The sequence below is a fragment of the Silene latifolia genome, chromosome 11, assembly GCF_048544455.1.
Source record: "Silene latifolia isolate original U9 population chromosome 11, ASM4854445v1, whole genome shotgun sequence".
Lineage (NCBI taxonomy): Eukaryota > Viridiplantae > Streptophyta > Magnoliopsida > Caryophyllales > Caryophyllaceae > Silene > Silene latifolia.
In genome coordinates, this window is record NC_133536.1 from 76,287,552 (window position 1) to 76,359,640 (window position 72,089).

At 37.6% G+C, this 72,089-nt stretch overlaps 2 protein-coding genes across 2 annotated transcripts; both read right to left on the bottom strand.

Moving 5' to 3' along the window:
• Positions 1-16,618: 16,618 nt before the first annotated feature.
• On the bottom strand, positions 16,619-19,671 carry LOC141613570 (putative mitochondrial protein AtMg00240). Its single transcript, XM_074432309.1, has 2 exons — positions 19,218-19,671; positions 16,619-16,635 (listed from the first exon to the last, which is right to left on the bottom strand). The coding sequence occupies exons 1-2, from the start codon at positions 19,669-19,671 to the stop codon at positions 16,619-16,621; spliced, it is 471 nt and encodes a 156-aa protein (XP_074288410.1).
• A 35,358-nt stretch (positions 19,672-55,029) lies between these two features.
• Positions 55,030-56,724, bottom strand: LOC141613571 (uncharacterized). The gene is made up of 3 exons (XM_074432311.1): positions 56,546-56,724; positions 55,912-56,173; positions 55,030-55,479 (listed from the first exon to the last, which is right to left on the bottom strand). Exons 1-3 carry the CDS (start codon positions 56,722-56,724, stop codon positions 55,030-55,032), a joined length of 891 nt encoding a protein of 296 aa, XP_074288412.1.
• Positions 56,725-72,089: the final 15,365 nt, after the last annotated feature.

Here is a 72,089-nt window from a genome sequence, read left to right on the forward strand (position 1 = left end):
TGAGGTGCCACCATGGTACGATCCACCTAATCAAAGGGCCATCATCACTCTTCAATTTGTTCTCCCAATAATTGCAGACTCGAGTGAAGTCCACCATGTAAAGTCTGGTCCTCATTGCAATCGAACGAGCATGATAAGAAGGAACGTGAACTGGGGGCTCGATCAATCGAAGGCGCTCCATAAGCCAAACCTACCAAAAGCAGGTATTAGACATCAAAAAAAAAAAGAAGAAAAAAACGAAACGAAAAAAAAAAAACGAAACGAAAAAAAAAAACGAAAAAAGAAAAAGAAAAAGAAGAAAATGTTCTTTTACCTGCAAGATAACGGGACTTCCCAAGTACGGTAGGTCGGGATTGGCTTTCCTATTATCCAAACCCAACAGGATCTCCCCTAAGCATAAACAGTTGGGCTCCTGCGCAGCTCCATTTGCTCAATTAGGCCAAAAAGACGAGGATCACCTCTCAAGTCTTCATCAACATGCCCTTGGAAGACATACACATGCAACAAGCAAAATCCAAATGCCCTTCGCCTAGTAACATAAGAAACGGTGGGGTCGGCCCTGTTAATAAATCGGTCAATGAAGTCCAACATTCGCACTCCTTTCGAGGTCACTAAACGATCAACCTCAAGCCTAGTCAACCCAAGCGAGTCTCTAAATTTGCTCTTATACCCTTGCGAAGTAGAAGGAATGGCAGGCAAGTGTTCAGGGTCCCACCCACCAATCACAGCAATTTCTTCAGGAAATGGGCAAATGTCGCCTCCGGGAAACGCAAAAACATGATAATTCGGGTCCCAGTAGTCAAGACAAGCATCTAAAAATGGTTTGACAACCTTGATAAGCTTCAAACTCAACAATGATCCAAGGTTATAGGCGCCCATGTCGTGTTTCTCCATGTTGGAAAATTCGTTAGTCCATTCCTTTAGGCGAATCTCCAAAGTATTCATGATGAGTGCTTGTATTGAGAATTTTATGTAATAAGACGAAGAAGAGACGGAAGAATTGTGTGAATAAAACCTCCATCGACGTCTCTATTTATACTAAAATTCTGTTTCCTAAAATCTGCCAGAACAGACACACTTGGGAACAGGCGCAGCACCTGCTGCGCCTCTTCAAAGGGACGCAGCTCATGCTGCGCCTCTTCCCCAGCAAGATCTCTTTGATCTTCCGCGTTGGTTCTTTCCTAAATTCCTCGACGAATAATTTCCTATTCCTACGGGTTATTATTTTGGTAAATACGTGGAAATTGCCATATTCCATATTTCCTAGTTCCGCGGGCGCGCATTTCGAGGCGTCATCAACATTTTCGTCATTTTACCACACTTGTATTTTTTTTATTTTAGGAAATAATTTTCATTTTAATTCATTATTTTTAGGAAATAATTTTAATTGTAATTCAATTCATTTCAAAATTTACATATTTATTTCATTTCTTCCATCATTTCATTTCTAACTTATAGGTTTCTATTTTTTTTCTTTTTTTAGGGGTAACCCTCCCTACCGTCCGGTCATTTCCGGCAAATTTTTTGCATTTTTGCATTTTTTTTATTTTCTTTGAGTCATTCGTTTTGCGCTAATTCAGGCCATGTATATATACAAATGTATGTTCTACGTGATTTCTATGTAAATTTCGGCAGCATGACGGCGTAAACCGTCATCTACCAAACCTGTTCAAAACTAACCTGCAGATACAAGCAACATAACCCAGCAGTAAAGGCACTCAGGCCATCATATATACAACCAAAAAGGGAAATGTACAACAAACTGGGGGCTCTCGCCCCAAACAAAGTCCAAAATGTTCAAAATGAAGGTCCAAAATGTACAAATGCGCAAAATACAAACAACAACAAAACAAAACTACTGCCAGTCGCCCTCCAGCTCCGCAACTCTTGCCGCGAGAGCAGCAACCTCGGCGTTGCGAACCTCGAGCTCCCTCAACAAGCGAGCAGTCTCCTCCCGAGACTGAGCCAACTCTCGCTCCAGCTCGCGGTCCCCCTGTAAACAACAAAATTGGCTCATGTCAATCATTTCAAACAATTACAAGAAAAGTTGGAAAATCAAAATTCAAAAATGAAATGGGTACAAGGTTCATACCTGACGACCTCGACCGCCGACAAGTGCCTCGACGGCAGTAGCTCGCAGCCGGTTGGCCACCCTCCATAATGCCACGAACCGAGACGGCGCAACCTGCATTTTCAAAAAGAAGTTCTCAATAACTGAATAAGTTAAACCAAATGTGTTCTTATACAAAAGTTATGCAAGTTAGAGGCTCACCCTCCGAATCAGATGCTGCCAATCGTCCAGGCCAGCATCCGTCACAACCACGTCAAAGTCACGCAGCTCGGAGATCGTCGTCCTCCCGGTCACGTCAGTGTACTCGAGGGTCTCGGGGTACTCTGGGGGCTCGATGCCCGCCGCCTCAACCTCCTGCAAAGTCAAATGTTTCTCATTAATCGATGATCTTTCATCATATTCTCGAAATCAAGAATAAAGGAGAGAAAATATGCTCACCACAACCGGCCAGTACGCCAACCTCCCGTAGAGGAACGCCGAGTAATCCTCGCCAGGAAGAAGGAGGGCGTCACCACCAACGCCAGCCAAGTCAGCCTCCCTCTCAGCCTCAGAAGGCTCCCTGAACATCGTCCTAGGAGGATCGATGGGAACCGTCAACATGTCCCGAGAGCACTGACGAGCCAAGCGCTCGCCCAAGTACCACACAGGACCCATCGACGTCCTCAACAACAGCCGGCTCGAGCTCCTAGGTCGAAGGACCTCAGCTACAAAAGGAGGCGCTCCAGCGTACTCCGCCCAAGGCCTGGGCACCCACTGGGACAAGACAAACAAGGAATCATTCTTATGATCGATTAAAAGCAATGTAGAAGCAAAATGAATATAAGTGAGATGCTCACGATGTCCAGCTGAAGGGCGTTCACATCCCGCTGGTAGACACCGTGAGAGGAACGCTTGCTCTTCGTCCTGCACATCACCCAATCCCTCACCACGGGATAGGCCTTCTCCAGCGGCTCCGTCCTCTTGGGCGAGAGGCTCGGAAAGTAGGAGTACACCCACGCCTGTAAAGCAAGATAGTCAATGACGATCTTTCGCAATTTGATAAAGAAGAGAATTGATTTTAGTCCGAATGAAGGTTCATACCTCCAGCAGTAGTCCAGGACCGACAGCACCAGGAGAAGTCCCCTTCTCCATCAACTCCGGACGAACCATATCCCTCATGAAGCGGATGAGGACCGCAAAACCAAGAAAGTGACCGGCCCCAACGCCCTAGGGAGCTCAGGTCAGAAAGGAAGGGAAGAAGCTTCGTCGACAGCCTCTCTCCCTTGTCTCCGAGGTAAATCGAAGACAGAAACCACCAAAGCCACAAACGAGCCCTCTGCACAGCTGTACAGGGAGGAGGAGCCGTCTCCCTCCCATCAATCGTCACCAGCGTCGGGGTCTTTCCCGCAAAGTAGTCCCAAACATAGGAACTGGGCACCAAACCAGGCACTGTAACGGCCTTCAGCGACAAGTTCCAGCCGATCAACCTCCTAGCCTCGGCCGAGTCCACCCTCATGGCAGTCTCCGGCCACTCCACAGCCTCAGTTCCACACGGCAGACCAGAAAACATGTCGTAGTCCTCCAGAGTGACTCCCACCTCACCAAAAGGCATGTGAAACGTGGAAGTCGTATCCCAGAATCGGTCCAAGAAAACGCGGACCAGGCTAAGGTTAGCCCGCAGCTTCCTCTTCGCGATATCCCTCCAAGCCTGCACCAAGGCACCGAACGCTCCACGCTCGATCATGGCGCGCTCCTCCGCCGCCAGCCGCTCGTAGCACTCCATCGCTGTCGTGTAACCCGAGAACGACCTGATATTCCCGGCCTCCTATTGTGATTTGAAACAAAAGCTATCTTTAGTTTTGAACAAAAACTGGAAAGGATATGAGCAAATGAATTGAATGAAAGGACATGAGTGATGAGTAATGAATTCAAGATTACCAAACTCTTCACCGTCCTGTAGGACAGGTGACCCTCTGCAGCCCAAAGCAAGTGCCTGCTCTCCCAGTCTCAGCCCACGGGGGAGCTCCCCTCAGCTGATGACCTCCTCGCCCAACGTTGGCCCGCCTCGGGGCCTCCTCCTCCTCAACAGCCTCCTCCTCGTGAACCTCGTCCCCAGCAGCCATCACCGCGGCGGTGAAAGCCTGCTCCAAAGCCTCCTCGATAACAGCAGTGTCTATCTCCATGGGAGCTCTCCCAGAAGTAGAAGCCTCATCACCTGCAACGTTAAAGTAAATTTACGCCGCGTCACGTGACGACAAGCCTTGGTTAAGGGATTTTCAAGCCTTCGGAAGCCCTGAATTTGCTGTTTTCTCGCCATCTTTGGCCATATTCTCACAAACACGATCACTCACGTGGTAATTAGGGTCAAGTCAAGCCTAATTTGAAGCCTAGTTCCGGGTTCAAGTCGAAATTTCGGCAGCATTTCGTTATAACGGCGATTATGCCTTGGAAAAGTGTCCTGAAAAAGCCGTCACAAACCAAAATTCCGAGATGGTAGGAAGTTTACCCATCATCCAAGGATCCCAAATATCAAGTTTCATCGCAAATGGGCAATCCTAAGGCTATTTTCGAAGCAATTTGCGGTTTAGCGGTGAAACCGTCTCAAATTAACTCAAATGCTCAAAACTCAACGAAAATTCGAAACAAATACATGGTTGTGTTCCTTATATTACCAATTATCCGTTTCTAATACCAATTTTACAAGGCAAATCCATTTGGGGGAAAAGCCCCAAATTTTCGAACTAATTGGGTTGAGAACCCTAATTTTTTCGATCCAAATTGAGCAAGCATAGAAGATTAATGCAAGAATGATATACATACCTCCATTAGTCATGATGAATGCAAGCTTTTGGATCAAATCTTGGCGGAAATGGTTAGGATTTGAGAGAGAATTTGAGAAAATTGTGTTTCGAACAAATGAAATGAAACCCTCTGTTTATCGCGTTTTTACGCAGAAAAGCCACCTTTAGGAACAGACGCAGCAGGCGCTGCACCTCTTCCAAGAGACGCAGCTCTTGCTGCGCCTCTTCCTGGTATTCCCTCCATACGAGTTTTCAAAAATTCGTTATGAGTTCGTTATTTGTGGGCCCATCTTTGGTGCGCTTCTTCCTCGTTGCCATTTTATCTTTTTTTGGTCCGTTTGACGATTTCCTTTCGTTCCCGCCCGCATTTCTAAGCCAACAGCAGACTATCATACATTATTTATCGCTTCCAAGACTTTGCTTATCACAACGAGCAGATATTCCTTCACAGGTGTTTCGACACGCCTTCATTATATTTCCCCAACGAGAGTAAGAGGATAGACTTTCCCTCTCGAGACATGGAGATTAGTTCCCGATTATGTTCCCCAACGAGAGTAAGCGGATAGACTTTCCCTCTCGAGACATGGAGATCAACATCAGCCCCTATTTCTTCCGAAGTTTGTTTGAAGCTGAACACAAACAGATTTCTCCCAGTAGTTCCAGACTGTGTCCTGCTATCTTTCTCAAAATCATCGTTTCCTTTCAATCCTTTGGTTACCCCCTTAGTTTGAACCTATATTCAGGCCTCCTTCCCACCGATGCTTTCCTTTAGGGCCCCACATTCTAGCACCAATCCTTACATATCTTTTAGGTCTTACCCTTAGCTCCTATGCACCTCCAGAAGCATCTCGAGAAGAAGTCTCAGGTATGATCTCTTCTTATGGCTGGCGAGCCTCCTCACGTAGTCTAATGGACTTTAAACGACCCTCCCCGATAGTCGACAGACTCTTAAATGTTCCCGACGACAGGTCCTTGGCTCAGACCCCCTGAGCCGCCTCGCGTCGCCATAGTCGTCAGGTTGTAATCTTCGATTGACCTAATGGCTATACTTTGACTTTCGCCTTGTCCAAGCCTCAGTCAAAGTGAGGGCTCTGTAGATACCTCATTTCCGCACCTCCCGCAAACCACCCGGTGATGATTGGGCCGCATGTTTGGTACGCGGAACGATTTGTGACAGTTCGTAAGTTTATCGTCAAGTGGTCGCTCAAACACTTGTGTCTACCTCTTAATTGTCATCTACGTGCCGATATGGTCGTTTTGGCAGTAATTAGAGTACATTTGGAGTCCGGGCCTAAAACCGTCTTCATTTTCTGATAACCGTTAAATCCCGAGTGAGAATGTTCTAGAATGTTCCGGATATTTCTATTCCATATTTTATAAATATTTCACAATCTTTAATCTTTGGTAAACAATTTCCCGTAATATTCATACAAAATATTAAGGAAAACCGAATTATCCCTTTATTCCATAATTTAAACACGGAAATCTTTCTTCCGCAGGAGGAAACCACTTGGGAACAGACGCAGCAGGTGCTGCGCCTCTTCCAAGAGACGCAGTGGCTGCTGCACCTCTTCCCAGGTCCTTTTCTGCGTATTTCTCGTATCTTTTTCATATCTTTCCGAGATTCACTTCCAAAGTCTCTCCGAAAACCCTAATTCCTTCACGTGATTAGTATAAATAGGAGCCTTCGCTCCTCATATTTCTCACGTGAGTGTCCGCCCTTCTCTTCTCCCTTTTCATTCTAGACCTTTGTTCTTACTTTTTGGCGTCTACGTGCTTGAACATTCGACCACGTAAGCTCGGATCCTTCCGAGTACTAGCCTCGTTTGCATGACCAACCAATTTGACCAACTCCACATCAATCAACTTAATTAATCTAATAGTTTTCCTCTTACGAGGGCACTTTCATATTTGCATTATAGTTCGAGTCGAGCATCACTAATCGATAACTTAGTTCATCTCGTTTCGTCAAACATGTAAGTCTGAGGGTGTAAATCTCTCTTTTATTATCGTTATTTACTTTTTGTATCATTAATGTAAGATTTATGTCGAAAATACCTCTTAAAACCGATTTCTAAAACCTCTTTTTACGGATTTCCAGAAGACAAACCGTCGAGAAAGGACGCAGCAACTGCTGCGCCTCTTCGAAGGAGGGCAGTTCCTGCTGCGCCTCTTCGTGAGGCTGCCGCAGTTCCTGCTTCCTTTCTTCTTCCTTCGTCCTCTGTAATTCGTCGTCTTTTATTTGTTTCGTTTGTTTTTTGTCAATTATTTGACATACAATCATAATGATTTCACATGTATATTAATCATCATCATTAACACGTTTCATTCATCATTAAAATCCGACTTAAATCCCTTGTAATCTAATATTTGCGGGTTTTTGTCATTAAATTCAATCCGGGTAATAGAAATTCGATTCGTTCATATCGAGTTTCTGGAATTCGATCGTTGACATATTTTCCTCTGTCTTTTGTCATATTCGTCATTAATTTGTCCTTAATTCATCATATTTAACCTATTTTGTTCACCCATGTCATTATCAATAGTTCGTTCATGTAATTAATTCGTTTACATCCGTTTCATCCATGTTTTGTTGCTTTTATGACCATCAATCATATGTAAATAACCTATTAATCACTTCTATCCGAGTAAATATCATAATCGATCATTAAATTAACCAATTAATGTTAACGATTTGCAGTTCCGGCTTCACAGCCAGAACTCACCCTTGGAACAGACGCAGCAACTGCTGCGCCTCTTCCAAAGGGCGCAGTCCTGCTGCGCCTGTTCCAGGATGATTTCTGTCTCTGAACTTCCGTTGTTGCTTGACCTAGTTTAACTAGCTTACGTATAATTGGTTATTATCCGTATTATCACCTACTGTTTTGTTCATTAATTTATTTCTTTTATTCTTTTTCTCAAATTATCCGTTTTAAAGGTATTTTCGACATGAATCGCTAAACCCAATGTAATTATTATAATTTTCATTATTAGAATTTTGTTTTATTGTATTTATCATATTTCTTATATCATTTGTATGCTTTCACATGTAATTGAGCATTAAATCCTACTTTGACATTAATTGTATGCTAAATTAATTGTTTACCGACTTAGTCTAATTCTCACATGCTAGGATTAAAACTTGGATGTTGCATTGCATGCATATAATCGACGATATATCGAGTATAGATGATGTCCCTAATCATTAGTAGAGGCCACTATCGAGGCGGGCGGGATTAGGTGTTCGATCAAAAGAGCTTCCTAATACGTACCCTCACCCCTTACTCCAGATCTCTGTGAACATCCGTGTTCATTGGCATCCACGAGAGTCATTCTAGACATAGAATGCTAAGGGTAACGATTGCTTGGTGTTCATGTCTCTACTTTGTGTCTTGACATGGCACGAGGTATTCGAACGGTTCCAATTTCCCATAAAAATTGGTGGCGACTCCACAAAATGCAAACGCTTGTTCTCTCTCCCAAGCGCCCCCGTGGGCCCCGTTGTCCACAGGTATCACGTAGAAAAACCCTATATAATATTATATTACTTAATAATCATTACTTTTCTTTTAATTATTCAAACTCATTCGTGATCACTGTGTACATACATACTCGTTATCACAGTATTTAAACCTCTCAAAATCTCATATGTATTCATTTTGTCGCAATATAATTTTTTTCGTTCCCAAACTATAAAAACTTATATCTTAGTAGTTTTTTTTAAGTTTTGTTTTTAATATATACAATGACTCTTTAAAATATATTTTTCTTAATAAAATTAATGGTCTAAGGTTTATAACTTTCTCAAAATGTTTTTTTACGTAAATGTGAAACATTGTAAGATGCTCACTTTAATCATCTCTACATATCAAATTATGTTAATAAATATAATGAAAAGTATACTCGATTGAAAGCATTTTTTTGCAATGAACGTTTTTATTTACAATTTAGAATTTTTATCAAAATATTTTTTTTAATAAATTTAGAATCAAATCAACGTAATTATTTAATATAATTTTATAATAAAATTTATTATATTATAATTAATATTTATGAGATTTATCTTTGCATTTATTATGTTTATATTTAATGTTCAAATTTGTAATTAATACTCGTATTTAATCTTTGGGTTGACACGTGTCGCATCCACAACGTTTCAACCGATTATATATATATATATATATATATATATATATATATATATATATATATATATATATATATATATATATATATATATATATATATATATATATATATATATATATATATATATATATATATATATATATATATATATATATAAGATAAAGATGGTTTATCAACATTTAAAAGAGTTTAGCGCATCAGGTTCACGTCAAATATTATTTAAGAGGACTTAGAGGTCAATTAATAAACATAAGCATACTACCTAAGATTACAATTTTGGTCGAATCAATGCTCTTTTAGATCAGGAATTATTAGAAATCGGAAATTATCGGAATATATATTATTGCTATTCAATCGTGTGTTTACAGGGGAATGCCTTGTAGCTATTTATACATTAAGGGAGCTAAGCTAATTACAGAAACAAATAATCTAACAGCTAGAAATATAATATTTACGGAAACGATATCAAACAAATATTATGTGCAATATATATGGGTCTTTGGAATCATGGGTGAGCAACGACTCCTTGGAGCAACGGCTCGATCTTATTAGCCCCCTCAAGTTGGCGCGTGTAGGTTCGTAACGCCCAACTTGGATAGCAAGTCGTAAAATGGAGTACGGGCCAGAGCTTTGGTAAATATATCCGCGAGCTGATGCTTCGTATTGATTTACCCTGTTTTGATCACGCCTTTTTGTATTTCATCGCGGATAAAATGACAATCAATTTCAATATGTTTTGTCCGTTCGTGGAAGACCGGATTTTTCGCAATATGAAGTGCGGATTGATTGTCGCATAATAACTTGACTGGTTGTTTGTGAGGAATCCCGAGGAAGGTAATGAGCCCTTTGAGCCATTTGATTTCACAGGTGGTGTAAGCCATAGCACGGTATTCGGACTCAGCAGAGGAACGAGAAACCGTTTGTTGTTTCTTCGTTTTCCAGGAGATAGGAGATGATCCAAGTAAGATTAAGTAAGCGGAGAGAGAGCGTCGGGTCGAGGGGCATGTGCTATAATTTGCGTCGCAGTATGCGATAAGTGACAAGTCATTATTGGCTCGTAGGACAATTCCTTGACCCGGGGCATTTTTAATATATCGGACAACTTGTAGAGCGGCTTGCCAATGCTCGGTAGTGGGATTTTGCATAAATTGCGCCAAGGTGTGTACAGAATAGATGAGCTCGGGTCGAGTGATGGTGAGGTAGACTAATCGACCCACTATGCGACGATAAGATTGCGGGTCTTTTAGTGGTGGCGCGGTGGACTCAGCCAAAGTATGATTAGGTTCCATAGGAATGGGTTTGGGTTTTGAGTTAATGAGCCCAGTTTCTTTAAGGATATCGATGGCATATTTGCGTTGTGAGACAAATATCCCATTTTTGCTTCGAGCTATTTCGAGACCAAGAAAGTATTTTAGAGTGCCTAGATCCTTCATGTGGAAACAGTCGCATAAGTAGGATTTAAAATTCTTGATCGTACTGGAATCATTCCCACATATGACAAGGTCGTCGACATAAATGAGCACATGAATTTCTTTGCCAGGTGTCGTGATTGAAAAAAGCGAATGGTGATAAGGGCATTGCTTGAACCCGAATTTAGTAAGAGCAGAGGCAAGTTTGTCATACCAGCATCGAGGGGCCTGTTTCAGACCGTAGAGAGATTTGCGAAGCCGGCAGACTCGCCCATCTGAATTCGAAAGGAACCCGGGTGGAGGCTTCATGTAAACCTCTTCTTGAAGATCGCCATGGAGAAAAGCGTTATGGACGTCCATTTGATGCGTTTCCCATTTCTTAGCAGCGACAATAGCTAGAAGAGTCCGAACGGTGACCAATTTGATGGTCGGGGCAAATGTTTCTGTATAGTCGACGCCTTCAACTTGTCGATTGCCCATGACAACAAGGCGAGCTTTGTAGCGCTCAATTGTATCATCAGCATTATATTTGATTTTGTAAACCCATTTTGATCCGATTGCCTTTTTGTTCGGGGGCAAATGTTCGAGAGTCCATGTTTTATTTTTCTCGAGAGCATCTACTTCTCGTTGCATTGCTTCCTTCCATTTGGGATCCTGCATAGCTTCGTAAAAGGTGCTAGGCTCGTGATTTGTGGTCACGGCCGTTAAGAAGATTTGATGGTTAGCAGAAAACACATTATTACTAAGAAAGTTGTTTAAATGAAAACGAGTACCTGATGATGGTGACGATGCGTGGACAGCATGAGACGAGGGACGAGTCGTGTGTACGACAAAATCTTTAAAATTCGAATTGGGAATCTTTTGACGATGTCCGCGTCCTAGAACGGTGGAATCGGGTTGAGTGGAGGGTGTTGGGGTCTCGATGGGTGTCTCTACCGTGGTGGAGGAGGTCGAAGGTTCGGTGAAAGTTGCGGTGTTTGTCGTGGGGTCAAGATCCGTGGAGGGTGTGCCCGATGGTGGGGTGGTGTTGTGTGTGCTAGATGGGTTTGAAGTATTGGTTGGTATATGTTCAATAAGAACATGATCAGGTGATGGGTTGTTGTTTGCAAACGGGTCCATGGAAGGGTCGTCATGGTCATGAATATTAATAGTTTGGTACGGGAACTTTTCTTCAATAAAAACTACATCTCGTGACTTAAAGTAAGAACCTGTGTCTAGGTCGTAAAGACGCCATCCCTTTTTACCAAAAGGGTATCCAATGAAAAGACATTTACGACTCTTAGGTGCAAATTTATCGTGGGATCGATTTATCGTTTTCGCATAAGCTAAGCAACCAAAAGTGCGCATGTGTTCCATTGGTGGAGTTTTATTAAAAAGAAGTTTGTAGGGGCTTCTACCATTCAAAAGTTTAGAAGGGGTGCAATTTATCAAATAGACTGCTGTCAAAATGCATTCGCCCCAAAAGATTATAGGTAAGAAAGCTTGAAAAAGAAGGGCGCGAACAACATTTAAAATGTGACGGTGCTTCCTCTCAACGCGACCGTTTTGTTGGGGTGTGTCAACGTTGGAGGTTTGAAAAAAGACGCCTTGTTCATCGAAAAAGGATTTTAGACAAGAAAATTCGGTGCCATTATCGGTGCGCAAACATTTGATTTTCTTGTTGAATTGTCTTTCGACCATAGCAAAAAAATTTAATAATTTTTGACGCGCATCACTTTTATGACGAAGAAGATAGACCCAAGTGGATCGTGAAAAATCATCGACAATTGTTAAAAAATATCTAGAACCACATGATCCATTTTCGGAGTAGGGACCCCAAAGATCGCAGTGAATTAAATCAAAAATAGCAAGAGCAGTGTTAGAACTTAAAGGAAAAGGTTCCCGAGTTTGTTTTGCACGGAGGCAAATATCACAAAACTTACTATGAAAAGTAGAACGAGTTTGAGTTTGATTATTATTCAAAACAGAAATAAAACGATTAATATCGGTAGATGGGTGCCCCAACCTTCGGTGCCATAGTTCATTGTCGTCAACCGTTTCCACCATAAAAGCTTTAGGCTCAACATTGCGGACATCGCGCAAAAAATAAAGTCCCTCGCGATGCTCACCCGCACCAATCACTATCTTCGAGGAATGGTCCTGGATTAAGCATAAATTACGAGAAAATTGGATAGTCAAAGAATCGTCAAGTAATAAACTAGAAACTGAAATAAGGTGACATTGAAGATTGGGGCCATATAAAACATCACGTAAAATAAATAGATTGGAAAGAATTATGTCCCCACTTTTTGTCACTGTAGTTCGGTCTCCATTCGGAAGTCCGACGGATAAGGGAGCGATATTACGAATATTATAAAAATGCGATAAGCAACCCGACATATGGTGGGATGCTCCGGTATCAATAATCCAAGAAGAAAGAGGAATATTACCATTGAGTCGATCATTATTTGCTTTGTGTGCCTGCCATAGCTGAGCTAATTCGGCCCGATCAGCGGGATTTAAATTATTCAAATCCACGCCATCAAAAGTAGCAGCACCGGATGATGATGGAACCTGAGTGTTTACCTGACCCATATTGACACGAGGCACGGTCTGAACTGACGGGTTTACGGCCTGAGCAGAGGCACGTTTCTGTCGCCCACGAGTATCCGGTACAACAACTATCTGACTTGGGTCATTCGGGTCAGGACCCACATAAATTCTATCCCGAGGTCTATCCCCCCACCAGTCCGGGAAATTCCCGGTGACCCGAAAACAGTTTGTGTAATGGTGACCTGCACGTTTGCAAGCAATGCACTTTGTGGGTGGATTTGCAGGTTGGTTTTTTGGAGCTTTGGTTGACTCGATTATTGGTCGAACTAGATTGTACCCGTGCTGCGAAGATCATAGGGTCAGACCGAGTTTCGGGGGTGGCGGAATTTAAAGAGCTACGCATACCTTCTTCTTGTAACAATCGGCTATAAATCTGATTGAGGTTTGGTAGGGGTTCTGTTCCAAGAATATGGGAACGGAGGGTAGCAAAACGAGAGTCGAGACCCATAAGGAAGGAACGTACCCGTTTCTTCTCGCGTTGGCGGCCGAGGAGCGTGAGCATGTTGCAGGAGCACGGATTACAGGCAAAAGTCGGAAATCCGTCATTAGCAATGAGATCATCCCATAACTTTTTGATGCGCCCGTAATAAGCCATTATCGTCTCCGTCGGCCCCTGTTTACAAGAATTAATATCGTTTTCTAATTGAAATATGTAAGAATCATTTACCACTGTAAAACGCTGCTTGATATCGGTCCATAGGAGAGTAGCATCGTCTTGCAAAGAAATAGATGTACGAAGGTCAGCTTCGATAGTATTAAAAATCCATGCCGAGACAAGGGCATTGGCAGATCTCCAGGCTTTGAAATCGGGATCGTTTTCTGCTGGTTTGGAGATCGTTCCGTCAATGTAATCGAGCTTGCCTTTGGCAAGGAGAGCGAGACGGAAACAACGAGACCAATCGTCATAATTCTTGCCTGTAAATTCAACGTGTGTGATCTTCGCTCCTGGATTTTCGACGGGAACGATCGAGTAGGATGCAGGGGTTTTGGTTTCGGAGGTTGCTGTGTTCGTCATTATCGTGAAGAACACATAAGATTTTCGAAATTATTGTGATTTGATTTTATTCCTGAAACAATGATACCATATTAGAAATCGGAAATTATCGGAATATATATTATTGCTATTCAATCGTGTGTTTACAGGGGAATGCCTTGTAGCTATTTATACATTAAGGGAGCTAAGCTAATTACAGAAACAAATAATCTAACAGCTAGAAATATAATATTTACGGAAACGATATCAAACAAATATTATGTGCAATATATATGGTGCTGGAATCATGGGTGAGCAACGGCTCCTTGGAGCAACGACTCTGATCTTATTAGGAATTTAACATAAGGTCACTATGATTAAGCCCGTTCTACCTATTATTGTGGGCTTTTGTTAGTCTTAATCTTGTCAGTAATAATCCTTATTTGCTAGAGTAATCAATTAAATGTGATTAATAATTTATCCATCAAATTGTGAACAATAATTAATAAACTATAGGCGATTTTAACAATTGAATATTATTAACAAACTATATCCGATTTTAACAATTTTATTTCTATAAAAGTCTTAACATAATTATGATGAATAATGAATATAATTATATTATCAATATTAAATATGATTTCATTTTAAAAGTACAGTGTGTTTCGGTTGAAAAATGATTTTTTTGGTTCCAATAAGCGCACTTATGTCGCGGTTGAGAATCGAATCCCCAACTTCATGGTTGGAGGAAGAGAGCTCTACCACTTGAGCCGACTCTTGTTCTAAAAAAATAATAAAATAAAAGACATTATAAACTTTTTGCTAACCCATATTCTGACAGTAACTGGACCTGCGACTCGATTCACCCGATCCGTTTGACAAATCTAGCTCCCAATGCATCTGACATTGGATATTCCAGGCAAAATTGGCTTTGACATTGTTCAATTGTAGAAATTCAGCCCAATTGCTCAGGCTTTACAAGTTCTCTTTGTCGAAGGAACGTTTGTAGTATTGGGCTGGGCCTGTTAATCATCCTTTGTCATTAATCTTTTGTGATTAGTAAATGAACACATAACAAAACAAAACTGTAATCACAGTTCACGCGTGACAAGAGGGTGAGCAAAAGTTTTCTAATAACAATGGCACAAATTCTTGTTTCAGATTAATGTATTCGTCTTAAGACAATAAGACGGGTCAAGTCGGCCCTTATTAATCAAATTACTCCCTCCAATTCGCTATAATGTTCCCTCTTTCCCGAAACGGATTATTCAAGTAATGTTCCCCTTTCTTTTTTTGGTAACTTTTATTCTTATTTTATTCATCCCTCTCTCCTATTACCAAACCTCACACAACTCTTTTACTTTTATTTTATTACTTTCCTTAATGTTTTGGCCCCACAACTCCTTATTTAACTCCTAATAATTCATCTCTCTCCTATCAACAAACCCCACATTTGTCCTTTATTCATTTTTATTCATTTTTCTTAAGTATTGTGCCGATCTTAAAGGGGATCATTATGATAAATTGGAGGGAGTATATTGGATAGTTGCTTTTAGTCATTGTCATTCTTTTAGTGCTCTGTAAAATGTGTCATATCATTGTCCTAGCTCCTATTATTTTATTAGATACAAGTACAAAGAACATTAAATACATGAAAGACTATCATTGCTATCAGTGGATTATTCACTACCACCTCCATAATATTTTATTTATTTGTTTTGCTCTCAAAGGAATTCATTTACATAATTTTCTTTGTGTATGACAATCCTTCATTTTAACAATTTAACTACTTATCTTTCATATGCTAAATGTCAATTTAATGCATCCTGATAAACACATGTTACCGCTTTTAGATTTATTGTCTATTCTTATATGCAATTTGTCACCATACCTATTTTTGCACACATTTACACGTAAGCACGTGAACATTTCGTGACCATATCGGATCAATTTGTATCCATACTGATTCACTTTATCTTAATGACACTATCAAATTTTAAGTGGTAACCTTGTATGTTAATATGGTCACATGTTAACTATTACATAATGACAACATTGATTTGTCAACATTAACAGGTTTTCACAAATAGGATTATACATCCAGTTGTACCATAAGCATGGTACAACCAAGGTATAAGAATCCGAGCTTATATGTATTCTTTCTGAGCTAATTTAAAGTTCATGTTTTTAATGTGTAAATGGATGAACTGAATACTTTCTAATAAAGCTCATATTCTTTAACATAAAGCTCGGATACTTTATTACAAAGTTCAGATTCTACACCGTACAACATATACAACTGGTTGTATAGTCCATGAATTGGCAGGTTTTGGATCTAGTCATTTCCATCTCCTTTCAATATTTCTTACTTGGTAACATATTTGTCAAAATTGGTAATATATTAAATTTTGGCGAGTTATATTACTTGTGAGAATTGTCACCATAGTTACTGAAGATGTTCTTATATTTTCTTGTCTTAAGTTTAACCGAGTTATATGCAAAATCCTTGAAACACAACTGGTAACAAATGCTTCATAAATCATCACCAATTAAACACAAATGGTTACAAAGTAATAAAACATACAGTCATTTTTTATTCACGAATGGTAATATATTAGACAAAGTTAATAATATAATTATTATACTACTTGTAGGTGATACCTATAACATCAAACACATTATTAGACATTAACTATAAAAAAAAGTCATTGGGCAACAAGAAGTGGTAACAAATTTAATATGCAAAAAAGAGTGTCAAATATATTAAAAAGGATTATTCAAAATCCATCACAATTTTAAATAAAATGGTAACTTATTTACTATGTGTATATATATATACATGATTATATTCGTATCACATGAGTATATTTGTATCATAAATGGTGACATAGTGCACAAAGACAGTAACATATTATAAAAAAAAACACCAGAAATCCATATTTTTGAAGTATTTTCAAAAGCAAGAAACAAAATTAAAGAAAACCCATATTTTCTGTGTTTCAAATCAAATTGAAAACACAGGTGGTACCTAATACATCAATCACGTTATTAGACATTTATTATAATAAAAAAAAAGGTCATTATGCAACAAGAAATGATAACAAATTTATAAAATATGCAAAAAGAAACGAGTGTCAAATATACAAAAAAGGATTATTCAAAATCCATCACAATTTTAAATAAAATGGTAACATATTTACTATGTGTTTATACACAGGATTATAATCGTATCACATGAGTATATTTAAATAGTAAATGGTGACATAGTACACAAAGACAGTAACATAATATATAAAAAATCCAAGAAATCCGTATTTTTGAAGTTAGTAATATAATTAAAATTGAAGACACCAAACCCTATAATTATTGAAATCAACATATTTTGAAATTTTTTACAAACAATGACCATTACAATTTGGCTGTGAAGCCTTCTTTTTCAATGGTGATTTACTTAAAACTGTTTATTTTCACCCTTTTTTGTTGTTATCAATAAAAAAAATTCATCAAAATGAAAACTCGGAAAAAGGAATGTTGAGAAAGATGATAAACAAAATAAATAATAAAATTTAAAGGTTAACAAGCAAAATTAATCAGATCTTTTTGACCTTATTTTGTAGTGTTGAGATGAATTTTTTGTATAAAGATGGATGAGATTGCTTGTGAATGAAGATGATGATGAGGTCTGAGATGATAAAGAGAGGTGATTTGTATGTAAAACAATGGGAGGATGAGAGCGGCACAAAGTTTAATAAATGAACTGTCACTTCTTCATGATACGACCTTTCAAAAGAAGGTCTTCGAATCTTGCAAAGTTTTGATGAGAGTCGATTTTATCTAACCTGATAGATTGTGGACGATAAACTAACAACATTCGTAGTACCACATAATAAACCATTAGGAGACTCTGCATTCTTGACAATGCTAACATAAAAATCAACATAATTTTTATTGAAAAGAGCAAACCCATCAATTGATGGGGACGTCCTAAAGAGAGGACATAAAACTCCTTTAACGAGAGGACAAAAATCAAGAATCTCATGTTTTTGCATTTGATGATGACTTGCCACTGGGATTTAGGCGGGCCGCCTAGGCAAGTGGGCAACTCCCCATGGGTTAGTGTTGGCTCGTCCTTTGCTGCTTTGCCTTGGTCTTCTTTTTTCTCTTCTTTTTTTTTGTTGGCTATTCATCCTCGCCTAGGATCAAGTCAGTTTCATCAAGACTGTTACTCTGTTTTTTGCTTCGCCTTCCATACTTGGGATAAGTCGGTACAACTAATCGATATAAATCCGAAACGGAAACAACACATGAATACGCATAAAATTTAATATATACAACACCATTTTTGGCTCTTCGAATATAACTTAATCGGTGCTATAAATACACATAAATATCTTATCATTAAGTAATACATTATCTAATTTTAAAGGAAGGCATGCCTCAGCCCGTGAGCCATTCAAACAGTCAATGTTTGCCATGTGTAATTCAATTTGTTATCTTGTTTTTTTTTTTTACATTATTAAAAGTTAGAGTATAGTAATATAAGAGGAAGAGCACTTCTTTTTTTGTTGTGGAAAAATATGGATGAAGAAGAAAGAAAGGTGATGGAAAACTGAAAATAGTGGCTTAGTCAGACTTAAATTTCGGTGGAGTCAAAAGTTAAAAGATTGATAGATAAATTGTCATTACTAGAAGTCCAACGCAATTTGATGAACTGATTATTGGTAATGGTTAAGATTATTATTGCTTTCGATCTCAATAGAGTGATACAATGTCTAAAATATAAACAACATCGACTATAAATCCTAGATACAAAGATAGCCAAATCATATCCTACATACAAGGAAACCGAAGATTTCCATATCACGATGATATTATTACGATATGATCACATAATAATACACTAGAATATTCTATGAAATATTCTAACACTCCCCCTCAAGTGGAACCACTTGACGGTTCAATCCCCATCTTGATTTGTAGTCGGCTAAACAATTCTCCTCCGAGAGCTTTTGTAAACAAATCTACAACTTGATCCTTGCTTCAAACGTGTTGTGGTACTATCGTGTTTTCGACCAAGTGTTGTCAAATGAAATGACAATCAATGTTAATGTGCTTTGTTCTATCATGAAACACCGAGTTTTTATCGATCTGGACAACGGTAAGATTATCGCAATAGATACACATAATATGTGCGTGCTTTATGCCTAAGGACAATAAGAAAGACTTCAGCCATACTAACTCACTCGTCAAAGTTGCCATCGCCCTATACTCCGCTTCGGCCATGGAACGTGCCTTCGTCCCTTGCATTTTAGTCTTCAAGGAGACTGAGGTGTTACCTAAGGCAACAAAGTATCCACTCAAAGACCGCGTTATCAATGGACAACTTGCCCAATCAGAGTCCGTATACCCATTGTGCTGCAAGTCTGACATACTATCCGTTACTATACCTTTGCCCAGATTTTTCTTCAAATAACGCACCAATCGTAAAGCAGCTTCCCAATGCTCCTTGCGTGACTCATGAACGAATTGTGATAATAGGTGTACTGCGTACACTAAATCTGGCCAAGTAATGGTCAAATAAACCAGGCGTCCAACTAGTCGTCTATACTTCATTGGATCCCTTATAACATATCCCTTTGCTAGAGCTAGATTATGATTTTGTTGGATCAGAGTGTCAACGGGCTTTGCTCCTGACATCCTTGTCTCCTTGATAATTTCGAGTGCATATTTGCACTGGCTAAAAAACAAAACACGTGCTCCCGCTGCCACTTCGATTCCCAAAAAAAATTTTAGCCGCCCTAGGTCGTTGATACCAACTTTTGAATTAAGGAACATTTAAAACGATCACATGTTTCTCAATCGTTTCCTACCATTATCATATCGTTTACCTATACTAGCACACCAATAAAAATTCCATCCTTGTTGTAAGTAAACAACGAGTAATCCGCAAGCGACTGAGAAGAACCGTATGTCCTCAAAGAATCGGTTAATTTAGCGAACCAATTCCTTTTGGCCTGCTACAAACCATAGACCGATTTTAACAATTTACAAACCTAACTTGGTCGAGCAGTTTTGAATCCTTGTGGGAGTTTCATGTAAACTTCCTCATTTAAATCCCCATGAAGAAAGGCGTTATTTACATCCAACTGATCTATTGACCAATCTTTCCTAATCGCCACAGCTAGCAAATATCGCACACTAGTCATCTCCGCCACAGGTGCTTATGTCTCATGGTAATCCACCCCTTCAACTTAGGTTAAACCTTGAGCAACCAATCTCACTTTGTACCTTTCAATGAGCCATTGTCTTTATATTTACCTTGTACACCCACTTGCACCCTATGAGTCTTTTACCATCAGGCAAGTCGACAACTTTCCATGTTCTGTTCTTTTCGAAAGCTTGTATTTCTTTCCCCATGGCCTCGCGCCATTTCTGACTTTTGACGGCCTCAAAATAGTGAGTGGGCTCTTTCACGGCATCGATGGTAGCCAAGTAAGAAATGTGAGACAAAGAAAAACAACTAGCAATGCCTTGATTAATTTTTGGGTAATGAGTACATTTATTTGAGGTCGTTTACGGAATCGAGTGAGCAAGGTTTGCGGGGTTTATTACTTTTGTGGATATGCAAATATAATCGCTCTTCCAGTAGGGTTTTATTTTCTTTTGATGTCCTTTCCCCCTGCTGTAAAGTACTCTCGTCATTTGCATTATCGATAAGTTCCACGGGCTCGGAATTATCAATATTACCCGAGGTCTCAGTCTGGACTGCATCTCTGGAATTTCAGTCCCCCTGATCCTGTAGGATTTAACCCCCTTGGTTCTCACCATTCTTGTCTTTGGGTCGGTCTTTATTGTGAACGTACAAAGGCATCCATGGACTTTCAAATTATTCAACCCATTTTTTCACCATATAAAACTTCATAGGGAGTCCGTCCGTTTGATACGGGAGTTGGTCTTCTATTAATTAAATACTCATCGGCCAAACCACACTCCCCCCAAAACTCTATCGGCAAACATGCTTGAAACCGTAAAGCTCTAGCCTTCTCTAGTATATGTCTATGTTTTCTTTGTACCCCTTATTTTGTTGAGGTGTATCGATATTGCTAGATTCCCAAACAATTCTGTTTTCTTTATAATAACACAACATTGGTCCTTATTTAAATCCAGTACAATTATCACTTTGCACCACTTTCACTTCTTTGCCAAATTGAGTTCTTGTCATTTTAATTTTTTTTTGCATTCCTACCTCGGTTCTATATATCGTCAAATAAACCCAGACTCCCATACTATAATCATCGACTATATTCAAAAAATAATGGGCACCAGACAAATTACTTGTACGATATGGACCCTGGATATCAATGAATTAATTTAAATAAAACATGATTTCTTTTATTATTAAGGGTAAAACTAGAACGGTTTTTGTTTTGCTCTGCAACAAGAGTCACAAATATGTTTTAGATCCCAAGCAAATTGTTTCAAATAAAATTTGAAAAACGAGAAAGAATACTAATTGAAGGGTTACAGAGCCACATATGCCATAGTCGAGCTTTCTCTATCACCGTTGTTCTCCTAGCCACTTGTGCACTAGTTGGCGTGAAGTAATAAACCCCGGTTCACTGCTCATCACGTCCAATCGTTGTCCTCATAATTAGGTTATGTATTAAACAATAATTAGAACAGAAGACACTACATAGTTATTTTCTTTAACAAATTGTTAAATGGAAATAAGATCGCAGGTCAACTAAGGCACATATAAAACTTCTTTTAATTCGAAATTGGATGGCAAAATTACTCATCCATGCTCACGAGTCACCACCTTTAGACAGTCCAGTAGTCGAGGGATCTCTATTCTAGATATCCGTTAATAAACATCGATTACCTGTCATGTGGTGCGATGCACCACTGTCAAGAAGCCATTCACTCATAGCACTATCATTCATACCTGATAGTTTAGTGCTACCTTTTGGATTGTCTTGTAAGAGAGAGCGAAAACGATCAACTTCGTCAGAGGTCAAAGTATTGTCTGATTGTCGTGGTTCGGCGTTAGAGAAAGACTGAACTGCGTTGGGTGAAAGTAAATGCGCCGCCCTCGACCACCAGAACGTCCTCCTTAGCCTCTGCGTCGTCCGTCTCTGCCTTGGCCGCCTCGTCCTTTAGGCCGGTAGCCATGCTTCTCCCAACAATTTTCGTCGACATGATAGCTAGTACTTCTAACAATAGGTGCACTGTGGAGGTTTTTTCTCATCTTACTGTAGACACTCCGTTTCAGCACCTCGCGCCAAACACACAGTGATGATTGAGCCGCATGTTTAGCATATGTCGCGATTTTATGACTTTTCTTAAATCGGTTAGTAAAAGATAACTCGTACAGTTGTGTCTATCCCTTGGTTGTCATCTAGGTGTCATTACGGTCGTTTTGACAGTAATTAGAGTACATTTGGAGTCCGGATAAAAAACCGTTTACATTTTCTAAAACCGTCAAACCCGAGTCAAAAAGCAATGTGCTTTCTACCTAAGGTTAAGATGTCATAAAATGTTAGGAATATATCTCATTTTGAGTCCCATGTCACTTCTTTGGGCTAAACTTAAATTTACATTATAAAATGTGCATTTCATTAAGCTAAAATGACAACCCGACCTTTAGACCCGTTTTATGAGGTGATAACAACTTTTTTGAGTCTGGTCTATTTCACACAAAGTTCTAGATATTTCTCTTAGCTTTCAAAAACCACCAAAAGAGCCTTAATCCGAGTCTATTAGAGAAAGTTATGCTTAAAATACGATAGGCTGTCAAATGCGCTTTTTTGCACAGAAGGGAACTACCCGAGAGAGGACGCACCTGGGTATGCGCCTCTTTTGTGGGACGCAGGACCTACTACGCCTTTTCTAAAGGTTTTCTTTTGGTCCAAGTTTCCGTGTGTCAACCTAAGTCGGTTGTTTCCTTTCCTAATTTCGCCATACCTTGTAGAATAATAGGGGGGTCTATCATTTTTTTGAGCTCGAAATAAACAGTCCGTAAAAGTGTTCAATTCCCGTTTTCAATTCTTATCATTTCTCGAAGGATGGACACATTTTTTGCATGCAACAATGATTACCAACAACATTTTGCAAAAACTGGCCAGAAATTAAACCTTGACAGCCGGTCCATTCATGAATCAAAGAGAAGCTCAAAAATGCAAGATTCCAAAGGACACATGACCTCATATGGTCCCCTTTTGTACAAGCAAAATGCCAAGACAATTAAAGGATAAAAGCACAACTTTTAGAGGCAAAATAACAGCTCTATTGCTGCTGCCAAAACGTGATGTTGTTGCCCAAAGAGAGCTGCCATTTTGTCTTATTTTTGCATTATTTCAAATTTGTATTTTGTCCATTTCCTCTTTAAATTGTAACCCTTAGATGTAGCTTTTAGATTGATGGTTTAGATGTAGTTTGAGACTCTATTTAAAGAGCTCCAACCCCTTGTAACAAATCAGATTTGATGAATTGAAAAACAAAGTTTGTTGTGTCAAAACACAATGTTTAGAGTTTGCCTAAGGGCTACTCTTGTTAGTGAGGATAGTTTAATTTTGTGCTTGCTTAAATTAAACTAAACTTGTTGTCCGGAATTAAGAGCTAATCTTGTGCTTGCTTAGCTTAGTTCTTAATTCTTATCTTGCTTGAATTAGGGAGTTAAACTTGTGCTTGCTTAGTTTAACTTTCTAAATCGAGTGCTTGAGTTGGGGAGTTAAACTTGTGCTTGCTTAGTTTAACTTTTCAAATCAAGGAGCGTGTGAAATTTCTCTACCATGTGCTTGCTTTGGGGATTAATTTCACATTCATATCTTTCTTTTTATGTTCAACGAAACAAGGAAATAAGAGTCCCAATTTGAACAGCCCAAAACCGAGACAAACCTCAATGTAAACGGCCTGTTTTGGGTCGTTTTTGGTGTTGTTTCTCGGCTTGAGTTGTTATTTAACTAGTTTGCAACGGTCCCTTGTAACGTTGCATTCGTGTTATTTTTTTAACCTTGTTTTTACCTCGTTTTTTCGCTGTTTTTAAAGGATTTGACAAAGGGAGAAACTATTTTTTTTAAGTATGCCAAATTCGTGCATACCCTATGGTAGCTCAATTGCAATTCGTAAGGACCCTAGGGGTTTAAACTACAAATTGGTATCAGAGCTTAGGCTCTTGCATTTTCTTAAATCAAGACGGTCTTGGAAAACGAGAGATCGTGGGTGTGCAACGGAGCTTCCTTTCAAACCTGTGCTTGCTTGGTTTGTAGGTACTACCTTATGCCTATTAAGGGTGCTTGTGCTTGCTTAGTGCCTTGGATAAGGATAGTTAGCAAGAGGGTTCTAAATCTGTGCTTGCTTGATTAGAATCGATCTTGTTATTGTCTTCTTCTTCATCATCTATACTTTTATTTTTCTGAAATTGTTTTGTTCCTTTTTTCCTTTCTTTTGAACAACAAAATTTGAGGACAAATTTCTTTTAACAAGGGGAGTGTTGTAGAATAATACGGGGGTCTATCACTTTTTTGAGCTCGAAATAAACAGTCCGTAAAGGTGTTCAATTCCCGTTTTTAATTCTTATCATATCTCGAAGGATGGACACATTTTTTGTATGCAACAACGATTACCAGCAACATTTTGCAAAAACTGGCCAGAAATTAAACCTTGGCAGCCGGTCCATTCAAGAAGCAAAGAGAAGCTCAAAAATGCAAGATTCCAAACGACACATGACCTCATATGGTCCCCCTTTTGTACAAGCAAAATGCCAAGACAATTAAAGGAGAAAAGCACAACTTTTAGAGGCAAAATAACAGCTCTATTGCTGCTGCCAAAACGTGATGTTGTTGCCCAAAGAGAGCTGCCATTTTGTCTTATTTTTGCATTATTTCAAATTTGTATTTTGTCCATTTCCTCTTTAAATTGTAACCCTTAGATGTAGCTTTTAGATTGATGGTTTAGATGTAGTTTGAGACTCTATTTAAAGAGCTCCAACCCCTTGTAACAAATCAGATTTGATGAATTGAAAAACAAAGTTTGTTGTGTCAAAACACAATGTTTAGAGTTTGCCTAAGGGCTACTCTTGTTAGTGAGGATAGTTTAATTTTGTGCTTGCTTAAATTAAACTAAACTTGCTGTCCGGAATTAAGAGCTAATCTTGTGCTTGCTTAGCTTAGTTCTGAATTCTTATCTTGCTTGAATTAGGGAGTTAAACTTGTGCTTGCTTAGTTTAACTTTCTAAATCGAGTGCTTGAGTTGGGGAGTTAAACTTGTGCTTGCTTAGTTTAACTTTTCAAATCAAGGAGCTTGTGAAATTTCTCTACCATGTGTTTGCTTTGGGGATTAATTTCACATTCATATCTTTCTTTTTATGTTCAACAAAACAAGGAAATAAGAGTCCCAATTTGAATAGCCCAAAACCGAGACAAATTTCAATGTAAACGGCCTGTTTTGGGTCGTTTTTGGTGTTGTTTCTCGACTTGAGTTGTTATTTAACTAGTTTGCAACGGTCCCTTGAAACGTTGCATTCGTGTTGTTTTTTTAACCTTGTTTTTACCTCGTTTTTTCACTGTTTTTAAAGGATTTGACAAAGGGAGAAACTGTTTTTTTTTTTAAGTATGCCAAATTCGTGCATACCCTATGGTGGCTCCATTGCAATTTGTAAGGACCCTAGGGGTTTACACTACATACCTCTTTCCTAAACCCCTACCTCATGATTAGTATAAATAGAGGCCTTCGCCTCACATATTTCTCACGCGAGTGTCCGGCCTTCTCTACTCCCTTAGCATTTTAAGACCGCGCTCTTGCTTTTTAACGCCTACGTGCTTGTTCTACGCGACCACGTAAGCCCAAATCATTGTGGGTACCAGTCACGTTTGCATGACCGACCAATTTGACCACTACACAATCATTAAATCAATCTCTTAAAATCCTTTTCCAGGGACACTTTCATATTTGCATAAATCGAGTCAAGTTACCACTAAAAAACCGATTTTAATTAAATCTCGCGACTTTAACATATAAGTTTGAGGGTGTAAAATCCCATCTTTTAATCTTGTTTATATTGTTTTGTATTTTATTTTTACAAGTTTGCATCATATTAGTGCCAAGACGATAATTTGTTAAAACACACGACGTTTCAACCTTATTTCATCAAAACCGTTTAGATCAGACAAGTAGAAGAAACACGGTGTCTAATGCGCCTTCTGGAAGGATCGCAGCTTCTGCTGCGCCTCTTCCAGAGGCTGCTTTCAGCTGCTCTATTTCTTCTTCTCCTCGGATTCGTTATTTTCTCCTTCTTTCTTTTTCAATTCTTTTCTTTTCTTTCAACCTACATCTTTTAATTAGTTTTCATCAAATTATTTTACTCTTCAATTTATCTTCTTAAACCTTTTCTTCCCGAGTCGGTTTAAATCGCTAATTCTTAATATCGGTTGGTTTATTCCGTCTCGTACTCAAATCTGGGTTTTAGTGACTCGGTACTTAATACTTGGTTTCTTAAATATACTTTTTGTACATTAAAGTTTATGTTTTACTTTTTAAACTCAACCTTTAAGCTTTCAAATCCGTTTAATTCGTCTTTTAATCTTAGTAATCAATATTAATTGGTTTGAGATGGTTTTTATACATAAAATTCATTCTTAATATTTATCATTCGGGTTTAATCATTAACATGTAAATAAAATCAATTTTTATAATCAATCAACCGTAACAACCAACTGAGTCTGAGTTTCACAGTCAGAACTCATCCCGGAACTAACACAGTGGGTGATGCGCCTCTTCTAGAGGACGCACCCATTGCTGCGCCTGTTCTAGGCTACCTTCTGCCTCTGAACTCTTTCTCGCTTCGACGTAGCCTTACATTAGGATATGTTAATCGACTATTAATTTCTATTATCACCTATTTGACATATTTTGAGTCTTCTAATTTATTTTTGTCAGTTTTAATTTATTTTCCAAACTTCTTTTATTTCCTTTCCATTTATTTCTTATTTCTATTTCTTTCCAAGTTTCTTTTTATTTCCTTATTTTATTACTTTCCTTTTTTTTCCAATTTCCTAATTCGATTAATTTCCTTATTTCAATTTATTTTATTTCTTTTCTTTTCAAATTAATTTTTTTGACACTTATATGATGTACATCTGTCATGTATATTTTGTATTATATTTTATCTCTTAATCTTGTTTGCTTTATTGTTTCACATGTAATTAATGTAAACTCCCACTTCAACCATTAATTCTAAACTGCTTGTTCACCGACTTAGTCTAATTTCACATGCTAGGATTAATCCATGTTTGTTGCATCGCATGCATACAATTGACAATATATCAAGTATAAATAAGTTCCCTGATCATTAGTAGAGGCCGCTATCGAGGCGGGCGGGATTAGGTGTTCAAATAAACGAGCTTACTAATATGTACCCTCACCCCTTACTCAAGATCTTTGTGAACATCCGTGTTCATTGGCATCACGAGAGTCATTCTAGACATAGAATGCTAAGGGTAACGAATTTCTTAGTGTTCTTGTCACTACTTTGTGTCTTGACATGACGCGAAGTATTCGAACGGTTCCAATTTTCCATAAAATTGGTGGCGACTCCACAAATGCAAGCTTGTTAAACCTTTTACCGGTTTAAATGCCTTTCAAATCGGTAACGGCCCATGATGTGGTTTGGCCTCGCGCCGGAGTTCTGTGCGAGAAGTGTCGCCGCCTCGAAACCAACGCACGGGTTCGCGCGGCGCGGGTGGCTGTGTCCACAATTTGGCGACTCCGCTGGGGATGATACACTTAGACTAAGTCTAGTGTTACCTAGGGTAAAACTTGAACAAGGTTAAAGAAAATTTTATATGAGACAGTTGTCAGTTTTCATTACTCGCCTTCTTAGGTCGTTTTAGCCAGCCTTCCTAGGCTTAACCCAACCAATTCGACCAATCATCCCGCTTGGACAGTGTAAATTCCTATTTGCGCCTAAAGATGGATATCGATTGACGTCAACCACACCACGATACTTACTCATGTTTGTATCAAAGGGCTTTCATTACTCGAGCGAATGGACTAGGAACCGACCAGACTCTTTTTTGGCACTGACCTCTCCACGGACCAGGGTATGATAGCTTGGTATGGCAACCCACCTTTTAAGCCAAAACCCTTTTAAATGCACTCAGCATACTGTTATAATACTTGTTTATATATGTACATTGTGTGTGTTTTCCAAATCAATCACGTGTCTAAATTCCTCATTTATAGACAAATAATGTCAAAATTTTTGTGTAAATAAAATTAATTTTCAAACCTTTTAAATGTCGCTTTTGTAATCTAAACAATGCCGAATTTTCCAATTTTCAAATTTCAATTTTCCAAAAAAAAAAGTCTTTCAAAAATCCATTTTGTAAATTAAATAATGTCCAATTTTCTGTAGATGTAAAATCCATTTCCAATTACACAACAAAAAAAAAAAAAAAAAAAAAACAAAACCCTTTTGTGAAATTCAATAAATAAAATCCTTCGTAAATTCTCAAAAAATAAAAAAAAAATCCAAAAAAACCAAACAAGCATTTTAAATCAAAATATTTTCAAACCATGTAAATGCAAATGTGTAAATTCAATTGGCCTAAATCAGAGTCAAGATTCAAACCGACTGTGTCCTAGTCAGAACTCTGTCGAGTTATAAACCCGTCTTCCCTTACATTTTGGATTTTTTCAAATTTAAGTCAAGTCCTAAAGCGTCACGCCGTCATTTTGGACTCTCTATCCCTAGTCATTTAGGATCTAGACATTTCTAATACCTCGACTCGCACACTCGAGTCCAACACGCCGAATCCTCCTAATGTCACATTCGGGTACACACATACCCAAGCCTCGAGTCAAGTCTATCTTAAACACACGTTTAGAGTCGTGCCAACTTCAATTCCGTCAATAAGGTCAACCATATAAGTGTACTTCATCAAAGTCAACACTCGAGTCTAAAGTCAAAGTCAAGCACCATGAGTTCAAACACGAAAATTCAATCGCGACGTTTCAAGAACTCACAATTAAATCCAGTATCCGCGTCTTGTCGTCATACTTGTCCATTTATATACAAGTTTTTAATTATCGCCTTAGTATGCGTGATCCCATGTCGAATCGAGTTGTAACGCGCGTCATTTATGTCGAGTAGGAATCCCGCAAATTCCACCAGTCAGCAAAGTCAAGAAGCAGCTCAGGCCACAATCACCGTGTGTCTCCAAGAAGTTTATGCCATGGTCCTACGAGTTCAAGGTACAGTGGAAAATTTGAGCATTCGCGTCCTCACCCTTGAAAATGGGATGGTGAAAAAGAACACGCCACCTTGAGAAACCACTAGTCAAGGCCATCCAAAGCCTACATCTTGCAATAACCGTCGTCCTAGAAACCCAAAAACAGCCGAAAGGAAACCTGGGAGGCATCAAAGGATGCTCTCTGATCTGGGCATGTCTTATCCCGGTGCTCTAAAGACACTCTCTGCCCAAGGCAAGCTACATCCGATAGGTGTGACTCCGGATCCACCTCTACAGAAGCAAGTGAACCTCTGGAAGGTCAATAAGTACTGCCTATATCACCAAGGTAGAGGTCATGAAGAGTGTTTTCTCTTGAAATACAGTATCCAAGATATGATCGAAGAGGGCAAGCTTCCAGTGCCGCCTTATGTCGAGTAATTCGAGAGGATCGACCCTCTTAGGTCTAGCAGCACTAAACATAACGAAGAATCATCCCTAGACTGTTCTCATCTCCTTGATCCTTGTGACGACGGAGAGATCAACGTACTTGAGGAAGACGATATCCAAAGTGGAATGCTCATGTTTTCCATTGCCTTCAACAATAAATTTTACAAGTTAGAGGGAGCCATTGATACCTAAGCTCTCGGCTTTCCAACATGGAGAACCAATTTGCTGAAATGGGTAAAAAGCTTGAGGCCCAACTTCTCAAGATGAAAAGGGTCCAGACAAACCCTCAACCTGACAGTCCTAAGGAGAAAGCAACAAGTGAGCAACCTATTCCTAGTTCTTCTCATCCAGAAATCAAAATCAACAAAGGCAGCCTCATGGAGCCTTCATTAAAGAAACCTAACAACTCTCCAAAGCAATTCACAAATCTGGGCATACTTTATGTCGTAGCCCTGAATAAATTATCTTCTCTAGGTCTCCTTCAACCTATTGGTCAAACACCTGACCCAGAAAAGAAGTCTAAGTTTTAGGATGACAATTCATACTGTCAATACTATAGAGGTAGAGGGTATGATGTTGAGGATTGCTACAAGCTTAGGCAGGATATACAAGATGGAATTGAGAAGGGCAGGATTCCTGTTTCCCTCCTAACCATCCCTAATGCAGAAACCAGACGACTTTCTCAAAAGTTCAATCAAGATGGTGAGTGTTCCACCAATCATTTGGTGAAAAGAAAGAAAGATGATTCATAAACGCTCGATCAGTTTGAGGAGAGGACATTAGTCCAACATGTAATTGACTGCCTTCACCCAAATTATGCATCCCTTTTGAAAGATTGTGACATTAAAACCGTCGAGGATTTATCAATGGAGATCGCACATGTCGATGGGGTCATCCTCTTAAAGGCTTACGACAAGAAGGGTACACCTCATACGAAATTTACTGACATTGGTATTACATACACCGATGCCCTTCAAAGACTAATGAAACAACGAATGTTGAAACCGATAGGACTTACACCTGACCCGGAAAAGAGATCTAAATTCTAGGATACTAATGCCCATTGCCAATATCACTGGGGGAAAGGACCCGATAATGAGACGTCCTATAGGCTCAAGCATGCGATCTAGGATATGATTGATGACAGGAAGTTGTCCCTCTCAACCTTTAACCCACAAGGCATTCTAGACAATCCTCATAGATATACCACTTGTCAGGAAACCCTTCTTGACTGTTCTCCACCCATCATCTCAAACAATGAGGATGAGGTGCTCGAATGGATAGATGCTTAAAGTAGAGTGTTGAAGCCAGTTGCTGGAAAAGAAAAGGTTTAAGCGTGGGCTGATGATTACGAGTCTGGATCTAAGATCGAGTCAGGGTCCGAGTCCGAGTCCTATGCTTTCTATCCCATAATTATTCTAGTGTCTTTCTTTATGTCTATTTCCTTTCCAAGTGACAACCTGGGGGCTATCCCACGAGTCACATGTCTTCTCATGTCTGTAAAGTCACTTTTCATTTCAATAAAAAGAACAATTTTTAATCCATATATTCTTCTCTTCTTTTTCCTTTACCATTTCCCGTGACAACGAGAATTGGTTTGAGACATTTTAAAATGACAACAACACAACATGCCAAGTCAATGTAAGTGCACTTAGTCGACGTTTTTGTTCCTAGTTGTAGAGGACCCGAAGCTCAGTGTCCATTTTTTTTACCTTTTCCATGCCTGGCAATAGAAACCTCTCGCTATAACCCAATTTAGGATGGGCATATCTCAAGAGATTCTAGGACGAATCAAGACCATCTCCCTTGTTAACGATTAATGACGGAAGGTGTAATACCCCGTATTTTATTACCTTGATAAAACACTAGTCAACGGTAAATGGGTAAATATATTTTATAAAATAATATTATATTGCATTTATACGAGTTATGTTATAAGACGGATAATAAAATAATAAGGATAATAATACACTCCCACCTACCACTATATATACCCCTCACCTTATCCATCCTTACCCTATCCTAACACAATCCCATAAAATCCACCACCAAAATCCTAGAGAGAATGAAGAGAGAAAGAGAGAAAAGGAAAATGGAGATTTTGTCCCTCCGCCTCGAGATCGTAAGGTAAAACCGTCTTAATCTTGTTTATATATTATTTAATTTATACCATTGACCCTCCTTGACCCCGACTCACCTCTGACCGTCATTGACCACCACATTGGCCGTGTAATTAGGGGTTTGACCGAGGTTTTATTTGGTTATTTGTTGTTATTGTGTGACTGTCTTAAGATGGATTTTTACCCCACTTTTCATGACTAACATGGGCTTGTTTTGGGTGGGTTTTGTCGAGGGTTGAGTGGGGGTTGTAGTGGTGGTAATGGGTGGTGGAATGGGTGGTGTTAGGTGGTCGTAAAAGGGTGTCAAAGGAGGCTATATGGGTTGACTATGTGTGTTGTGTTTGTTGTTGTTGTTGATGTCGGCTGCTATGGTGGTTACCGTGGTTGTGGTTAACGGTTGCTGGGTCCACTGTGGTCAGTGGAGGCCATGGTGGTGGGTGTAGGCCGTGGTGGTTGGTGGTTGGTGGTGGCTAGGGGTGAGCAAGTTTAGGTCCGGACCGGAAAAATGGACCGGACCGGACCATTTGGTCTGGACCAAACCCGTACCGAATTTTTTAGGTCCGGTCCTCGGTCCTCATTTTTTGAGTTTTCGGTCTTCGGTCCGGTCCTGACCAAACCCGGATATTTTAGGTCCGGACCAAATGGACCGAATTTTATGTTTCTAAAGACTATCATTAGAATATTATAAACTAAATTACCATTTTATCTTCACAAGACATTATAAATTAATATTGAATATTTTTTCTCAAAAACAATCGTCTAATTATTCATCGACATTTAATTTAGTGAAACTTAAATGTAATATCATACACGAAATTGTGAAAGAATTAGTTCTAGGTCCATTTCGGTCTGAGACCGGACCGGAACGAATGTTTCGGGTTTGGTCCGGTCCAAGACCGAAAGTTTTAGGTCCGGTCTTCGGTCCACAAAAAAATTATTTTCGGTCTTCGGTCCGGTCCGTTTTGGTCTGGTCCGGTCCGGTCTTGGACCGATGCTCAGCCCTAGTGGTGGTGGTCTTTGGTGTATTTAGTGTCGTGTGTGTGTTGTGTGGTGTTGTCGTACCGTGTTGTTGTTGGTGCTGCAGTTGCCGTGCTGCTGGTTGCGTAAGAGTGCGGTGGCACCAAGCCGTGACCACTGTGGTAGTGGTGGCCCACAGTGGTGGCTGTTTTGGTGGCTGTTAGTAGGGATAAGACGGAATTTGAATAGCTTAAGACGGGTTTATACTTAATTAATCAATTCGTATTTAATTTAATTAGATCAGTTATTAATTAAATATATTTAATTATTTTATTTAGGTGACGGTTTTTGTGGAAGATTATTATTAGCCGGATTGCTTACGGAGTATGCTAAAATGTAGGTTTATCCTACTTAGTTTCAATATTATGTCTAATTGTTAAATGAGTCATTTGTCATTCATTTTCATTGAATGAGTCGGTAATTGACATGTTATACGGTATCTTGCATTTATTGTATTGTCTTGTATGTCGGAGGACATGGTGATTTACTTGTTGTTATGGAGACGTAAGGCGGTTGGGAGACCGTCCTACGCTTGAGTCGCCTCTTGGAGCTTCCCACTCCAAGAGGGATGTGCAAATTAATTGCTTGAGTTACGGAGGGACTCGTGTGGTTGAGACACGACGTCTGGCAGGGGATCTGGTTGGCATCCGGACCCGGTACGTCTGGGCGTCTCTCGATACCTATTTATGGTTGTTGGTATGTCTGGGCGTGTCCCGGTACCATTATAGTTATCGGTATGTCTGGGCGTGTTTCGGTACCATAGTGGTTGTGGGTACGTCTGGGCGTGTCCCGCTACCGGTGTAATGGTTGTTTGATAGCGTCTCCTTCATATTATAGTCATGTTTCATACTCACAAACTTTGAGTTGTGTCACACTTTATTTATTGAAACTGGCGTTTGTGTGTCTGTGTAATTGTCATCTATTTCCGGGGGAGCAGGTTGAGTACAAGTTTACTTGTTGACGTGATCGGGATTTAAGCCGCAACTTGGACTCTAAGTCGAGTAGCATAACATAAATGACATAGATGGTAGTCGACTTGTAATTTGTATAATTCACTTTATTTGTTGTTTATGGTTTGTAACTAACTAAACTTGTTATTTATAATAAATGTTTCTTGATTGTATCTCCGATTTACCGCCTCGGGAAACTGATATGGTAACATCTCCAAATTACCTTGGACGGGTAAGAGGAGGTGTTACAAAGTGGTATCAGAGCGACGATTTTGGAGCCTAAGCCAATGAACCAAAATGAATCTAGGAGTGTCTAATAAAATGAACCCGACATGAGTACAATAGGAGGTCGGTTTTGGGTGAGAAGGATCCCTTATTTCAAAATTAGGTCATGTTGTTTCAGTTGGTTACTACGTGGGTGGTTACGAGTCGGGAAACGTGAAGTGAAATATTGCATGATTATGCTTGTGTTATAGTTTTGTTGACCATCTTGCATGATATAGAGGTTGTGTGGTAAATGATAACATGTGATAGTTGAAATGATGGAATTGGAATGTCTACTTGAGTGAGATATGTGTGATGCGAGTAGAAGATTGTTTCATATGAAATGCATTTATTTGTATGAATGTTGCATGTTTGAATATGATAAGTTTTGAAACCGTAATTTGCATAGTTGATAGGATTCTTGCATGATATAACTGTTCATATGGTATGTGATAACATGTAGGATTTGGATGAAAGTAATGATACGTATGACATATTTTGAGAATACTTGTTACGTGTTTGTGTGTGAGGAGTCTTAGCCTCGTCCTTTAGCATTTCAATACCGTATATATGTTTGAATTTCATTAATGCCATAGTTAGAGTGTGATTAGTAATGGTTGTTAGTAAAATAGTCGCTAGTATAAGAAAAGTATTCCTTAGTCGGAAATTGCAAACCATAGAGAGGCACCCAACCGAGCGTGGGCTAGTACTCGACCAAGTACCAGTCACTCGACCGAGTGAACCCTAACACTCGACCGAGTGGACCAATTTCCAGAAACTTGAAAATTTCTGGAAGTGAGTCACTCGACCGAGTGGAGAGGTCACTCGACCGAGTGGACTCAGCACTCGACCGAGTGCCATTTTCTGGGTTGTGAAATTCGCGAGATATGCGTTATTACCTTATTTCTTGCATTTCTTCATCGTTTCTTATAACAAAAATACCAAAATATCTTTAAAACCTTTCTAAAACTCCGTTGTTAATATTTGTTTCCTGGTCTTAAAGTTTCTACTTCATTTTATTCTCTTAATTCTTGTTAATTAAACAATGTGTATGATTTCTCATTGCTCTTAATTTGTCCCAATTTGATTTCTTTTAAATCCACACTGTTCTCTTCAAATGTTGTCAACTAATTGCATGTTTTGTTTGATTCATTATATTAATCACCTTGTTATAACATGTATGATGTCAAGTATAAAATTTCATATTGAATTTTGCCCGAAAATTTTATGAAATTCTGGAGTCAATAATTGATTTGGTGTTTATTGCATGTTTGATTGTTTAACAAGGACTAAAGTTTGGTTGTTATTGCTAATTCTTATCATATGTTTGAAATCTTGTCCTGAAACTTTTGTTCCGAAAATTTTGAAACCTTAACGTTCATGCGTAAGCCTTGATTTTTTATGTTTAACGACTTAGTTTAGTTGACTAATGAGACTCAAGAATCTTCCCACGCTTAAGTTTTGATTTTTCTTTGTTGGTAACGGCATGTATAATCGTGAATCAAAATTCCATCTTAAGATGTTACCCAAAATCTATTAAAATTTCATTTTAAAATGAATGATTTTAATCTTTGCGCTCAAAACATGATCCAATTATTTCTTGTTACTTAGTTCTTATTGATGTTGCGCTGTGTTACATTAACTTGGCAGTTTTGCTTTACAAATAGCTTCAAGTTTTGGCATGTATGTTTGTTATACCGACAAATCCGATTTTTATAATTCATTTTTTTTCTTTACCTATTTAGTAATTATGTCGTAAAGGTTTAAAATTTGTTTAAAGATGTTAGGCATGTTCTCAAAATTTGAAAATTTTGTTTTAAAGTCCTCTTGAATTAATTGAGTAATAATACTTCAATTTCCATTAGTAATACCATGTATTGTCCTAAGTTGGTAATTCCGCCTTAAAATCTTGACCAAATTCTGATTCTTTCTTTTATCTTAAACTTGGCTTAACGATGTTTTAATGTAATAATCCTTATGAGTATCATTGTAATAACATGGTTTAAATAAAAAAAAAATCTCTGTTTTAAAAGTGGACTAAATTCTTTTGAGATTTCATGGGTATATTACTAAATTTTTGATTTTTATGCTTGAAACATGGCTTAATTGTCTCATGGTGCCCCGATCCTTTGTCAATGGTGATGTGTGTGGAAGGGTATAGTGTTGGTGCTCAAATTTTGATTTTTTGTGCTTAATACTTTGTTTTATTGTGCCCCAAGTCTACAATTTTGTTAATAATGCGATGTATTGTCCTAAAATTGAAAAATTTTATCTTAAATTTTCTTCAAAGATTTATATATATATATATATATATATATATATATATATATATACCCAACATTCATGCCAGAGTTTGATTTCATGTTTCGTTATTGGTTTAATCATGTCCATTGCCTTGCTGTCCACTAATTTGTTGTGTATTGTCCCGAATTAGGATCATCATGTTGTGTGATTTTGCTTCAGTTCATCTTTCCATGTGTGTCTTGAAGGTCATGAATATGAGACAGGTGTTTTAGTAGGGTTAATATGAGCTTAGGCTTTTGTTGTGGATTTGAACTGTGTAAGTAGGTAGGTGTATGATTCACGTTTGGAGATTAGGAGTAGAAGAAAGTGAGTTTAGCTTGCGTAAGGTGTCTTGAATTGGGTACGATGATTGTATGAAGTAATTGATGAATATTGATTGATGTGTAATCTAGGTTGAATATTTGTTAAGTGTTTGAACTTATGGATAGTGAACGAGGTTTGAGTTGCATGTTGAAGGATATTGTTATTGAGCATAACTTGGAAACTTTGGTTGATAGATAATTGAGATATATGATGGTGGGTTTAGTATTACCAAGTTTGATGTTGCGGTCATGAGAGTAAGAGTGTGGCATGTAATGCTTGAGGATTCAATCATGTTATTGAGGTATTTGATCATTCGCGTTATAGAGTGTAACCGTTTAATTTGAGTAGGTGTGTATAAGTGTGAAAGTGGTTGTGTGGGAATCCGGCCCTATGAGTGGTAGTATAGAGGTTGTTTGTAAAGTTGCCTCCCAATCGTCAAGTAAAGCGTCCGTGGTATAAATCATGATCTTGTCGTAGTGTCTGTTTGAGGGGTGATGTTGTTATTATTCCTTGAGAATAATGAGTGGTTAGGCCGTGTCCATGAAATAGTATGTTGTGTTGGTAGTATGTCTCAGATATTTCATCTTAAATGTGCGATAATGATGGCTATAAGGCCAAGAGCTCGTGTTTAAATTTGGGTATTTGATGGTGTATTAGTTACCGTCGGAGTCTATTAGCATTTGTATGATGAAATAGGAAAGTTTTGAACCGAGTTGAGAATGAAACTATTCGGCCCGGGTGACACTCGACCGAGTGCGCCATGCACTCGACCGAGTGGCCTCCTACACTCGACCGAGTGGCCTGCTTTGACCCTTGTTTTGTTGATATTTGACCGAATATTGAGCATGTACCCTTATTTCGCGGTTTATATTAGTTGACTTGTGTTTCGATGAGCATGTTGACCTTACATGAGTGATATTTTGTGAATTGTTTACGTATGATTACATGGTGTGGTATTTTGTAAGTAAATGGAAATTATTGATTCGACATGAGGGGACTGATGACATAAATGATGTGATAATCTTGTTTGATGTGTGTTAAGCAACGTGATTTTATTTTGTTGTGTAAAAGTAAAGTGAATGGTCGCTCGATTGTTTGTGATTGTGACCTTCCGTATGAGCGGAAGTATTGATGATGGATGGGAACGGATATGGAAAAACACACGTGCGATCATGTGGTGGATTTGACGCGATACATGCGTGGGATGGTGTGTGGAAATGGAAGTGTTGTTCACGGTTGAGTCACATTACGAGTAATTTTTGCATTGTTTAATTGTTGCATGGAGTCCGTATATGTATCTCCCCATTTATTCGAGAGCCTTTAGCAATACATTCTTAAGTAAATAAAGGTGGTTCCATCTCAGTTTCCTAAGGTAGTAAGTATAAAAGATAAACAATACCAAAGCACTTTAAGACGATATAAATTAAAGTGCCTCAAAAGACTTTATTACAAAATTCCAACGAACTAATTAAATATTACAAAGTACGTTTTTAAAACAACAACAGCGGAAATAAAATTACTAGTGTCTGAATGAATTAAGGCAATCTCTAGACTCAAGTGATAATCTCGTCCTAAGCTCCCCCTTTAAGCACCCAGCACTTCTCACAAGCTAACCTGAAATCAATCTGCTGCCTAATATTTCGTTCATCACAGGTGTTCACGAATACACAGTCAACCACGAGGTTGAGTAGGATAACTAAACAACAATAACAATACGATACGATAAAAGGCTCAAATTGCGACCGTGACACACTGTAACACCCCGGTTTATGAAGGAGCCTTTAGCAAGACATTCCCTAATAAAACGGACTGTTACCATCTCGGTTTCCCGAGGTAGTGAATAACAAGTTAAACTCCAAGGCAATTTATATAATATTTTAACTTAATTATTACAAATCCTCTTTTCAACTCAATTACAAGAACTGACATAAATAAAAGTGAAAGTCTTCTAGATGATGATCTAGCTACTAAGTCGTCTGATACAGTGTCTCACGCCCATCAAGCTCCCGTCCTATCTCTTAAACCTGTCAAGCCTGCTCCCCATAAAACGGTTCATCACAGGTGTTCACGAATACACAGGGTCAACCACGAGGTTGAGTAGGGAAAACAATTAAACAGTAAATATGATATGCATGATACTCCGTCACCTCCATCTCCATCTCAACTCATCACACACAACCCCAAGACGCCCAGACCATACCGATCCCCGGTAGACTATATATATCGACCGTAGTCGATCCGCCCGCTCATAGCGGAGGACACCAAGGCAAGTCTGCAGAACCGGCTGGGCCTTATCACAACATCACATCATATCTCATCATCGTCACCACCACACCATCCTCCAACTCCAATGCATATGCAATGCTCAACAGTAATCAATGCACATGATATGTATATCAATGAATGAAATCATGCCAGCTATCAAAATAATGAAATAACATAATCAACACGAACAGTTGATCAATCACACTCCAGTGTATGAATCATAACATAAATTACAACCACGCACAAGTCATCGATCACAGCTCGGTCACATGTAACACAACAACTCAACACAATTTAACAACACCGGTAAGTCAAGTGTATTTCCCTACCTCAAAGTGCCAGCAAATCCAATTAAGCGGTTAAGCAGTCCAGAAATAAAGCAATGAATTTGATTATCGATCCATCACGAATCCGTCACCTAAAACAATTATAATATTTATTATTACTAACTACTAAATATAGAATTTCCCAAAATAGAAGCTTCCCGAAAATAATCCCGACACCAAACTTATGCCCAATCGATAAAAATAACCCGATTAGAATTTGACCCAACTTCCCAAAATAGAGAGTTATTAAAGATAGAGCTTTCCAAAAATGGTAACTTTCCCGATATAGAAACTTTTCTATTAAACCCGTCTCCAAATAATTAATTATGATTAATTATTATTTTATTGTAAATAACTCGGAACTAAACCAAGATGATAATTAAAGGGTTAAACGAATTATGCGATTAAGAAAACCCGAATCAAAACATTGAACAAATCAACAACCCGACTCAAAACTTAAATACATTATTCCGTCACCGCTACCTAATATTAACTTAGTAACTAAAACTAATAATGTAAATAATAGAAATATTAGAAATATACATATTCTCCGACTTACTAAAATAGGAAACCGTAACAAAAATCACCCGAAACAACGACTCAACCCGACACACAAACACCCCCTCTTTCAACCCGTCACTACTCACTCCACAACCACCAACCTCTCGCCGACCACCAGGCTCGACACTGTGTGGCCTGGTCACCTCCCACCACCACCAACGTGGTCGACCCACGCCGGTGGTCAGAACCACCACCACCAACCCCCGCTTGCGCCCCCGCCGTCACAACCAGCCCCCTTTTCAACTCGCATGCCACCACGACACAACCCCTCCTCCTTACCAACCACCACCCCTGACACCACCGTTGAACGGCGACCCTGACACACGTGGCACCACCGGTTCGACCTCCCCCGAGTCCACGGTGGTGCCACCCCATTACCCTATGTCTGAAATGCAACACAAACCCGCATTTCAGACCCGACACCTAATCACCACCACTGCAACCACCAACAGCAACGACGACCACTCAACCCACCACCACACGACTCGACTCACCACCAGAACACAACCCACACCCCGACAACTACTATAAAGCCCCTAAACGACGCACAACTCGGATCAAACTACCGTGACAAAATGAAAACAGAGAACCTTACCTATGACGGCCGCCGACTGTGCTATTCCGCCAAGACAACCACCCTCGTCCACCGAAGAATGACCTCTCTAGACTCACGGCGGACCCTACACCCTCCACACTCACCGGCGCGTTCGTTGGTTTGTAAATAAAGCGTGAGGCGTGAAAGAAAAAGGTTGGTGATGGTGATGTGTAGAAATGACGGTATGAAGGGAATTAGGTTTTAGGGTAGATTTAGGGTTTAGTTTTAGGGTTTGGTGAGTGGTAAAAGGTAAATGGGTAAGTGGGTAAATGGGCTATGACATCTTGATCCAAAACTATAAACCCGACTCATCTTACAACATGAATCCGACTCATTACCTTTACGTTATCATTACCTTTACGCTACCATTAAATAATAAAAACTCGTTCAATCGATGATAAAATACGGGGTATTACAGTCTTCCCCCCTTAAAATGAACTTCGTCCCGAAGTTCGCTCCCGTACTCAACCTCAGAAGGGTATTGTATATCATGCATACGGACGTCACGTATTTCTAACACAGTTAACACACACTTTTGACACATCAATTAAACATAACAGACACGAAATGTTACATTCTGCCCTCCTAAAAATAAACTTCGTCCGAAGTTTAAATCTTTACTTAACCCAACTAACTATAACTAATAACTACCTGATAACACAATTGTATAACAACTAAATAATCACCTGAGAACACCGTCATCTTCCATCTAAATTCCGATCTCAAACTCAAGTAACTCAATAACCATGGTCTCTTTGGACCGCAAACGTAACTCGGCACAAAGGCCCCACAACTCATAACTCAATATCGGTGGTTTAATCACACTCTCCTTTTACACATCAACCAACTAACAGAAGTAGGAACCAAAACATATAGAACTCATTTGCATAGGTACCCCACAACGAGACATCAACTTGATCAAACTACAATCTACAACAAGTGCAATTTAAGCATTAAGATTTTACAATCCTACCCGACTAGAAACATGGTTACGTCCTCGTAACCTCTTTTCAATTTTCATATACATATGAAACAAAATCATTATCAACCACATGTGACAGGAAGAACATATGATAACAGATTGCGCATTAACGTTAAGGTCGAAACAAGGTTCTATTATGGAATTAACTGGTTGTCAACAAGTAACATTTATTACTAGCTTATGCCTAACTTAAAAACACAACATCAAACTAAAGAATAACAAGAAAAGAACCAAGGTTTACACGGTTTCACAACTAAACAAATTTGATGATCAATTATAGACTATGAACAAGCGAGAGCAAAATCAACAAAACAATTTAAGAACTTCTCACATTTGTAAACATATCACGAGTAAATAGATCTACCACTACTATCTATCACAATCACAGGACCTTATTGACACGTCCATTCAACCCTTTACTCCCTCTTTGGTTTAGGTCACGAATTAGGTCGATGAATTTAAGCAATCTAACAACATACCCATAATTCATACTTTAAATTATAAAAATTGTTTGCACGATATCAATTTTGAAAACATGTTTCCCAATAAAAGTAACTACATATGATCTATGACAACGACAACATTACTTCCATATCACCCTATGTTTCACATTTTAGCAACCATATCATTCAATTGTGTCCAAAGAACTTAGTATAATTCATTCTCAAAGCAAAACAAGAGATATTGTATAAATAGTTTAAACATATACATTTGCCATCATATACTTTGTAGAACACTAGCTATGATAAAAGATTAGCAACTTGAACAACTTCTCTGATTTGCATGATTGAATAATTAGGCAACTCGTAGGCTCAATTAAATGTAACTATAATGACTATCATTTAAACCAATGCATATCATGTGAATCATCAAAAGAGTTATCCCATTATAATTGCCAACATAGTTATCATGACGATTTTTATTATAATATAATTGATAGTAACGACTCGAGAATATAGATATGCCAATTGTCATGTTATATCAAACAGTTTCCTTTATATCACACCCATACAATTGCAAGAATCACTTTAGCATTTTATGACAATATAATAACGAACATATTCAATAAGGAATAACAACATTGTGTATTATCATGTTATAGTTTTAGGTCCAACTGAAATAGTTTAATGTGATGAAAGTAATAAATATAACTATTGGCACACAACTCATATGAAAGACATTAGAACTTAGATGCATCCTACATGTGTGAACATTTGGACATACTCATTACTATCATCCATGTGTAATCATTTAGACATAATTATTATAATTATTCATGCGAGTATATTAGAACAATCAAATTAACTTTTAACGCCATCAACTTTACCAAGATATGAGAACATAGTTTTATATTTATATATATCCGACCACCATGCACATATGATGAACATACTAGAGATATTACAACATGCCAAACATACATAAAATATGCAACAACTGGACCCGTATAACATATTTCACCCTTGATTAAGAATCAATTTAAGCTATCCGATTTTTACTCACGCTATCATGCCAACAATGTTATCAACTAGACTTTAATTTTTATCGCCTGTTAAGATACATAACTACTGAACATGCATGCTACTATCATCATATAAAACATTATAAGATCACATTAATAAGGCTCAGGAAATAACCAAACAATTATATAAAAACTCACATAGTACGCACATTTTACAAGTCATGATTCACGTTGTAACTTTCGAAAATCACAAATAAATAACTGTCCAACGAATACTTGAGTTAGATTACTTTTTATAACATACCGAGAGTTAAAAACACAGGAGAAAAAGAATTATGTCTAAAGCACAAGAATTTCATTTTTAAAGCATTTTACAACTCAGTTGTTCCAAATAAGTATGTGACGGCAATTGGTTCGAAACTTGGGTCAGTTTGCAAAACGTACCATTTAATATAGAAACATCAAGAATTTTCGTGGCTTATCAATTTGAAAACGTATGCGAAACCTCTAGTCGATGGAGTTGGAATTATGCAAAAATCATTTACACAAATTAAATGAGGATTTTTACAAAATCGTCGGTCAACACATTACTGCACAGGAACTTCCCAACCACAGCCCACTAAAACATTTATTACTCCTAATCCGTATACCCTATAAGCATGAAACCAACGCCAAAAGAACACTAACTCACGAGGCTATTTCTCATAAAATTTTCATCCGTAGAAAATTAACAGGAAGGAAATGACAGCAAGACCAATTACAGAGTAAAATTAAACAAAACGGATTTCAACACTAAATCATTCATTTTCCATGTTCCAAGCTCTTACAACCATACTATCGATACTAACTCATCCTAACTTAAATCTCACACTTTTGTATTTACGTAAACATCTATCCCATAGATGTCCCTTCGCCTCCCGACCTACCCCTTGCATCTAATCACGATTGCTACGACTAGAAACAAGCAATTCAATGGTGTCTCTCATTACTATCACGATACTATACTAGCATGGCTTTGGGATCACATAACCACATATTACCAGACATAATAGCACTATCAACACGTCATTCACATCCATCCAGATAAATATCATAAATTCGCAATTATTCTCATGCTCACGATTACCACAATCCAACGCTTCATTGATTATCCATCCAGATAAATATCATAATTTCAAAGACTAGGTCTCAAGGTATACATCAACTCGCTTATATCCAAGGTTTTCCTTCTAACTACCCCATTCACTCGTTTTCTCTTGGGTTGCCTGGTTCAAAACTGAGAGGGCAAAAGAGCACGCATTAAGGGCGCCTTCTTAACCGCACTGTGAGCCCCTAACAGTTTATTCCCAGGGGTTCATTTTATTTAGACACATCCTACGTTCATTGGGTTCTTTGGTTCAGGCCTAAGGATCGTTCTCTCTGATACCACTTTGTAACACCCCGGTTTATGAAGGAGCCTTTAGCAAGACATTCCCTAATAAAACGGACTGTTACCATCTCGGTTTCCCGAGGTAGTGAATAACAAGTTAAACTCCAAGGCAATTTATATAATATTTTAACTTAATTATTACAAATCCTCTTTTCAACTCAATTACAAGAACTGACATAAATAAAAGTGAAAGTCTTCTAGATGATGATCTAGCTACTAAGTCGTCTGATCCAGTGTCTCACGCCCATCAAGCTCCCGTCCTATCTCTTAAACCTGTCAAGCCTGCTCCCCATAAAACGGTTCATCACAGGTGTTCACGAATACACAGGGTCAACCACGAGGTTGAGTAGGGAAAACAATTAAACAGTAAATATGATATGCATGATACTCCGTCACCTCCATCTCCACCTCAACTCATCACACACAACCCCAAGCACGCCCACCATACCGATCCCGGTAGACTATATATATCGACCGTAGTCGATCCGCCCTTCCTTTAGCGCGGAGGACACCAGGGCAAGTCTGCAGAACCAGCACTGGGCCTTATCACAACATCACATCATATCTCATCATCGTCACCACCACACCATCCTCCAACTCCAATGCATATGCAATGCTCAACAATAATCAATGCAACATGATATGTATATCAATGAATGAAATCATGCGACTATCAAAATAATGAAATAACATAATCAACACGAACAGTTCAGTCAATCACACTCCAGTGTATGAATCATAACATAAATTACAACCACGCACAAGTCATCGATCACAGCTCGGTCACATGTAACACAACAACTCAACACAATTTAACAACACCGGTAAGTCAAGTGTATTTCCCTACCTCAAAGTGCCGCCAAATCCAATTAAGCGGTTAAGCGGTCCGTAAATAAAGCAATGAATTTGATTATCGATCCATCACGAATCCGTCACCTAAAACAATTATAATATTTATTATTACTAACTACTAAATATAGAATTTCCCAAAATAGAAGCTTCCCGAAAATAATCCCGACACCAAACTTATGCCCAACTGATAAAAATAACCCGATTAGAATTTGACCCAACTTCCCAAAATAGAGAGTTATTAAAGATAGAGCTTTCCAAAAATGGTAACTTTCCCGATATAGAAACTTTTCTATTAAACCCGTCTCCAAATAATTAATTATGATTAATTATTATTTTATTGTAAATAACTCGGAACTAAACCAAGATGATAATTAAAGGGTTAAACGAATTATGCGATTAAGAAAACCCGAATCAAAACATTGAACAAATCAACAACCCGACTCAAAACTTAAATACATTATTCCGTCACCGCTACCTAATATTAACTTAGTAACTAAAACTAATAATGTAAATAATAGAAATATTAGAAATATACATATTCTCCGACTTACTAAAATAGGAAACCGTAACAAAAATCACCCGAAACAACGACTCAACCCGACACACAAACACCCCCTCTTTCAACCCGTCACTACTCACTCCACAACCACCAACCCTCACCGCCGACCACCAGGCCCGACACTGTGTCCGGCCTGGTCACCTCCCACCACCACCAACGTGGTCGACCCACGCCGGTGGTCAGAACCACCACCACCAACACCCCCCTTGCGTCCCCCCCCGTCACAACCAGCCCCCTTTTCAACTCGCCGCCACCACGACACAACCCCTCCTCCTTACCAACCACCACCCCTGACACCACCGTTGAACGGCGACCCTGACACACGTGGCACCACCGGTTCGACCTCCCCCGAGTCCACGGTGGTGCCACCCCATTACCCTATGTCCGAAATGCAACACAAACCCGCATTTCGGACCCGACACCTAATCACCACCACCGCAACCACCAACAAAGAACGACGACCACTCAACCCACCACCACACGACTCGACTCACCACCAAAGAACACAACCCACACCCCGACAACTACTATAACATGCCCCTAAACGACGCACAACTCGATCAAACTACCGTGACAAAATGAAAAACAGAGAACCTTACCTATGACGCCGCGTCGACCTGTGCTATTCCGGCCAAGATCTGACCACCCTCGTCCACCGAATGACCTCTCTAGACTCACGGCGGACCCTACACCCTCCACACTCACGGCGCGCGTTCGTTGGTCTGTAAATAAAGCGTGAGGCGTGAAAGAAAAAGGTTGGTGATGGTGATGTGTAGAAATGACGGTATGAAGGGAATTAGGTTTTAGGGTAGATTTAGGGTTTAGTTTTAGGGTTTGGTGAGTGGTAAAAGGTAAATGGGTAAGTGGGTAAATGGGCTATGACATCTTGATCCAAAACTATAAACCCGACTCATCTTACAACATGAATCCGACTCATTACCTTTACGTTATCATTACCTTTACGCTACCATTAAATAATAAAAACTCGTTCAATCGATGATAAAATACGGGTATTACGGTCTTCCCCCTTAAAATGAACTTCGTCCCGAAGTTCGCTCCCGTACTCAAACCTCGGAAGGGTATTGTATATCATGCATACGGACGTCACGTATTTCTAACACAGTTAACACACACTTTTGACACATCAATTAAACATAACAGACACGAAATGTTACATTCTGCCCTCCTAAAAATAAACTTCGTCCCGAAGTTTAACTCGTCTTTACTTAACCCAACTAACTATAACTAATAACTACCTGATAACACAATTGTATAACAACTAAATAATCACCTGAGAACACCGTCATCTTCCATCTAAATTCCGATCTCAAACTCAAGTAACTCAATAACCATGGTCTCACTGGACCGCAAACGTAACTCGGCACAAAGGCCCCACAACTCATAACTCAATATCGGTGGTTTAATCACACTCTCCTTTTACACATCAACCAACTAACAGAAGTAGGAACCAAAACATATAGAACTCATTTGCATAGGTACCCCACAACGAGACATCAACTTGATCAAACTACAATCTACAACAAGTGCAATTTAAGCATTAAGATTTTACAATCCTACCCGACTAGAAACATGGTTACGTCCTCGTAACCTCTTTTCAATTTTCATATACATATGCAACAAAATCATTATCAACCACATGTGACAGGAAGAACATATGATAGCAGTTGCGCATTAACGTTAAGGTCGAAACAAGGTTCTATTATGGAATTAACTGGTTGTCAACAAGTAACATTTATTACTAGCTTATGCCTAACTTAAAAACACAACATCAAACTAAAGAATAACAAGAAAAGAACCAAGGTTTACACGGTTTCACAACTAAACAAATTTGATGATCAATTATAGACTATGAACAAGCGAGAGCAAAATCAACAAAACAATTTAAGAACTTCTCACATTTGTAAACATATCACAGAAATAGATCTACCACTACTATCTATCACAATCACAGGACCTTATTGACACGTCCATTCAACCCTTTACTCCCTCACTGGTTTAGGTCACGAATTAGGTCGATGAATTTAAGCAATCTAACAACATACCCATAATTCATACTTTAAATTATAAAAATTGTTTGCACGATATCAATTTTGAAAACATGTTTCCCAATAAAAGTAACTACATATGATCTATGACAACGACAACATTACTTCCATATCACCCTATGTTTCACATTTTAGCAACCATATCATTCAATTGTGTCCAAAGAACTTAGTATAATTCATTCTCAAAGAAAAACAAGAGATATTGTATAAATAGTTTAAACATATACATTTGCCATCATATACTTTGTAGAACACTAGCTATGATAAAAGATTAGCAACTTGAACAACTTCTCTGATTTGCATGATTGAATAATTAGGCAACTCGTAGGCTCAATTAAATGTAACTATAATGACTATCATTTAAACCAATGCATATCATGTGAATCATCAAAAGAGTTATCCCATTATAATTGCCAACATAGTTATCATGACGATTTTTATTATAATATAATTGATAGTAACGACTCGAGAATATAGATATGCCAATTGTCATGTTATATCAAACAGTTTCCTTTATATCACACCCATACAATTGCAAGAATCACTTTAGCATTTTATGACAATATAATAACGAACATATTCAATAAGGAATAACAACATTGTGTATTATCATGTTATAGTTTTAGGTCCAACTGAAATAGTTTAATGTGATGAAAGTAATAAATATAACTATTGGCACACAACTCATATGAAAGACATTAGAACTTAGATGCATCCTACATGTGTGAACATTTGGACATACTCATTACTATCATCCATGTGTAAACATTTAGACATAATTATTATAATTATTCATGCGAGTATATTAGAACAATCAAATTAACTTTTAACGCCATCAACTTTACCAAGATATGAGAACATAGTTTTATATTTATATATATCCGACCACCATGCACATATGATGAACATACTAGAGATATTACAACATGCCAAACATACATAAAATATGCAACAACTGGACCCGTATAACATATTTCACCCTTGATTAAGAATCAATTTAAGCTATCCGATTTTTACTCACGCTATCATGCCAACAATGTTATCAACTAGACTTTAATTTTTATCACTTGTTAAGATACATAACTACTGAACATGCATGCTACTATCATCATATAAAACATTATAAGATCACATTAATAAGGCTCAGGAAATAACCAAACAATTATATAAAAACTCACATAGTACGCACATTTTACAAGTCATGATTCACGTTGTAACTTTCGAAAATCACAAATAAATAACTGTCCAACGAATACTTGAGTTAGATTACTTTTTATAACATACCGAGAGTTAAAAACACAGGAGAAAAAGAATTATGTCTAAAGCACAAGAATTTCATTTTTAAAGCATTTTACAACTCAGTTGTTCCAAATAAGTATGTGACGGCAATTGGTTCGAAACTTGGGTCAGTTTGCAAAACGTACCATTTAATATAGAAACATCAAGAATTTTCGTGGCTTATCAATTTGAAAACGTATGCGAAACCTCTAGTCGATGGAGTTGGAATTATGCAAAAATCATTTACACAAATTAAATGAGGATTTTTACAAAATCGTCGGTCAACACATTACTGCACAGGAACTTCCCAACCACAGCCCACTAAAACATTTATTACTCCTAATCCGTATACCCTATAAGCATGAAACCAACGCCAAAAGAACACTAACTCACGAGGATATTTCTCATAAAATTTTCATCCGTAGAAAATTAACAGGAAGGAAATGACAGCAAGACCAATTACAGAGTAAAATTAAACAAAACGGATTTCAACACTAAATCATTCATTTTCCATGTTCCAAGCTCTTACAACCATACTATCGATACTAACTCATCCTAACTTAAATCTCACACTTTTGTATTTACGTAAACATCTATCCCATAGATGTCCCTTCGCCTCCCGACCTACCCCTTGCATCTAATCACGATTGCTACGACTAGAAACAAGCAATTCAATGGTGTCTCTCATTACTATCACGATACTATACTAGCATGGCTTTGGGATCACATAACCACATATTACCAGACATAATAGCACTATCAACACGTCATTCACATCCATCCAGATAAATATCATAAAGTCGCAATTATTCTCATGCTCACGATTACCACAATCCAACGCTTCATTGATTATCCATCCGGGTAAATATCATAATTTCAAAGACTAGGTCTCAAGGTATACATCAACTCGCTTATATCCAAGGTTTTCCTTCTAACTACCCCATTCACTCGTTTTCTCTTGGGTTGCCTGGTTCAAAAGCGAGAGGGCAAAAGAGCACGCATTAAGGGTGCCTTCTTAACCGCACTGTGAGCCCCTAACAGTTTATTCCCTGGGGTTCATTTTATTTAGACACATCCTACGTTCATTGGGTTCTTTGGTTCAGGCCTAAGGATCGTTTCTCTCGATACCACTTTGTAACACCCCGGTTTATGAAGGAGCCTTTAGCAAGACATTCCCTAATAAACGGATCTGTTACCATCTCGGTTTCCCGAGGTAGTGAATAACAAGTTAAACTCCAAGGCAATTTATATAATATTTTAACTTAATTATTACAAATCCTCTTTTCAACTCAATTACAAGAACTGACATAAATAAAAGTGAAAGTCTTCTAGATGATGATCTAGCTACTAAGTCGTCCGATCCAGTGTCTCACGCCCATCCAGCTCCCGTCCTATCTCTTAAACCCGTCAAGCCCGCTCCCCATAAAACGGTTCATCACGGTGTTCACGAATACACATGTGGTCAACCACGAGGTTGAGTAGGGAAAACAATTAAACAAGAAATATGATATGCATGATACTCCGTCACCTCCATCTCCACCTCAACTCATCACACACAACCCCGCACGCCCACCATACCGATCCCGGTAGACTATATATATCGACCGTAGTCGATCCGCCCGTCTTAGCGGAGGACACCAGGGCAAGTCTGCAGAAACCACTGGGCCTTATCACAACATCACATCATATCTCATCATCGTCACCACCACACCATCCTCCAACTCCAATGCATATGCAATGCTCAATAATCAATGCACATGATATGTATATCAATGAATGAAATCATGCCAACTATCAAAATAATGAAATAACATAATCAACACGAACAGTTCGATCAATCACACTCCAGTGTATGAATCATAACATAAATTACAACCACGCACAAGTCATCGATCACAGCTCGGTCACATGTAACACAACAACTCAACACAATTTAACAACACCGGTAAGTCAAGTGTATTTCCCTACCTCAAAGTGCCAAAGACAAATCCAATTAAGCGATTAAGCGGTCCGTAAATAAAGCAATGTATTTGATTATCGATCCATCACGAATCCGTCACCTAAAACAATTATAATATTTATTATTACTAACTACTAAATATAGAATTTCCCAAAATAGAAGCTTCCCGAAAATAATCCCGACACCAAACTTATGCCCAACTGATAAAAATAACCCGATTAGAATTTGACCCAACTTCCCAAAATAGAGAGTTATTAAAGATAGAGCTTTCCAAAAATGGTAACTTTCCCGATATAGAAACTTTTCTATTAAACCCGTCTCCAAATAATTAATTATGATTAATTATTATTTTATTGTAAATAACTCGGAACTAAACCAAGATGATAATTAAAGGGTTAAACGAATTATGCGATTAAGAAAACCCGAATCAAAACATTGAACAAATCAACAACCCGACTCAAAACTTAAATACATTATTCCGTCACCGCTACCTAATATTAACTTAGTAACTAAAACTAATAATGTAAATAATAGAAATATTAGAAATATACATATTCTCCGACTTACTAAAATAGGAAACCGTAACAAAAATCACCCGAAACAACGACTCAACCCGACACACAAACACCCCCTCTTTCAACCCGTCACTACTCACTCCACAACCACCAACCCTCACCGCCGACCACCAGGCCTCGACACTGTGTCTGGCCTGGTCACCTCCCACCACCACCAACGTGGTCGACCCACGCCGGTGGTCAGAACCACCACCACCAACACCCCCCGCCTTGCCCCGCCGTCACAACCAGCCCCCTTTTCAACTCGCCCGCCACCACGACACAACCCCTCCTCCTTACCAACCACCACCCCTGACACCACCGTTGAACGGCGACCCTGACACACGTGGCACCACCGGTTCGACCTCCCCCGAGTCCACGGTGGTGCCACCCCATTACCCTATGTCCGAAATGCAACACAAACCCGCATTTCGGACCCGACACCTAATCACCACCACCGCAACCACCAACAAAGAACGACGACCACTCAACCCACCACCACACGACTCTACTCACCACCAAAGAACACAACCCACACCCCGACAACTACTATAAAGCCCCTAAACGACGCACAACTCGGATCAAACTACCGTGACAAAATGAAAAACAGAGAACCTTACCTATGACGGCCGTCGACCTGTGCTATTCCGGCAAAGACTGACCACCCTCGTCCACCGAATGACCTCTCTAGACTCACGGCGGACCTACACCCTCCACACTCACCGGCGCGCGTTCGTTGGCTGTAAATAAAGCGTGAGGCGTGAAAGAAAAAGGTTGGTGATGGTGATGTGTAGAAATGACGGTATGAAGGGAATTAGGTTTTAGGGTAGATTTAGGGTTTAGTTTTAGGGTTTGGTGAGTGGTAAAAGGTAAATGGGTAAGTGGGTAAATGGGCTATGACATCTTGATCCAAAACTATAAACCCGACTCATCTTACAACATGAATCCGACTCATTACCTTTACGTTATCATTACCTTTACGCTACCATTAAATAATAAAAACTCGTTCAATCGATGATAAAATACGGGGTATTACACACACGGCTCAATCGTGCCACGTCACACGCCACAACCAACCACACAACACAACTGACACCACACACGATGTACTTCTCAGGTCCACGGCAACCTTCGAACACCGCCGTGCTTGGCCGACCAAAACCGTTTAGGACCACGACTCTTCTACATCCTCGTGCCTGACCGACCAAATAATCTCAACGCATTGCCAATCATCTTTCACTATTCCAACCAACAATAGGTAACCAACCAACAATAACAACAATATGATTATCAGACAACAATTATCACAATATGCTTAAGACAAGAATTACGACGATGTGCTCAGGACAACAATTACATCAATAATCCATCTTTCAACAATTCACCAATTACCAATATAGTATAGTTGAGTAGTTAACCTACCTTTTAGCAATTCTTGTCAACCAATCAAATAATCAAAAAGCTTCTTCAACAAATTCACAACCTAAACAAATAATTAAATTATATATAATTATTAACTAATCTTATTAATGAATTTAAGATGTAAACTATCCAAAACAATCCCGTAAAAATCGTCATAAACGTTCCCCCATGTCACAGTTTACCCGACGGTGGTCAACCCGTCGGTCAACATCTCCACGATCACGATCACGTTGGTCAACGGCCACGGTCATGGTACGGGTCAAGGTTGAAATGTTAATAATTAATGTGAGGCGACAAAATAACTTACCACAATTAAATAGCGAAAGATAAAAACTCCGTCTTAAAGTTGTCTCACAAAAGCTCTCCTCACAATTGTATTGAGTTTTTGTAGAAAAATAAATATGATGGTAAGGCATAGGGTAAGTATTTATATTAGTTGGTTGATGTAGTTGGAAGGTTCTAGGAAAGTGCCTTTTAATATTAAAATAATGAAAATATTTTAGAACATAGATAACACCCAAACCAAATACTACCTTCCTTCAAGCTAGGTTCCACTGTGGTACCACACGGTACAAATACACGGTCCAACCGTGTATCCCCACTCCGTCTTATCTGTTTATCTTGTTTTTCTTTTTTTTTTACGACAACAACTTATTTATTATTTATTCACTTATAGATATTAATTATTAATTATTAATTAAAATATGAAGTATTACAGTCTTCCCTCTTTGAAAAGAACTTCGTCCCGAAGTTCACCACAGCATGCTACCCGAACCAAGCAACTACGCACTAAACAATACACAAGCTTATCTATACTATTATCATAAATGACCAAAATCAAAGCGATGTGATATTATACCCCCGAAATAAAAAGGTTACGTCCTCGTAACCAACATACCTTACGCAAACAAGTGAGGATAATTCTCCCTCATCTCAGCTTCAACTTCCTAAGTAGCTTCCTCTACATTATGATTAGACCATAAAACTTTCACCAAAGCAATCTCACTATTTCTTGTCCTTCTCACTTTTTTGTCCAAAATCTCTTTAGCCACTTCCACATAAGATAAATTCTCATCCATCTCAACTGTCTCAGCTGCTAACACATGAGTAGGATCACTCACATATTTCCTCAGCTGTGAAACATGAAAAAAATTATGAACTCTTGCCAAGGCTAGTGGTAGTGCAAGACGATATGCCAGTTCACCGATTCTGTCCAAAATCTCATAAGGTCCAATGTACTTCTGACTCAGCTTTCCTCTCTTGCCAAAACACATCACTCCCTTCATTGGTGACACTTTCAACAAAACTTTGTCTCTTACTGCAAACTCAATCTCACTTCTCTTCAAATTTGCAAAACTCTTTTGTCGATCTTGTGCAGCTCTCATCTTTTGTCTAATTACGTGTACTTGCTCAACCATCTGTTGGATCAACTCCGGCCCCAGTGTCACGACATCAGTGACGTCGTCCCAACAAACTGGACTCCTACCCTTCCTTCCATACAATGCTTCAAAAGGTGTCATCCTAATACTAGCATGATAACTGTTATTATAAGAAAACTCTATCAAGTCTAATCTCTCTTCCCATGAACCTCCAAACTCCAAAACACGTGCTCTTAACATATCCTCTAAAGTCTGAGTAGTCCTCTCGGTCTATCCATCGGTAGCTGGATGAAATGCAGTGCTCATTTTCAAGGTCGTACCCATACACTCCTGCAACTCTTCCCAGAACTTAGAAATAAACCTTGAATCACGATCAAAAACAATATCCTTGAGAATTCCATGTAATTTCACGATATTCTTAACATATGCTTTAGCTAACTCAGCCTTACTCCAAGTGTCTTTCATAGGAATAAAGTGCGTTGTCTTGGTTAAATGATCTACTATCACCCAAATCATATTATTCCCCTTCCGAGTGCGAGGTAAACCAACAATAAAATCCATAAAAATCCTCTCCCACTTCCCTTCAGCCACATCCAAAGACTGTACTTTCCTCTGTGGTCTCTTATGCTCACCTTTCACCCTCTGACAAACTAAACATCTCGAAACAAACTCAGCAACCTCCTTCTTCATTCCAGGCCACCAAAACGTCTTGTTCAAATCCTTATATAACTTATCTCCTCAAGGATGCACAGAATATGGTGTAGACTGCTTTTGTCAAAATCTTTCTTTTAAATTCTTCATCATCAGGTACACACCATCTCCCATCGAATCTCAAACTACCATATATCCCCACGACAAACCGTGATGGCACACCCTCCTCCACGGCCGTGCGCCACTTCTCCACTTTCTGGTCTCCTTTTTGCTTCTGTCTGATCTCAGCATACAATTCTAGCTCAATAGTCAAATCCCCAACTGAATCCCCTTTCCTTATCACACATATTCTCATTTCCTTTAATTCATCTTGCAAATTAACCCGCGACATTGCTAAACATAAAGCATGAACCGACTTCCTACTCAATGCATCTGCTACTACATTAGCCTTCCCCTCATGGTAAACTATTTCCATATCATAATATCCATTCAACTCTATCCACCTCCTCTGTCTCATATTAAGCTCTTTCTGAGTATAGATATATTTAAAGACTCTTACGATCAGAAAATACCTTGAAAGTAGCTCCATACAAATAATGCCTCACAATTGAAGAGTGAAAACGACCGCCCCTAGCTCCAGGTCGTGTGTTGGATAATTCTCCTCATACGGTTTCAACTATATCGAAGCATAAGCTATTGCTTTCCCTCGTTGCATTAGCACACACCCCAATCCGTTCTTTGAAGCATCCGTATACACCTCAAAATCCTTGCTTCCTTCAGGTAAAGCTAAGACAAGAGATGTGGTCAAGCACCCCTTCCAAGTTAGAAAAGCTATCTCACAACTCTCATCCCACTAAAACTTGTTCTCCTTCCTCATCAAAGTTGTCAAAGGCTTGGCTATCTTAGAGAAATCTTTCACAAACCTCCTGTAGTAACTAGCCAACCCCATAAAACTTCTTACATCTGCCACGTTTTTCGGTCTCTCCCAACTAGACACTGCCTCAATATTACCTGGATCAACTGACACTCCCTCCCTTAACACCACATGACCCAGAAATGCTACGTTATCCAACCAAAAATCACATTTACTCAACTTAGCATACAAATCATTCTCCCTCAAAGTCTGTAACACAATCCTCAAATGTTTCTCATGCTCCTCTTTATCCTTAGAGTACACCAATATATCGTCAATAAAGACAACGACAAACTGATCAAGGTAAGGACTAAGCACTCAATTCATCAAATCTATAAATACTACAGGTGCATTAGTCAAACCAAAAGGCATAACTACAAACTCGTAGTGTCCATATCTCGTCTTAAAGGCAGTCTTAGGTACATACTCTTCCTTAACTCTCAACTGTTGGTAACCCGACCTCAAGTTAATCTTAGAGAAAACTCCAGCTCCACTCAACTAATCAAATAAATAATTATTTCGAGGCAAAGGGTATCTATTCTTAATCGTCACATTATTCAACTCCCTGTAATCAATACACAATCTCATGCTTCCATCCTTCTTCTTAACAAATAACACTGGTGCGCCCCAAGGTGACACACTTGGCCTCACATAACCCTTATCTAGTAACTCCTCCAACTACTTCTTAAACTCTTCCAACTCCTTAGGTCCCATCCTGTAAGGTGCTTTAGAAATAGGCCCCGTCCCATGTTTCAACTTAATACTAAAATCCACCTGTCTCTTTGGAGGTAAACCGGGAATCTCCTCTGGGAACACATCCTGAAACTCACTCACCACTGGAATCTCATTTGCGCCTTTCATTGTCTCACACATGTCCTTTACGGGACATAGTATTAACTCTCCTCCTTTCCTTAAGCACGACTTCAGGGTAACCGTTGATATAAGTCTCACTTTTGGTCTTACTACAAATCCCTTATAAGAGACTCTTACTCCCTTCGGTCCCTTTAGAGATACCTTTCTTTTGATGACAATCTATAAAAGCTCTATTTCTACTCAACCAATCCATCCCCAAAATAATCTCAAAACCACCTAATGGAAATTCTATTAAGTCCATAGAAAACAAAACTTCGCCGATAAGAATATTTACGTTTTTATATGCATGGGTACAAGATATCGACTCCCACAGAAGGTATTGTTACTTCATCTTTTATCACTACTGGGTCAACCAATCCTAACACCTTAACATGGTCACTTGATGTAAATGAATGGGTCGCTCCCGAATCAAATAAAATATAAGATGGTTTAGAGTTGGTTAGAAAAGTACCCGAAACCACATGAGCTTCTCCCTCAGCTGCCTCTTCCCCTATCAGGAACAACTTGCCACTGTTTTTCGCGCCTCTTTGCACCGTTGATTCCGACGCCGTCCCTTGTTTCGCAGTGCCATTCTGGTTCCCTCCATTTCCATTACCTTGATTAGTGTTGACATGATTCTGAAAATTGTTTTTATTGTTATAGCTCCTTTGATTATTCCATGATCCATTAAAACGATTGCTCCCATAGCTAGGTAATGGTGTCCTAAATCCATTAGAATTTCCACCACCAAATCCTCCATTCATGTTATTCCTCCTTGTAGTGGTTCTACATTCCACAATCTTATGACCAAACCTACCACACCCATAGCACTGTGTCTTGCTCAGACCACTCGCCCCACTCATCACCCTACTTCGGCCGATCCCGCCGCCACTCACGGCTCCACCGGTAGAAAACGAACGGTAATGATTGTAATTCTGCTTCTTGTTTACTCTAGAACCCTCATTAGTATCCTCTACCCTCCTCTTTTCTCCCTTGTCCTTCTTTTCCTCCTTCACCATGTCATTAATTCTCTCAACATGCCCCGCTCGTTGATACACTTCTTCTATCGTACCTGGATCCCCAGCTGCAAGTCTCTTTTTGATACACGTAGTTAAACCCTTCTCAAATCTCAAAGCCAACACCTCTTCCCCATAGTTCAAGTCTGACACGTACTCAGCTAACTCCATTAATCTGTTATGATAGTCTTCGATTGTCATCTCCTCTGTCATCTTATATGCATCAAACTCTGACCTCATCCTACACCTAACATGTTCTGGTACAAACGTGCCCCTCAAGGTATCCTTAAAACCCTTCCATGAGACAAAAGGTTCATCACTCTCCTTCCACGCCTCCCTGATCACTGCCTTACTACGATTCCACCACAATCCGGCCTTTCCTTTCAAGTAGTGAGCCACTTGATCTACTTGCATATCCTTAGGACAGTCTAATAATTCAAAGAGGTTATCGAACTCCCTACACCAATCTCCCAGCAATGACGGTTCACCAAGTCCGTCGTACTTCATCGGATTATGACGAGCAATGGCGGCGCTCATCTTAGCAGGATCCATCGTGGCAGTCTTCGATTTCAACGCAGCAGTCAACGCATCATTGGTTGCAATGAGCCTGTCAATCTCTTCATGTGACATAGCTGTGGATGTAGTTCTCTTTGGTGCCATTTGGGTTCTAATAAGAATAAAGAAGAAACATAAGTTTCCGTTCTAAAGGAGTTTGTGTTGGAGTATGTGTCCTCAACAATAGTGCGATCACATGTTTAAATCTCAAATTAAGAATACGTAAGGGATGATTCATTTATATAGTCAACTGATCAACATTAATCAGTAATGATTGGCTAACTAGAGTTTGACATTACTGTCGTTTGACGGTGGTGATCATTTGATCCCTTAAGGTCACACCTATAGGACAATTCCCTTAATAGACAAATTGATTAATTGTATGACGATACAAGTTGATCAATTCCTTAAAATTGAATAATTCATTTGTGAGAGAAAATATTTATATCTTATTGTAATTGGATTAAATAAGATTTATTTTAGTAATTAAAATATTTTATTACTAAAATCGATTATTGTTTGTGAAACAATTGAGATAAGAATGAATGGTTAATTATAATTACAATATGTTGTGAATTATAATTATATGACCTATTTTATTTATGTGATCAAGAATCACTAGTCCATTTGTTGTATGTAATTTAATTAATATATAAAATGATATTTATTTGATAAATATGCATTAAATTAATTAATAACATGTAACATACTACATGTGACATAATGTGTGACAAATGAAAAATTGACAAAATAAAATGGTAGTCCATTTTATACATATGGACCGAAATGGAAGGGGTTGTAGTGGATTATGGATGATATTATTTTATGTGATAAAATTAAATAATCATGCCTATACTAAGTAGCCTTACATACCTACTATATGGAGAAGAACAAAAGTAAAAGAAGATGTCATGGTTTGGCATTTAGCCTTCACCCCCACCGGTTTTCCCTCCTTATTATTAAGAGAATTTGTTCTCTTATTCATCCATTCATTTTTACATGCAATTTTGCTCTTCTCTCCCACTTCTCTCTAAACTAGTTTTAGAAAATCAATAGATTGTTCATCCAAAATTCTAATAACAATATAAGATTACTAGTGTAGTAATAAGAATATTATTAGAATCATTTTAAGGATACTAGTGTATTAATCTAGTTAATTAATATATTAGTTTAAGGGATTTGTCTTGGGTGCAATCAAAGGAGGATCTCTACATTGGGATTTTGGATGATCATCCATTACATTTAAGCTCAAGAACAAATAAGAAAGGTGTCCTTATTTGTGCCCTTATTTTCGAGCCATATAACAATGTAAGAAAAATTGTTTTTTGTTGTTTAATCTCTTAATTAGTTATGCACGCACTAGATCTAAATGAACTAAAGTTAATATGTTAATTAGTTCACTATTAGAATAGTCTAATAATAGATATATGAACCGAATAATTGGTATCAGAGCATAGGATGTTGCATGCATAATCGATTTATAGTTTTTTCGAGTTATTATTAACTTAATTAAAACTAAAAATTTGTGATTTATTAGGTAAAGTCACGAAATATTGATGCATGTTGTATATTCTGGTCCTAAAATGTTTTAGGTCATTTTTATGATTTACTAGGTAGTATCCCGCGCTTCGCGCGGCCTGTTTTTAAATTTTATTATTATAATTGAAGAAAAATAATATAATTCATATATGATTTTTAACATTTTTACTTATAAATAAAAATAAATTAATTTTTCTCAAATTTAATTTTTTTTAGGTTTAACTTCAATGTTTTAAAATAAAGTATGTACAATTTTAATTAGGGTTATTTCATAACAATAATCTATCCTATTGGTGATCTGCAATAATCACTCCATCCTATCAATAATACCAATTAAATCCAACCTAAATACCATACTTACTAATAATGAACCAATAGGATGGATTATTGTTATGAAATAACCCTTTTAATTATTAAACTAATAAATGTGATAATTAATTAAGCATGATCAACGTTTTATAAATAAATTTGTGACTTATCAAATATCATATGAATTAAAATAAAATTTATTCGAATAACGCAACGATCAACATTGAGTTCTCAAACTATATTATTTTAACGATACATTATGTCACGAATTAGTTAATATTTGTTCAAAATGATGTGAATATAGTTTTATGTAATTTATATTTTTTATGTATAACTTATGATATTTATGTATCAAACATATAGCGTCCAAACTCAACTTTTTCAATTGTTTTGATTGTGTGTTGCAAGTGCTATGTGTCAAACATATCTATAAGAAATTTGCACCTTTTGTTTTTTTAAACAACTATCAATTATATTATTTTTCTACAATGATGTTTAATAGATTATCTGTAAATAAAACAGGTTGAACTTTCTCTAATATTGTTTTTTGATGTTTAACTTCAAAGTATTTATGTAACACCCCCATTTATTTAAGGGCCTGAACTAGGACTCCTCAGATAAATAACGGTGTTACCATCTCGGAAACCCGAGACAGTAGATAACAAAGGAAAGAAACACAGTACTTTATTAAAATGTTTATAGTGAGATTACAACTGGAATTAAAACAAAGTCTCCAAAATACGGCCAAAAGATAAAGTCTGATAAAACTACTAATAAGACTAAGGTGGGCTAGGCACTAAGTCAGTCATCCAAGCTCTCTTCCCGGCCAGCTCCCATCGTCTCTCGAAATACTGTCAATCTGCTCCCAATAATTGGATCATCACAGCGTACACGAATATACACGGGTGTGGTCACCGCAAGCCGAGTAGATAATACAATAAAACAAAGAACATAATGCACAAGCTCCTCCATCACCACCACCGCCATCACAACTCATAACCCGGACAACCAAATGACCATACCGATCCCGGTAGACTATACATCGACCGTAGTCGATCCGCCACCTTGTTGAGGACACCAGGGCAAGTCTGCAGAACCCGCCTGGGCCTTATCACCACACCATACTCACCTCCACCTCCACCAACTCCGATGCAATAATATATTAAAACAGTTCAACGATAATACTTAACGGAATTAAATCAGACAATCATATTATAACATGTAAATCACCGATTCAGTCAATCCAGTCACATAGTACTATATCAAGTCCAGTGTATTCCCCTACCTCAAATAACGGTAGTAAGCTAACTGCAGATCAGAAGTACTCCACCCGAAACTCGCCACCTAAACATATACATAACATAATTAATTCACTTAACTATTCCCGTTCCCAAGAGTCACTATAAGTAGAAACTTTCCAAAATTAGAAGTTACTAAAAATATAAGTTACCCAAAATAGAAAGTTTCCTAAAATGGGAAGTTTCCAAAATAGCAATTACCAAAAATAGCAGGTTACTAAAAATAGTAACCTTCCCGAAATAAAATCCAGACTCAAAGCTTAAATATATTATTCCGTCACCGCTACTTAATATTAACTTAATAACTAAACTAATAATGTAAATAATAGAAATAATAGAAATACACATATTTCCCGACTTACTAAAATAAAAACCGTAACAAAATTACCCAAAAACAATAATTCAACTCGACCCACAAACACACCCCCTTCAACCCGACACAACTCCCTCCAACAGCCACCATCCCTCACCGCCGACCACCAGGCCTGACACCAGGTCTGGCCTGGTCACCTCCCACCACCACCAACGTGGTCGACCCACGCCGGTGGTCAGAACCACCACCACCAACACCCCCTGCTTGCGTCCCTGCCGCCACAAACGCCACAACCAGCCCCCTTTTCAACTCGCCTGCCACCACGACACAACTCCGCCACCTTACCAACCACCACCCTTGACACCACCGTCGAAAGGCGACCCTGACATACGTGGCACCACCGATTCGACCTCCCCCGAGTCCACGGTGGTGCCACCCCATTACCCTATGTCTGAAATGCAACGAAAAACCCCATATCAAACCCGACACCTAATCACCACCACTGCAACCACCAACAGCGACGACAACCACTCAACCCACCACCACACGACTCGACTCACCACCAGCAACACATCCCACACCCCGACAATTACTACAACAGTCCCTAAACGACGCACAACTCAGATCAAACTACCGTGACAAAAATGAAAAACAGAGAACCTTACCTATGACGGCCGTCGATCTATGCTATTCCGGCCAGTACAACCACCCTCGTCCACCAGAAACGGCCTCCCTACACTCACGGCAGACCCTACTCCCTCCACACTCACCGGCGTGCGCTCGTTGGCTGTAAATGATGCTTGAGGCGTGAAAGAAAAGGGGTTGGTGATGGTGATGTGAAAAATGACGGTAGGAAGGGGGATTGGGTTTTAAGGTTGGTTTAGGGTTTCGTTTTAGGGTTTTGGTGAGGTAAAAAGGTAAATGGGTAAGTGGGTAAATGGGTTATAACACCTTGACCCAACATGCCACCTAAAACTATAAACCCGACTCATCTTACAACATGAATCAATCAAATACCTTTACGCTTTTACCATTACCTTTACGCTACCATTAAATAATAATATCTCGCTCAATCGATAATAAAATACGGGGTATTACAATTTAAAAGATAATATATAAAATATTTAACTAAATGTAATATTTAGTTAGTCATAATCAATATTTTATATTTGACGCATACATATTTAGTTGAAGATATTAAAGAAAAATTTAACGTATTTTCTACTTTTTTATGTCGTTTGTAATAGTATATTAGGTTTGATTATTTAGATGCACTCGCGATCAATGTGTTAATGTGTACACATACTCCTTATCACACTATTTAAACCTTTCAAAATCTAATATGTATTCAATTTCTCGCAATATAATTTTTTTCATTCACACTATAAAAACTTATCTGTTAGTAGTTTTCCTTAAGTTCTATTTTTAAAAAATACAATGACTCTTCCAAATATATTTTTCTTACCAGATTTAATGGTCTAGGTTTTATAACTTTCTCAAAATATTTTTTTACGTAAATGTAAAATATTGTGAGACACTTACTTTAATCATCTCTACATATCAAAATATTTTAATAAATATAATCAAAATTATGCTCAATTGAAAGCATTTTTCATAATGAACGTAATTATTTAAATTTTAGAATTTTTATCAAAATAATTTTTTACTAAATTTAGAATCAAATTACCGTAATTTTTGTATGTAATTTTATAATAAATTTATTTAACTATAATTAATATTTTGCTAAGATTTATACAACATTTATTATACTCATATTAAATGATTAGCTGTAATTAATACTTGTCATTAATGCTGTATAGGACACGTGGGGCATCTACAGCGTTTCAACCCAGTTTTCTTCAATTTATAATAAGTAGTAAGTATTTTTCGGATACTACCTATTGTGTCGCGAGAGTTGCTATTGTGACATAATTGAAGAAAATTTTTGTTAGAACATAATTATTATTCAGATACTACCTATTATGACCGCGCGAAGCATACCTAGGTAGTATACCGCGCTTCGCGCGGCCTGTTTTAAAATTTTATTATTATAAATTGAATAAAAATAACATAATTTATATATGACCTTTAATATTCTTACTTATAAATAAAAATAAATTAATTTTTCTCAAATTTAATTTTTGTAGGTTTAACTTCAATGTTTTATAATAAAATACATACAATTTTAATTAAAACTAATAAGTGATAATTAATTATGCATGATCAACGTTTTATAAATTATTTTGTGACCGATCAAATATCATATTAATTAAATTAAAATTTATTCGAATAATGCAACAATCAACATTAAGTTCTCAAATTATAGCATCTCACGATATGTTATGTTCCAAATCAATTAATATTTGTTCAAAATGATGTAAATATAATTTTATGTAATTTTTAATTTTTTATGTACCGTACGACATTTATGTATGAAACATATAGAGTTAAACCCTATTCAAATGTTTTGATTTTGTCTTAGATGTGTTATGTGTCAAACATATCTATAAGAATTGCACGTTTTGTATTTTTAAACAACTATATATAAATGATGTTTAAGAGTTTACCTGTAAATAAAATGGGTTAAATTTTCTCGAATAATATTTTTTGAGGTTTAACTTCAAAGTATTTAAAAGATAACATATAAAATATTTAACTAAAAGTAATATTTAGCTAGTCATAATCAATATTTATATTTGACGTATACATATTTTAATTGAAGATATTAAAGAAAAATGTAATGTTTTTTCTACTTTTTCATATCGTTTATAATACTATTTTATTTAATAATCATTACCTTTATTTTGATTATTCAAATGCACTCGCGATCACTGCGTACATACATACTCGTACACATACTCGTTATCACACTATTCAAATTTTAAACCTATCAAAATATCACATGTATTCAATTTTTCGCAATATATTTTTTTCATTCCCACATAAAAACTTATCTGTTAGTAGTTTTCTTTAAGTTATGTTTTTAAGAAATACAATGACTCTTCCAAATATATTTTTATTAGGATTTAATGGTCTAAGTTTTATAACTTTCTCAAAATGTCTTTTTATGTAAACATAAAATATTATGAGACACTCACTTTAATCATCTCTACAAATCAAAATATTTCAATAAATATACTGAAAATTATACTCAATTTAAAGCATTTTTCGCAATGACCATAATATTCACATTTTTGAATTTTTATCAAAAGATTTTTTTAATAAATTTAGTATCAAATTATCGTAATTATTTAATGTAATTTTATAATAAAATTTATTAAACAATAATTAATATTTTGCTGAGATTTATACGGCATTTATTATGTTTATATTTAATGTTTAGCTGTAATTAATACTGTATTTAATGCTGGGTTGACACGTGGCGTATCCACAGCGCTTCAACCCAGTTTTATATATATATGGTATTTTATTGCTCATTTTAATAATTTTTAGTTATTTTATTACATTTTTATGACTAAAATGGAAATTAAAATGCTAAAAATAGTTAAACTAAGTCTCTGACCTTGAAATTTTATATGACCTCACATGCATATTTTACTTATTGTATGTAAAATTTCGTATTAATGTGATTAATATTGCATGATTTATGATTTTTATGAGATAAAAATGGATTAAATGGAGGTAAAATGGTTAAATATAGTTATACTTTGAAATAGGCCATGAAATTTTAATATGTTGTCATATGCATATTTTACCCACTGTGTGAAATTTGAGATGAACTTGATTCACTTAGCATGATTTATGAATTTTTAGTGTAAAAATGGCATAAATAGTGACTATTTTAGCATAAATAGCTAAAACGAATTACATGACATGAGAAAATTATTATAGGCTGAATTTATATCCCACTTATCAGATATAAAGTTGTAAAATTGATTAGATTAATTTTTGAATACTTTAGATGTTTTATTTGATAAAACCGATAAATTGCAACTATATTTTCTCGATATAAATTTGAAAATTTTAACCATAATTTTTGACATTATGAGTGTCATGTAAATATTCCAGAATGTTCAAAAATTTAAAATTAAAATTTTGAAATTATTGTAATTTAATTTGGATTTATTTCATAATAGTTATGATTTTAAGGTCAAAATGAGCATAAAATTATATCAAGTTGAATTATTGTCAAAAATTGAGTGATGACTAATTTTTGAGACCTAAGTATGTTAGGATAATTAACTTGAGCTTAAATTTGATTTAAGTATTGATTTGTGATTTTAATAAGTTATTATCACGCATTTCCATAAAACCGGCCGGTTATATAATCGATATAAGTTAAATAGGGCGATTTGACACATAATTTGGCATGATAGACACATAATATAATGCTGCATATTTCATTGTTGAATGTCATATTTTATTTATATAATTTTGAATTATGTAATTTCATCTTAGTATGGCCTTAGTTTTAATCGATATTACCCGTAATGAAAGTGAATATTGATTCGGTTGTAATTTAATGTGATCTCGTATCACTTTTATTTTTACTAGTTTTTCATTTTACAAATGTATAATAGGAATAGCTATGTATTTTTATTATTATTTGTAATTTCGGAGTTCCTTTAAGACGGTGCCATTCGGAAAGGTGTTCCGACAAAGACGGTGTTCTTGGGAGGCGTACCACTTGAAGATTCAAGGGACCAAAGGAGTTGATTTCCGAATATGTAATAGATTATTTGATTTTCTATTTTAGGAAGGCCATGCTAGGAATTTATTATTATTGCTTTGCATTTATTTTAATATGTTGCATGCATTGCCAAATCGCCATAACAACACATGCATTTCATATCGAGTCATCGACCGTGTCAATTATAATTATCGTAGTTCACCGCTTTAGTTCACTTAAAACGTGATAGATAATAAATTGACAAGACCTCTCACTAAATAATAATTGAGAATTAGCCTTACCAAATAGTAGAACCATGAATCCCAATTTCATAAGGAAGTAGGCTTGGCTCACCGAGGTACTAAACTTGTTACGTTAGGTAAGTGGGTAGTAAATTGTTATTACATCGAAATTTGGATTGAGCTCAACGGAAGTATTCGCGACCGTAGCCGCATGTGTTCCGGGCTTAAGATAAATATTAAAGTAATTTTATCAACCGAGAGTTCTAGAAGTAGAATCGATTAAAGAGTTAATCCACCGAGTTATATTAATTAGGGATGAATCGGCTCACCGTGCCCGAATTGATATGAATTTGGATCTCGGAATCATTTATAATAGTTGGGTAGAGGTCACTATATAAATGCTAAAACTTGTTTTAAATATTTACAAGTTTTAAGACGATAAGTGTTTATAATTCCTTCATTTTCTATTTTGTAGTCAATTTGATTAGTTTGCAATGACGACTCCAATTTCATCTGCATCAACTAGCACTAACGCTCCACCACTCCTCAATGCTTCTTGGCTCCGATCCTTTATGGATCGATGCAAACTTGAAAAGAATGGTTCTAACTTCGCCGACGGGGATGCGCAACTCCGTTTGGCCGCCGAAGGTGACGACAAGCTTCGTTACCTTACCGAAGCCGCTCCCACCGCACCTACTACTAGGTCAACCTCCGCCGCAAGAGAATCCTATGAGGCCTACCTAAAAGAGTCGGCTGCTATCAAGAATGTCTTGATTTTCTCTATGGAGCCCGATCTCCAAAGGTGTGCTATTAAAATGAGCACGGCCTATTAGATCTACACCAAGCTTGTGACCATGGTTTTGCAAGCTCTTAGGATAATCCAATATGAGGCGGCCTCAGCATTTTTCGAGATCAACATCAAAGAGGGCCAAAAGGTTAGCCCTCATGTGCTCAAATTGATTGAGCTTGTTGAGACTCTTAAGATCCAAGGGGTCAATATTCCCGAGCAACTCGTCATAGACTGAGTTCTACATTCCTTGAACAAAGTGAAGGCATATGTGCAGTTTAGAGTATACTACAATATGCAAAACATGAAGACTTCTCTCCATGAATTACACAAATTGCTTGTGCAAGCTGAGAGGGATATAGGTCTTGATGTTAGTTCAACCAAGGATGTGCTTGTTATTAACAACAAAACCAAAGGGAAATTTAAGAGGAGTACTAGTAAGGGTAAGAAACCCAACAAAGGCAAAGGGAAAGTTATTGGGAATAACTCATCCAAGCCGAAAAAAGGTGCATCTTCTGAAGATAAGTGCCACTATTGTTGTGGTACGGGCCATTGGAAACGAAATTGCCCTAAGTATCTTGGAGATGTTAAAGCTGGACGTGTGACTCCGATAGGTAATAATTTCTCTAATCTAATATGTTATTGATAAAAATCTCAACTTTGGTATTTGGATACAAGTTGTGATTCTTACCCTTTTCAATTTGTTTTAAAGGGCATCCGAGCAAAGACAAAGGCAAGGACAAGCAAGCCTAAGGAGGCTCTTCAAGGGAAGTTAGAGTAGCCGCCCATAGTAGAAGACCTATGGAAGCTTGGCCTTTATAATGATAGTCTTCGTTTCATTGTTGTATTTTGAACTTGTTGTTTTAGAACTCTTTCAATTTCCTTGTTAGACATGGAAATTAGTTTATTTCCTTTTATTTTCAAGAACAAAAAGTTGTATTTGAATTTTAGTGGCTAGGTTTGCAACCCAAGTCACTCGGTTTATGAAAATTTTATGTTCTAAAATTCTTCATTATACACCTTTTATATATCAAAACATAATTTATGTTGACTTAATCTAATCATAAAAGAATTACAACGATGGGATCATTGTAATTAGTTCATAAGTCATGAATTTAATTCTCACTTATGCTTTTGTGACTTAATGTCACATCTTATTTGATATAAGAAAGTATGATTAAAAGGTCAAAAAGAGTTATTTGAACTCTAAAAGGAGAAATTTGATAAACCAATTGGCTACACCACTTATAAGACTCCATACGAGTTACGGGAGGGCTTAAGACTTCAAGTTTGTATATAACATGGACATGAGTCGGTTTGAGTTATCGAACTCACTTTTGGGAATTTGCAATCCAAAATGGACACGTTATTAAAAATGAATGGTCAACCTGGAGATACCTAAAATAGCAAGTCTATTTAACAACTGACATGGATCAGATTCGCATATTACATGAATCAAACTGCCATAAAAGAGCTGGTCTTTTTATGTGCTAACACGTCAGTCTAGACAAATTTCTATTACTTCACTATGTATGTTTGTAACTCACAAAGCTATCTCTTAAGAAGATAAATGTATTTCTAAGAGATAGAGTGGGAGTAGATCATTACAAACACAAACATGTCTTATAGTTAATGCGTTACTTTTTGAAAGTAGTGGAACTATAATCTATTAAGATAGAGTGGGAGTATAACTCACATGTCTTATTGTTAAAATGTTGCTTTTCAAAAGTAATGGTTTTATGACCTTGTCCCAAATCGACTTTGTTGCATATAAGCCATAACATTACAATCCAAAAATTGTTACTCAAGAGTAGATTTACTTTAAGGCGATGGTCTCTTTAAAGTAAATAGAGCTTTAGAGTACCAAAGTGCATAGATTGACATGAAGATGTTAATTAAGATAAATCATGTTGGGAATTACCACATTTCATTTTGATGAAAAATGGCAAATGATATTAAAAATTCGCTTTTCTAAAATGGGAATTTAGAAAAGGATGTGTATGGAACACAAAACCTTAGATAAAGATCTAAGAATCCTAACAAATTATGCAAAGCCTTCTTAAGTGATCCTAGAATGGTCTTAAGCAAGCATTAAAGGATTATATTCTTCATTTATGTGATAATTGAGAATGGTTTTATTCACATTGTGAAGAATCATATTTATACATGAAGTTAAGTGGGAGCCATATTTTTTTTTTCTTTCCATGTCTTATATGTTGATAACATATTACTTATTGAGAATAATGTACCAATACTCTCTTCTGTGAAAGAGTGATTGGGAGACTAGGAAAAGGTGCGATGTATTTTAGATTTCCAAATCTATGTGTTAATTTGAGAGAATATTGGCATAGAGTCGAGAGTCTTATGATGATAAGATCATTCATATCTGTTTTACATCAACAAGGTTAAGTAGGTTATTCATGTTGATGAAAGTAGAATTGCCTATGATAAGAGTCATAGTCGGTCACTAAACCTAAATAAGTTGTTGATCACATGAAATAGATTTCTAATGTTTCCGCCATTAGAACGGTCATGTATGCCATTAAATACACACGCCGTGATGAATCATATGCTTGGAGCATAATAAGTCAATAACAAGTTAATTCGAATGATGGTCTTGTGAAAGCCTTAAAGAACATCCTTAAGATTCTTGAGGAGAATTGAGGATTCGTTCTTATGTTTGGATGATAGACTAAGTTGTGTATTGAAGGGTTACACAAACTTTAGTTTCCAAACCTATAAGGATTTATCGAAATCCTAGGCTAATTTTATTGACTTAGGAGTAAGAGACTAGAGAAATGTTTTAGTTTCAACCCTTGCAAGTTCTACAAATAGAATCTAAGTAAATTGTGATAGGATGGTCAACGTAGGGAGTGTAAGTAAATCCCTCTACAAAAGACTTTATCACAAGTTATGTGATAACAGTGGGAGCATCTTCCAAGTGCAAGATCCCAAGTCTAGTAAGAAGACTAGACATATACTTAGATAAATTCATGTTATTAGAAATGACATTGAATAGAAGGAAATAACAAGTCATAAAGTTGGAATGAATGGATACATGGCATATCCACTTACCAAGCTTTTATTGCATTTTAACTAGTGTAAAAGGTACACTATAGATTATAAGATATGAAGTAGTAATTGTATATTGACTATTCATATATAATAATCGCATTTATCGTTTGAGTTTCTTTAAACTCATCCATTACTTTGTTATATCCAAATGGGTTGTTGAGACAATGTTGAACCCCATTCAAGTGAACTGGATTAATATAGTATTCGCCCCTAGTTACTTAAAGGAGGTGATGTCTCGAAGTGACTAGTGTGTGATGTGATTGATGGCAAGTTCAAGCGCCATAGGGTCATGAGGGATGACTAGTCAATCACATAGACAGACTGTATGAGACACTCTGTCGGGCAGTGACCGCTAATAGAGTTCTGGAAATTCATAAAGCCCGGTCGTGGCGAGAGATACTATAGTATTCTTATGAGTCAATTATTTTGACTAAAGACTATTCGCCCAAGTTGGCACAAATTTCTGAATGGCTTTGATTTATACTCTACGACTGTCGTAATTGAAGTCAAATGAGTACATTTTAGGTTATGATGAACTGTGGCTATACGAAGGGAATAGTGCGATAGAAATTGTCCACCCCCTTGTCAGGGTTATTTGAAATCTCAAGGCCACTCGAGGAGCAGTGAACTGAAAATGTGTGGCCACGCTCGGAAGGTATCTACGGTAGATTATTCCGGTCAGACAGTTACTCTCCAGATCGAGGAACCCACTCAAGATATGATCAAATGTAAGTACGAACTGCAAGACACCTTGCATTTAGTGGGATATTGTAATAGGACAAGAGAATTGGTGACGCACACTTGTCTCAGACAAGTGGGAGATTGTTGGAGTTTGTGTCCTCAACAATAGTACGATCACATGTTTAAATCTCAAATTAAGAATACGTAAGGGATGATTTATTTATATAGTCAACTGATCAATATTAATCAGTAATGATTGGCTAACTAGAGTTTGACATTACTGTCGTTTGACGGTGGTGATCAGTTGATCCCTTAAGGTCACACCTATAGGACAATTCCTTTAATAGACAAATTGATTAATTGTATGACGATACAAGTTGATCAATTCATTTGTGAGAGAGAATATTTATATCTTATTGTAATTGGATTAAATAAGATTTATTTTAGTAATTAAAATATTTTATTACTAAAATCGATTATTGTTTGTGAAACAATTGAGATAAGAATGAATGGTTAATTATAATTACAATATGTTGTGAATTATAATTATATGACCCATTTTATTTATGTGATCAAGAATCACTAGTCAATTTGTTGTATGTAATTTAATTAATATATAAAATGATATTTATTTGATAAATATGCATTAAATTAATTAATAACATGTAACATACTACATGTCACATAATGTGTGACAAATGACAAATTGACAAAATAAAATGGTAGTCCATTTTATACATATGGACCGAAATGGAAGGGGTTGTAGTGGATTATGGATGATATTATTTTATGTGATAAAATTAAATAATCATACCTATACTAAGTAGCCTTACATAGCTACTATATGGATAAGAACAAAAGTAAAAGGAGATGCCATGGTTTGGCATTTAGCCTTCACCCCCACCGGTTTCCTCTCCTTATTATTAAGA

Coding starts and splice junctions, on each gene's coding strand:
- LOC141613570 (XM_074432309.1), bottom strand. CDS start 19,671: ATGTCAGGAGCAAAGCCCGTTGACACTCTGATCCAACAAAATCATAAT.
- LOC141613571 (XM_074432311.1), bottom strand. CDS start 56,724: ATGAAAGGCGCAAATGAGATTCCAGTGGTGAGTGAGTTTCAGGATGTG. Junction 56,174..56,545: donor GAGTTGGAAGAGTTTAAGAA/GTAGTTGGAGGA, acceptor TTGAGTGCTTAG/TCCTTACCTTGATCAGTTTG. Junction 55,480..55,911: donor GACCGAAAAACGTGGCAGAT/GTAAGAAGTTTT, acceptor ATCTATACTCAG/AAAGAGCTTAATATGAGACA.